This window comes from Patagioenas fasciata, chromosome Z (genome assembly GCF_037038585.1).
Source record: "Patagioenas fasciata isolate bPatFas1 chromosome Z, bPatFas1.hap1, whole genome shotgun sequence".
Classification (NCBI taxonomy): Eukaryota; Metazoa; Chordata; class Aves; order Columbiformes; family Columbidae; genus Patagioenas; species Patagioenas fasciata.
In genome coordinates this window covers 51907006-51979094 of record NC_092560.1, presented here as the reverse complement: position 1 = coordinate 51979094, position 72089 = coordinate 51907006, and positions in this window count along the sequence as shown.

The following is a 72089-nucleotide window of genomic DNA, read 5'->3' as shown; positions in this document are numbered from 1 at the left end:
TGGTCAGCTAGAGGTGTACAAGAAATTAATGAAGTAATTGAGCAGCTCCAGAACTTTGAGGACAGCCTTGCTGGTTTTCTACGGGCTTGTGTCTTCACTGTGGAGAAACTGTGTGAAAAATCTGATGACCGGTTTGAAAAGCTGTTGCAAGAAATCAAAGAACTCAGAGAAGACACATACCATTCATGACCTATGTTTCAGCTATTAGGAAAAGGCATTTCCAATCTTAAGAGAGAGGGCAGAGGTAGCCCACAAAAAGAGGTTCACTGTGGTTCTTCCTACATGAGCAGGGAGAAAACATGAATAAGTGGCATGGAAGACCTACCTCAGAACTTCAGGAACGAGTACGTGAAATAAAAGGAAAAACTCCTAGGAAGGTGGCTGCTCCGATTTACAAAAGGAGCAGAAGAGATTCTGATGCTCTTGAAGGAACCTCTAATTCACACACAGAGACTGTGCAAAACAGGAATTAGAGGTGCCCTGCCTCCAACCAGGTGGAGGAAAGGGATAACAGAGTTTATTGGACTGTACAAATACGATGGCCTGGTACAACACATCCCCAGGAGTACAAAGTTTTCATGGACACTGGTGCTCAGTGCACAATAATTCGTGCTAATTATAAAGGAACGCAATCTATCAGTATTGTTGGAATGACTGGGGGATCCCAGGAACTGACTGTTGTAGAGACTGAAATGAGCCTTACTGGAAAAAATTGGCAAAAGCATCCCATTGTGATTGGTCCAGATGCTCCGTGCATCCTTGGCATAGACTACCTCAAGAGAGGGGATTTTAAGGACCCAAAAGGGTATAGGTGGGCATTTGGTCTAGCAGCTGTGGACATCGAGAAAATTGAACAGCTGTCTGATTTGCCTGGTCTTTCAGATGACCCTTCTGTTGTAGGACTGCTGATTGTTGATGATCAGCACCTGCCAATTGCTACCACGACGGTGCATCGCCGACAATATTGCACCAATCGAGACTCTTTGATTCCTATCCAGAAGTTGATCCATCAATTGGAAAGCCAGGGTGTGATCAGTAAGACTCGCTCACCTTTTAACAGCCCAATCTGGCCAGTGCGAAAGTCTAGTGACGAGTGGAGACTAACTGTAGACTATCGTGGCCTGAATGAAGTTACACCACCACTGAGTGCTGCTGTGCCTGACATGCTAGAACTGCAATTTGAACTGGAGTCAAAGGCAGCCAAGTGGTATGCTACAATTGACATTGCTAATGCATTTTTCTCTATTCCTGTAGCAGCAGAGTGCAGGCCGCAGTTTGCTTTCACCTGGAGGGGCATCCAGTATACATGGAATTGCTTGCCCCAGGGGTGGAAACACAGTCCTACCATCTGCCATGGACTGATCCAGACCACGCTGGAGCAAGGTGAAGCTCCAGAACACTTGCAGTATATTGATGACATCATCGTATGGGGCAACACAGCGAAAGAAGTCTTCGAGAAAGGTGACAGAATCATTCATATTCTTTTGGATGCCATAAAACGAAGCAAGGTCAAGGGACCTGCATGAGAGATCCACTTTTTAGGAATAAAATGACAAGATAGCCATCGTCAGATCCCAATGGATGTGACCAACAAAATTGCAGCAATGTCTCCAGCTACTAATAAAAAGGAGACACAGACTTTCTTGGGCATTGTAGGTTTATGGAGAATGCATATTCCTGACTACAGCCAGATTGTGAGCCCTCTCTAGTGAGTGACTCGTAAAAGAACCACTTTGAGTGGGGCCCTGAACAACGGCAAGCCTTTGAACAAATTAAGCATGAGATAACTCATGCAGTGGCCCTTGGACCAGTTTGGACTGGACTAAATGTTAAAAATGTGCTCTACACTACAGCCAGAGATAATGGACTTACCTGGAGCCTCTGGCAGAAGGCACCAGGAGAAACCCGAGGTCGACCCTTAGGTTTTTGTAATTGAGGATACAAAGGATCTGAGGCCAACTATACTCCAACTGAAAAGGAGATACTAGCAACATATGAAGGAGTTCGAGCTGCTTCAGAAGTGATCGGCACTGAAGCACAGCTCCTCCTAGCACCTCGACTGCTGGTGCTGAGCTGGATGTTCAAAGGGACGGTTCCCTCTCCACATCATGCAACCGAAGTAACGTGGAGTAAATGGATTGCATTGATCACGCAACGAGCTCAAATTGGATGTCCCAATCGCCCAGTGATCTTAGAAGTGATTACAGACTGGCCAGAAAGCAAAGACTTTGGGATGTCTCCAGATGAGGAGGAAGTAACATGTGATGAAGCAGCACCACCGTATAATACTCTTTCAGAGACTGATAAGCAGTATGCACTGTTCACAGATGCATCCTCTTGTCTTGTAGGAAAACATCGAAGGTGGAAAGCTGCTGTGTGGAGTCCCACACGACAAGTTACAGAAGCCACTGAAGGACAAGGTGAATCCAGTCAGTTTGCAGAAGTGAAAGCCATCCAGCTGGCTTTGGACATTGCTGAACGAGAGAAGTGGCCAATACTTTATACTGACTCATGGATGGTAGCAAATGCCTTGTGGGGGTGGCTACAGCAGTGGAAGAAAAGCAACTGGCAGCACAGAGGTAAACCCATTTGGGCTGCCACACTGTGGCAAGACATTGCTGCTCGGCTGGAGAGCCTGCCTGTGAAAGTTCGTCATGTAGATGCTCATGTGCCTAAAAGTCGAGCCACTGAGGAGCATCTAAACAATCAACAGGCGGATCAAGCTGCTAAAATTAAAGTAGCTGAGGTGGACTTGGACTGGCAACATAAAGGTGAACTTTTCCTAGCTCGGTGGGCCCATGATGCTTCAGGGCATCAAGGTAGAGATGCAACATATAAATGGGTTTGCGATTGAGGGGTGGATTTAACTATGGACACTATTTCACAGGTTATTCATGAATGTGAAACTTGCGCCGAAATCAAACAAGCCTGTATGGTATGGGGGGGCAATGGTTAAAGTGTAAGTGTGGAGAAGCTTGGCAGATTGATTATATTACACTTCCACAAACAGTTCAAGGTAAGCGTTATGTACTTACAATGGTGGAATCAACCACCGAATGGTTGGAAACATATACTGTACCTCGTGCTACAGCCCAAAATACTATCTTGGGCCTTGAAAAGCAAGTCCTTTGGCGACACGGAACGCCAGAAAGAATTTAATCAGACAATGGTACTAATTTCAAAAGCAGTATTATAGACAATTGGGCCAAAGAACATGGTATTGAGTGGGTATATCATATTCCATATCATGCACCAGCCTCTGGGAAAGTTGAAAGGTACAACGGTTTATTAAAAACTACACTAAAGGCACTTGGTGGTGGAACCTTTAAAAACTGGGATTCACATTTAGCAAAAGCCAGTTGGTTGGTCAACCCCAGGGGATCAACCAATCGAGCCGGGCCTGCCCAATTGGAAATTCTTTGTACTGTAGAAGGAGATAAAGTCCTTGTAGTACACATGAAAAATATGTTAGGAAAGGCAGTCTGGGTTACTCCTGCCACAGGCAAAGACAAGCCCATTCATGGGATTGTTTTTGCCCAGGGACCTGACAACACCTGATGGGTGATGCTTAAGAATGGAGAAGTTCGGTGTGTACCTCAGGGGGATTTGATTCTAGGTGAAAATACTCAATACTGAACTGCATGATGTGAATTGCCATACTAACAGTGTTTAATAAGTGTCTTTCAGATCAAGACAGTGATGATGAAACCAGAGCTAGCTTCTTTGAGTGGCGCCTGACAACTTCTTTGAAGCTGATGTTTTTAACTCACAAACAGTGGTCTTGAGATGCACTTGTACCATTCTTCCTGCTCTGGGAGACTATTGTGACAAAATGAACTTAATGAACTTTTCAAAGGATGGTCCACTGATTAAGATGAATTACTCCTGTGTATATAGGTACATATGTGTATATATATATATATATATATATATATATATATGTGTATATATATATATAGTAGTAGTGATTAATTAGATTGTATTGATAGATTGTATTGATAAGGCTTAAGTATTCAGTGAATGTCATATTATAAGGGGTGGAATGTTCTGATTTTGTTAAAAAACAAGTTTCTCTTTTAGTGAATTTTGCCTGTCAGCTAAAACCTTCACATTAGCTGCATTTTCCTGGAGAACCAGACACATGTTTTGGCAACCCTAGCAATGGAATACAAACTTATTGATAAGCATGGACGGATATCTCGTGAGAGGGGCAACGAGAAACCGGTGACCAAGAAACTGACCAACGGTGTATAACATTCCATTCACATGAATACTTCATATAAAAGTGGGAGATCACGAGGACCTCATCCCTTTTCCTTCTTCCCTTCTGCTTATGGCCGACATTAGGAGAGGCCTTTGCTAGTTGTCCCTGCGAACTGAGGCCTAGTGAGAGACTGAATCCAGCTCCAGTTGGCTACAGAGTCTAATCCAGGACTTTGGGTGCTGGCTCTGCAGTTGCTGAGACTTTCAAGATTGGTTTTGTATATTTTGTATTATTTTCTCTATTCTTATTAGTAGCATTAGTAAAACATCTTTAATTTTTCCAACTCTCTTCTCTCTGTCTTTCTTTCCCTCCCGATCGCCTGTCCTTAGTGGGAAGAGGGGAGAGGGAAGGGCAAAAGGGGGAGGTGGTGGGGAGAGGAGGTTAACAATACATCTGCCAGGGACTTATTGTCACCCCGCAATCTTAACCCTCGACAGATATGCCTTGAGATGGCACCAAGGATAAGTTGTTCCATCACTTTCCCAGGAATGGAGGTGAGGCTGACCGGTCTATAGTTACCCAGGTCCTCCTTCTTGCCCTTTTTGAAGACTGGAGTGACATTTGCTTTCCTCCAGTCCTCAGGTACCTCTCCGATTTCCCAGGACTTGGCAAGGATGATGGAGAGTGGTCCAGCAATGACCGCAGCCAGCTCCCTCAGCACCTGTGGATGCATCCCATCTGGACCCATGGATTTATGGATGTCCACATTGCCTAACTGCTCCCTAACCCAGTCCTCATCAACCAAGGCAAACTCCTCCATTGTCCTGACTTCCTCTGGGGCCTCAGGGGTACGGGGCTCCTCAGGACAGCTTCTGGCAAAGTAGACAGAGACAAAGAAGGCATTCAGTAACAGCGTTCTCTGTATCTTCTGTCACCAGGACACCTACCTCATTCATCAGTGGGCCTACACTGCCTCTGGTGTTAGTTTTATCTGCCACATATTGCAAAAAGCTCTTCCTGTTGTCCTTGACCCCTCTCACCAGTTTAATTCTAGGGAGGTGTTAGCTTTCCTAGTTGCTTCCCTACGACCTCTGACAACAGCCTTATATTCTTGCCAGGTGGCCAGTCCCTTCTTCCATGATCTATAAACTCTCCTCTTCCACTTGAGCTTACCCAGCAGTTCCCTGTTTAAACACACAGGTCTTGTGGCTCCCTGCCTTGACCTCCTATGTCTCAGGATGCTCTGATCTTGAGCCTGATAGAAGCAGCCCCTGAACACTAACCAACTGTCTTGGGCCCCTTTACCTTCAAGCAGCCTTGCCCACGGGATTTCCCCTAGCAATTGTTTGAAAAGGCCAAAGTTTGCCCTACTGAAGTCCAGAGTTGCAGTTCTGCTTGCTATTCTGTTCCTGCCACAGGAGTCTGGAGCAGGGAAGACTTAGCTTCAGGGAAGAAGGAGCAGGTTAGAGAACATTTAAAGAAACTGGATATTCTTAGGTTCATGGTACTTGATGGAGTTCACTCACAAGTGCTGGGCAAGCTGATCAGTGTTTTTCAGAGGCCACTCCTGAAATTTGAGAAGGACAAGAGAATTATGAGAAATACTCACCATGGATTTATGAAGAGGAAATGCTCCTTAACCAACCTTATAGACTTGTATGTTGAGATGACTGGCTCAGTGGATGATGGGGGACAGTGCATGTTGCTTATCTTGACTTCAGGAAATCTTTCAACAGTATCTTGTCTAGTACTCTCATGAACAGACCGATGAAGTACTGGACCCATAAGTGGACAGTGAAGTGGACTGACAACTGGCTGAACTGCCAGACTCAAAGGACTGTGATTCGTGGCAGTGCATATGCAGCTGGAGACCAGTCAGTAGTGGTGTACTCCAACAATTTATACTGGGGTAAATAGTGTTTAACACATTCATTAATGGTCCTGATTATGGCACAGCATGCACCCTCAGCAAGTCTGCATATGGCATAAAACTGTGGAGAGTCATTGATCCACTTTATAGTTGTGCTGTTGTTCAGAGGGACCTTGACAGGTTAGACATATAAGCAGTTAGGCATCTGCTGAAGTTCAACCAAGTGACATACGTGGACATTTTGGAGCAAGTCCAACAAGTATCATGAAGATAATTAAGGGTTTTGAGTAACTGACATAGATGGAGAGTCATAGAGATCTGGGATAATTTTCCCCATAGCAGTCCACTGCGCTTTCTATTGCTGACCAGAAAAGTGATGACAACACACCAGTATTTTGGCTACTGCTGTGCAGTGCTGGCACAGCATCAGTGCTGTCTCTCCAACATTTCCCCTCACCAGTAGGCTGGGAGTGGACAAGAGATTGGGAGGAGACAAAGCTGGGACAGCTGACCCAAACTGACCAAAGGAATATTCCACACCATATGACATCTGCTCAACAATAAATGCTGAGACAGGAGGAGGAGACGTCACATTCGTTACTACAATACTTGTCTTCCAAAGTAATTGCTACATGTACTGAAGCCTCACCTCCTGGCAAGTGCCTGGACATTGCCTGCTGATGGGAAATAGAGAAAAAAAATATTTTGTTTTCCTTTGCTACCTTATACAGCTTTGCTTTTGTTTTATTAAACTGCCTTTGTCTTGAACCACAAGTGTTGGGTTTGTTTTTGTTTTTGTTTTTTTTTTTTCTTATTTTCTCCCCACCCTGTCCTGCTGAGATGGTGAGTGATACAGCCGCTTGGTGGGCACCTGGCATCCAGCCAAGATCAACCAATGACAGTAAGGATAGTTGAACACTGAAAAGATTAATCAGAGAGCTTAGGGAATTTCTGTCCTTGGAGAAACTCAAAATCTGACTGGACATGACCCTGATCTGTCTGCTATAGCTGGCTCTGGTCAAGCAGGAGGGTTGGACGAGACAATCTCAATAGGTGTCTTCCAGACTCACATATTCTGTGATCCTGTGTGAATTTGTGATAAATACACAAGCTTCTTCCTGTGTTCCAGACAAAATAAACACTGACATTAAAAGCATATTTAAACTGATTAATTGGCAAGAAAATGTGAAAGATGTAAAATATAAACTATATTTTGACTGGATGCCATGACAAAAGTTTCACTCTGTCTTTCATGATATGTGTATAAATTTTACTAATGTATTTGTTTTAAGAAGTTCTGAAAAATAATTGACTTTTTCATTTTTTTTTTCCCCTGAATAAATGTGAAATCTGTTTTTGTAAATAACTAACTGGGTGATTAAACAATATTTTGTTTGGTTATTAATTGTAGAAATCCTACATGTTTATTCCTCAAAACATACATGGCAATATCAACAGACAGTTCAAGAACTTTCTTGACCTTCAATAACTTATTGAAGACTTCTTGAAACACCTTTTCAAATGGAGAATTACAATCATTTCTTCAGGTTTGTACCTCTCTGAAAACTTATTGAAAAACTGTGGGCTCTGTTAATTTAAATTCCACACTGAACATATCAAAGGAATAAATACTAAGCTACTATTAAAAACCTCTGCCTCAGCTACATCAAAATAATTATGTAAAAAAAAGGTTCTTAGGCTGCAAAGTCAAATAATTAAAATAAACCAAAGCAAGTATATTATTTCCTAATACAAAAATTCTGCCCTTACATATCAAGGCTGTACTTTGAATGATGTAGAAGTTCTTTAGGAAAAGATTATGCCATGATGTAACTAGTAGCAGATTCCTAGTGTATACATGCAAAAAAAAAATAAAAGAAAAAATTCGAGTGTGAGAAAAAGTGCGGCTACAGAGAAACCCTAGATTTGACTTGTTTGTTTTTTTTTTTTTAAATTTAATATCATAAATTGTTATGTTTATAAGAAGTTATATTTACTGTACACATATGTAATGGAGCTGTGTGACAATCCTTTCCTACTTCCATTATCTCAGTTTGACACCAAACCTTCAGCAACAAAGCAAAGTTAGTATTCAATAACTCTATATAACTACAAACTTGCAGGTACACTTGTATGAAGTGTACTTATTTTCTCCTTCCTTCTCAGTGTAATATTACTGTAAAAATACATATTTGTTGAACGGGCAGTAATTTTTCAAGAAGTCAGCCATTAGAATTTCATACTGTGTTAATTATTTCAAATAAGAGGTAGAAAAACATGAAATATAGTTTTCTGTCATTCAGTATTTATTAAATGTAGGTATTACTGGTGGGATTTACATTGATATCCACGTACAAGGAAAGTGGATTCTAAAATATTCTGACTATAATTCAGGATTTATGCTGAACAATAATTTCCAATATGGACTGTAAAATTTAATTTTAGTTGTGTTTAAAGCTTACTAAAAGAATTAGTTATGAGACAGAATTGTAAATCAAACTGGCTCAGCAGTTAATTTCATAAAATGGAATTTTCTTAATTAAAGTGGTCTCAGTGATGTTTGCTGGCCAACAACACAAGAACATGCATTCAGAGAAATATTTCCTGTCTCTTTTTAAAGACAGAAGAAAAAACTGCTTAATTCTAAGATAACTCAATTCTTTGATTCAGACTCTTGCATAGGTAGATAACTGGTAGTCATACAGCAAGAATGTAAATACAAAATAGAATGGAAGATGGTTTGTTATAAAAATAGATTTATCTGTGCTTTATGTTGACTCCTAGCATATATAAAATCAGTTTTATGGTCTCTCAGAAATAAGGCAGTGGGACATGTGTTAATAACTTCAGTACCTTTAGGATAAGAATTACAATGTCTTTTGAAATTTGCAAGAAGAAAAGAACACTATATAACATCTCTTTTTTTTTGGTGGAAGATCCACAAGGAAATACAAGAACATACAGTAGGGAAAAAGTTAACATCTGTACTGACCACTTAAAAAGGAAGCCCATCTCCTTGACAAGAACACTGATTTACAGGAAGCATCAGAGGGAAAATTGGCTGCCACATTATAGAGAGAAAGGGATATACACATCTTTTGATGAGTCATTTGACAAGAGATTCTTCTGAGGATCTCTTGATCTACAAGGTTATCCCAGCTAGATCTACACTGAGATTTACTATAATCTCTGAATGACTGCACCACTAGCTTAAGCAATAGTAACAGGAACCTGGCAGCTGACCCACAGCAGCACTAATTCTTCCCCCACAAGTACAACAGCATCAGTTGTGGTATAAGAACAGAACATTTCACTCAGACTCTTTTGCTGGTAATAAGGGCCAGTGCCCTAACTGAAAGATGAAATCACTTTCCTAAGTTGTGCAGTAATAACTGCAATAAAGGGAGATGGTATGAAGATTTTGATTATGAATAACTAGCTAAGACTCTGCATTTCACAAGGACTCTAATAATGCAATTTCTATTGCAGGAGTAGATCAGCATGTTAATATTCACCATTCTCACAAGGCTCTGCTACAAGATGTCTCCCTGCATGTGTCAGAGCATATTGTATCCCAAGAAATACCTAGTTCATATCCTATTGCTATGACACGAGACCATTTCAAACAAAGAAGACAAAATAAAGGTTATTACATTGTTGCGGGGTTGCTAATAGGAACTGACTTGGTCCTTACTTTCAAAAACCAGAATTACTTTCAGAACTGGAATGTTAAACCCATCTTGATATGCAGTGATGTGAAGCGTTCCTTCCAAAAAGCTGGAAGCAGATTTTGTTCACAAATTTACCGGGATACTTAACAATATGAAAGGACTGAAAACTCAGCTACCTTGCCAAATTTGTTGTTTCTAAACCTGTATTATTCAAGTTCTAGTTCTGGCTTTAATTACAGAAAGCATTTGTCTTCAGTGTGACATTCCACTTTAAGATCCGTATATTATCTGCTCTGGATAAAGCTTGGAGTCATAAACAACAGTTTCTGTATAGTAACCAAAATAATGAAGAATAATTTAGCTAGCATTTATTTTTATACTCTACTACTTCTACTTATTTTTATCTTCTAGTTTCTAACTGCATTCTGCCTGAATCTGCTTGGTTGATATTATTTAGCTACCCTATCACCAGGAAGAGTTTAGGTGAAAAAGAACCGTATCTATACAATTCACCTGTTTTATATCTTTTCATGCACATCTATGATGTGGTGATGAAGTTGAAGGTAAAACAAGTTCACACAAGTAGATCTAGATCAAGTGGTCAAAGAGGAGCTGGTAAAATCACTGTATAACCTTGTACATGAATGAACAAGAGAACACCCCCTAAATCTCAAAAAATATCATACTTTCTAAATAATAACTAATGGAAATTAGCTTGTGTTATATTTAATTTTCCATTTTGCTGCACAGTTCTGAAAGATTAGCATGTTTATTGCGATAATACTGCCAGGTTCATGACCAAGAAGGATAAAGAATGTCATTTTGCAATACTTTTCCATAAAACATATTAATGTCTTTTCTTCAAAATAAATCAGTTCCTAAAAAGAACAAGAACAGTGAAATAGGAGGGTGTAATATAGTCTGCAACAACAACAGTTTTACAGGACAAATGAACTGACTGGACAATAGTGTCAAGAATCAAGTATGCAAATAATTTCCCAAGACCTGGTGGATTTGCTGACAGACTGCAACACGATCCTGCACCTGTACAGAAATTCTTTTTGTCTGTACAAAATGTCACTATCACCACCACCCTCCACTGTGTGGAACCAGCTACCAGATGATGATAGAATATATTTTAGTTTCCAACTCAGACTCCTTCTCTTGAGGGAATACCTTGCAATATATTCATAAGGATGAAGCCTGAATTTTTAAAGTACATGAACAAAAACAAAGAGACACAGAGAAAATATATGATACCATCACTAATCAAAATTTGGTGGGTACCTAAATTGTCCAGGACCTACAAGTAATATTTTACAGTAAACCTCACAGTCTCATGTTCAATTAAGTGCATGGAAGCTCTTCTACTACACGCAACCAAATGAGGTCTGAAACATTGTGTAGTTACATAGTCATGTGCAACAATCATTTATCCATTTACTTGGGTTCTCCTTATGCATAGGTTTAGGAAAACCACACGTGTACAGTTCTTTTATGTTCCATGGAATAAAAAGGATTATTTTACATAGGTATATTACATTTACCAGCAATGAAAACAATAGTATGAAGTACTAACACACAAGAGACTCTGCTCCTATGTTAACAGTCCCAGCACTCCCCTATACCAGGAACAATCCCACTGCTTCACTTCATCTGTTCACCCTGTGAAGCTGTGTGATAGAATCTGATCCCTAGTGAGAAAGAGTTGCCAATTTGTCAATTTGTCATTTGTAAATTTGACACTGTTTCTATAATGAAAAGGGAGCTAGTGTCATATAGGCCACACCACTGTTTTAAACACAGCTTTTGGTGACCTAATATAGTTTAGTGGGAAGATAATGTCATAATTTCAATTTTCAGCCATCTACACTCTTTTAATCTAGTTTCTGATGTACCAATCAGGAACATTAAATTATTTGACAGAAATAATCTGCAAATAATTGGTTTGAAAAGACTGCAAAACAGAGGAAAAACAAACAAACATACAAAAATAAAACATAAATAAGAAGTAAATGAAAGAATAAAATAGATTCATTCACAATTCTTTGTTTTCAAAGGTCAAGGAAGACTTCATTGTAAAGTGCATAGAAGTTAAGGTCAAGAGTGTGCTCCACTGCTGGAATTACAGCTGGGCTATACTGATTCCTTATACAGTATCAGCTAGTGAACATGGAAAATTCAGTGGTCTTATCAGTGGTTTACATAACTGCACAGTAACATTTTTTGTGTGAAGGATGGGACAGCCAATGTCAAGGATATCTTCTGCCCTAAGCTGCAGAAAAAGATTCTTCTGATTCCAACTACCCAGGTTCAGAATAAATCAGCTTCCTACTGTGGCCTTTGACCGCTGCAAAGATTCACTTGTATCCCACTAAATTTTTCTGGGAATCCTGTTTTCTTAACTTCCACATACTTTGAAATGATTTGCCCTTTCTAGGAGCTAAAATCTTTTATCTCACAAAGAAGGGATCATTGACTTAACTATTTCTGTGACAAAGTAAATTAAGATTGGAGGAGGCTGCAGGATGACCTTGCTTTTCTTTGGCTCAACCTCCCAATCACTGCAAAATTTATTTGGGAAAACTATATTATCTGGCTCCACAACATGGAAAAAAAGTGCAAAACACTGTCTAAGGCTTTTGGAATTGATGAGTAGCCATACCTTTTAGAAAGTTCTCGAATCATTAGTTAAAGCTGATACCTAAGAAACAGAGAAGATTTGGATCCTTGTTTGGATCTAAATAGATTGCTCCAACAAGTGAAAACTATGAATTTATGTTGCGTCTTAACATCATGGGCCATGATTTCTCTTCACAATAGAGAAGAAACTGAATCTTATCTGCTATCCACCGCTATCACCTATGAGGACCCATCTTTCCAGCTGCATGCTACTATCCACTCTAAGTCAAAAATAAACATAGACAAGATTATACGTCTCTGGAAGTAGTGCTGCCTAAAACTGCATAATCACAATCATCAAAGGGACAAGCAGAAGTATAGATTCTACTAAAAAATGAGAGGACAGGCGAGAAAGCAGTATGGGTCCTAGCAAAGGAGAGAGCAGGAACATATAGATTTCCAGTGATGAATTTCTGAAGTGTCTCAGCATGATGAGATGAATGTTTGAATAGCTCGGGAAGCCCTGATATTATTGGTTACCAAATACATATGATGGGAGAAATATCACATTATACACTTCCAGTTTTTATATTCTGTTCGATGGCTTAAGTGCTTGTCAGAGACAGAATACTTGTCTAGGCAGATTTTTGGTATGAATCAAAATGAAAGATATTACTATCCTCCTTTTGCTCACAGATCAGGCTATCATATCTTGGTACCAGAACAGATATGAGGCACTGTTATAATTTATTTTATGTTACTCAATTTGAATGAAGCAGTGTGCTGAACTAGTGGTCACTGATGCATAAGCAAATCCTAAACTGAATGGAAGTGTAAGCCTTAGTGCTTTTCTGTGTGCACCCTTTACAAACCACAGACAAACATATATTTGGCTTTATTCCTAACACAGCTGCTATGAACTGTTCACAAGGGATCAGGGTTGTGGAAAAAAAAGAAAACAACAGACCTTGAGGCTGATTCAAGAGAAAAATATCCAGCTTTATTCTGCATTTGCATAAATATTTACAGAATATGCCTGCTGTGAAAAAGTGTGTTCAATGTATGTAGCTTTTTTCTAAAGGCCTCTTTTGAGTGTAAATCACAGCAATAAAATAGTAGCTACTCAAAGCCAAAAACAAAGGGTCACACACAAATATATTCTCAACTTTTTCTTTGACTCCTGCTAAGGGCCAAGTTCTATTGTCAGCTACACTAATACAAGCCTGAATAAAACTGTCAGTTTTAGTATACTTACTGTGGGTATTTACCCATAGAATGCTGCATATACATACCACACAGAATTCACCTACTTATTTATTGTGATGCAGTATTTTTTTTGCCTTATACAATATTACCACTAATTTAGGTTAACAATTTTTTTTTCTCTTCCCTCCAGAAGTAAGAGATAAAATGTTTCCACAAAGATAAGAAAAAGAAGAAAAAGATGTATTGTATATTTTTTTTTTTATTTTACTGTCATCTAAGAAGGGGGAAAAGCAGTTTCACAGGAGTTTCATTCCTTGAAAATTCAAAATTAAGGCAGCCTTCAATTACTACGGATCAGGGTAAGCAGGAAGAACAGAAACATCAGATGACACTTTTATACGGAAAAGGTCAAAAAGTTGGTCTGCCCAGACGTTTTTGAAATCTGTAACATCTGACAATCCTCAAAGATTCCAAAAAGGCAGAGAAAGCAGGACTGGTACTGTTAGAAGTGGACCATTCAATATATAGCAGAATAGAAAAAATGTGTATATACAGAATTATGTGGATTTTCTATATTGTACATATCTGTATCTTATGCATACCTCCTGTTCATGTCATTTGTACATCCTTCTCAATAGTAACACCAGAACTGTGTAAGAGAAACACATTGAATTGCGGGGCAAAAATATTCCTATGCTGGTACTGTATTGGTCTATGCAACCATGAGCCCTTGCCAAATCACTTGATATTCTTCCTTTTTTTTTCCTTTTTTTTTCTTTTCAAAGTGCAAGCACAACTTCGGGCTCATACTAGGTCTCTACATTGTCATGTTACATAGTACATCTGGCGGTTATATAATTTGGTTTGGTCTGACAAATAAGGTATATATAAACACAGTATGGGGCCACCTACTGAATGAAAAGCAAGGCCCTTACTATCCTAAATGCAAAAAGTTATAGAAATGTCACAGTTATATCTGGAAGTGCTGTTTTCCTATGGTACATCACAGAAGTTTTTGCAAAATTAACCTCTTCTTAAACTCCAAGGATTTGTTTATAATTTTTAAGTGGTTTTATTTGCATTCTTGAAAATAGAATAAGGCCATTTCAAGCTGTCTTTTGAAGTGACAGGCCAAATTAATTATAAAGCCAGTGGCACTGACCAGACAGGTTGATTAAAGATAGACTTAGGCTTGTCTAACATGTCAGGGAAGAAAGTGAAAGCATTTGGAGGTGATGAAGAATGTTTCTCTTTGTTAGAAAAAGTCTTTATTTAGAAAGAAAAAGTTTCCTAATACTCATTAAAGTAATCAAACATAGCAGAAATTTAAAGGCAGCAAATAAAAAAAAGATGGGCAGACATAGTGAAATATTTAATTATAATTTTCATTTACTGTCTTAAAGTCATGATGAAGTTAGGGAAACAATGCTGTGCATTTGAATAATTTTTTTTTACGTGACTGCAAACATCTTTTCAATGGACTCAATAGGAGATTGTTATAGTTATTAAGTTCTGCTCGGTGCCTTACTACAAAAATGAAACGAGTGAGTGTCTTGTGTGCACATATTCATAACTAAAAGAAAAAAAAGTACATGATTAATAAAATACGTGTGGATGTGTATGGATTATCCTAAGAAAACTTTGAGTGGCAGAAATACCAAGCTAAAGAAAAGTGCTTTCTCAGCCTGCTTCTCCTTACTGCTTTATAATTAAGCGGTCAGAATCTTCCCATATCATTCAGCATGAGCTATTAGCCTTCAGGCTGGGAGAAATTGGTGATACTTTGTTGTCTTTGAGGACTATTTTCTAACAAACAATTTAACATTGGGGGAGGCAGAGATGTAAATGCATTACATCTGATGAAATTCAGATGGTGTGTTGATATATCAGAAGAGGCGTATGCAGGGGTTTGTGTGGAAAGAGCCTCATTCAGAAATGCTTAATTTCACATTTGGACTGATTGGCCTGGCATACCACTGAACACAGAAGTGGAAAGTGTTGTTAAACTAATGTGAAAGCAGATGAAGGAACACTATTTTATATCCTTTTCCTGATTGTGACAAAAATTCTAGGCTTTGATGGGCCCATCAATAATGGTTTGAACTAGCCCTCTTTCCAGAAGTTTAGCAGATAAAAATAAATTGTCTTTGAAAACAAAAAAAAATAGTTATAAGACTGTATTCAGCCTAATTTTTATTTTCCTGTTTCATTTAAGAGGTTCTGAGTTTCACAATAAAAACTGAATACTGAAACTATTACAATTGCACTGGTACTAGTACAATAAATGACGAAATACTAGCATATGCCAAAATCCATGATCTTCAGTTGCTAACACTTGTGCACTCAGTAACCCACATTCCAAAGCATGCCATTTAGTTATTCACTACCAGATAACTTAAAAAAGAGGAAAGAGTAAGGGATGGCATTTTTTTTTCTTTTGCAACCAACTTTATGATAATTTATGTGACATTAAATGAAAGATAATCTTCAGTATCTGCTAAGACTGAGATGTTGTAGCATGCTGAAGCATCTCACTCACTATTTCATAAGAGAAGCTCCCATGGTGAGCTACTTTAGTCTTGTGCATTGGCAAGCAGGCATCTCATTCATAGTCTTTTGTGTTATTTAACCAGAAGAAAAATTGCCCCAGGGATATTAAGTTTCAAGCTTACTATTGCTGTTGTGATTCTGTGAGAGTGTACTTTGTGAAGCACCAAAATACAGAAAAAAACAAGAACAAACAATACTCCTCAATTTTTAATTGCTTTCTTGAAACAGACTTATAAAAGCATTGGACCTACAAAGTAATCATACAAAGATTACAAAAGCACTAACTAATGCTGATCCTTCCTGTAGTTTTGTAGTCTATATGACTGTGAGTTTCTTTTGATTAATGTGTAGTAGTAAAAATTACACACAATAGCATCATTTTTAATAGCATTTTTGATCAGGCTAGGCTTGTAAAACAGCATTATTTATTAATTTGGTGTTGCCAAAGTTTAATCCTAACTGGTTTGTGCCTTTATACTCTATTTACTAATTGATCATGCAGAGTCAGGGATCAGCAGAAATAATTGTGAATTAATTAAAAAAGACTCCATGTGTATATTCACTTAATGGTGGTAAAATTCATTTTCAGCTATATTCAATGTTATCTCAATAATTACAAAGTAACAATTTTGGAAAAGAAGTTGTTGTTATATTATGGTCTGTTAAACTAATACACTGAGAACCTGCCTTGTAAGTGGTTTATTTTATGGTGCAGTGAACTGATGATTCTAGACGGCTTAAAGTTATTCAGAGTTAATCATGTTGGGACAACTGCAGGGTTACAAATCCAAAATTATTGATTGAAGTGAAATATTTTCTTTACTTGCACATTTGCTACCATTGGCAAGAGGTCCTACCACCTTATCACTTTTGAATGGCTAAACAATGTTTTGCTAGGTCTAGCTTTCAAAGACAGTTCTGTACTTCATTTGAAAACAAAGGAAAAAAAAGTGTAAGGATGAAATTTCAATGTAACCTAAATAGACATGTAAAGAAAGATATATTTTTTTGTCCAGTTTTACAGGATATGTAAAAGTTGATGCTTCTTCCTGCCTGAAGCCACATTTAACTTGTGCGTCTGCAAAGGATGTATGGGAACCTGTTTGTGACTTTGTCCGATAGTGTCTGAATTTGTACTCCAGTGGAAAGTTATTCCTAAACTGTGGAAACAGCAATTGCTTCTAATCTAAGCTTTGTGAAAAAGGAATCCACACTATGGGAATCTGTTTTGAAAGTTTACAGGATTTTTTGCAAACATCGTTGGTTTTTAAACTTTTCACAATGGATCTTGTTGAAGTTGATTATGAGGATCTTCTCTCCTTCCTTAACATCCCAAACTTTTCTTTCAGTGCTTGCAACACTTGAAACAATTCAGCAGCTGAGGGGAATTTCTCCAGTCCAACAATCTTACATTTGCATAGTTCACTTGAGTGACTCCTTTAACTGTTGCTCCATGATATAAGAATGGGTGAAGTTACCCTATCCCTCCCACATTTAACTGAACTACTGTAATTTCATTCCTCCATTTTGGAGCTTCTTTAAAGTTTGACAATTACTTTTCATTAATATTTTTCATTAATCTCTGAAAATTCTGCAAGTCCACCTATATATGTTGGTCTTATTTACAACTATGTATTCAAGGATGTTACTATGGAGATGCAACAAATCCTTGGCTGCATATGCAAGCTAATAATGCGGGCCCTCTAGGGTAAAAAATCCAAATCCTTTACTCACAGTAGTATAAGTAGTGACATCAAGACTTTATAGGGCAAATCAATACCAGTGTTTGACACATGAAAATAAAGCTATACACTACTGAGGTGAGAGATTATTGACAAATTACTCTCCAGTTTTGTAGTCTGTATTACCATGACAGATTCAGTGACACTTATTTAGCTTCATGGATTCAACAACAGAATTAAACACTCAAAAGAATAAACCAGAAAATATTAAGCACAAGAATATCTAGGCATCTGCAGTTCTGATCAAAGGTGTTATTATGCAATTCATTCCATACAAATAGAAGTGCAGAAAACTTGTTCTCAGTGAGGGTAACAGAACACTGGAACAGGCTGCCAAGGGGGATTGTGGAGCCCCCTACTCTGGAGACATTCGAAACCCGCCTGGACACATTCCTGTGTAACCTCATCTGGGTGTTCCTGCTCCAGCAGGGGGATTGGACTGGATGGTCTTTAGAGGTCCCTTCCAATCCCTAGCATTCTATGATTCTATGAAAATTCAAGCCAATTGGGCAATGTACATGGACCTTTGTATTGTAACAGGAATTGATGCCACCATCCATGCTTCAAAGAATGACATGCTACTACTCAGTGCTCCAGATTTGTTTCAAGATTTTGTGGTACCAACCATCCTTTTTAAAAATATATATGTAATATTTTCAAGCCACAATTTTCAAAAAAATGAGGATATGTTAAGCTGGCCTATGCTGTTATTTTCCAAAGGTATTTTAATTTCAGTATCTACCTTCGCGTCAAATGGAAATTTCACATTTTGATGCCTGTGTCCTCTTTGAAAAAATGTTTTATCACAAAATGATTAATATTTGGTCTTTATGCACATAGGACTGAATTTTCCCTTGCTCATACTTTTCTGCTGGACTGCATCAAATCAAGCCATGCACACTTTAAAAATTAAGTTTAATTTTTCTTTCTGTCATTTCCAGGTTGAATACACAGATTTGTTCCAGACATTTAATTTGTTTTTCTTTTAATATGTGTGTTGATTTAGATTCACCTAGAATAGCCAGTTCAGTTGTCTTTGAAATCTTACTCTGACTGGTGGAATTCTGAGCTAATGACTAAATACTAAACTCATCAGCTCCTACCACAATTATCTTGCACACCCTATTTAGTGTTATAAGAAAATGAGACTGTGATCATGAAGGCCATGAAATCAGGCAGTGGAATATTTCGATACGTGAATCTCCTAGACTGGGACTAAAAGCAGCACCAGACAAGCACACAGGCTGTAATCTTCGCTCTGACTGCAGCACAAAAGAGAAGCCAAAAGATTTACTAGATATCCCAAGGAGTAGGGGAGGATAAAACAAAGCTTTTCTACTTTGTCCTAGTTTCATAGCATTCCCAGCAGGGTTATTTTTCAGACTCTCTGTAAAAGAAGCACCCTCAAATAAAGAGTGGCTGTTGGGTCTGCATTTTGACAACCTGCATTTTCAAGTTGTTGCACGATGAATCCACCCAGAAACAACTATCTAAACCCTCTCATGCTGCTTGTATAATAGGTCATATTTTCTGTTGGCATAAAATCCATTGGCTTCAATACTGACAAGTGTTGTATGCAAATCTATCTTATACTGACAGTTAAAAAAAAAAAAAAGATAAATATTTGTGATGTCAAAATAAAGGTTATTTTCTTGTAATGAGGAGGATTCTATACAAATCCAGGGAAAGCCAGAGATTCCATTTTAAGATAAGTGTTGTAGAAATATCAGTCAAAAGAAAAAAAAAAAAATCAAACAAGTTGTTTCTAAATAATTATCCTATGCTTGATATGTTGAGTGAGAGAGTGCGTAAGCTGAAACCCGAGAACCTTAAAAAATCTCTTATTCTATATACCATACAATGTTAAACCTTCTTACTCAGTCTACAAAATAGTGTTTAGTACAGAAGATGACAATGCAAACATACATGTCAAGATATAATTCACAGTTCAAAGTTGAAAAAAATAAACATGTTTTATTTTACTTCGATAAGTTCACAAGAACTATTAGTACTTTAATATCAGTATGGTGTTAAGCTTTGAAAGTAAATGAACTCTTAAAATTATAAAACACCTTTGACAGACAGCCTGCATAGTGATCCTTAAAGTATGGATTGTCACAAATAGTCAATGAGACTGCTCTCTGCATTTCAGAGACACTGGCTTCTCAGTTGATGCAGACCAAATAAAAAGATCCGGTAGTTTAGTCAGTTTCATTGAGGAACCCTCTTCACAGTGCTCCACTAGTTTCATATGCTTTGCCATTCAAGCTCCACACTGTCATGCTAGGTGAATGCTTTTGGTGCACTCTCTTCTTCCAGTGCAGTACTTTTATCAACAAAGCTGAAAGGTAGATCAGAAAATGTAAGGTGAATTCTTGGCTGCCTCACTATAATCTGTGCTTATTTCACAAGGACAGGAAAAGGAAGAGGCCATAGACAAGGTGTCCTATCTATGGACAGACCTACCAAAGTATTTGATTTTGCCTACAGAAAACATGAACTTCAGATGATGTTTCTGTGATGCAGTGGACTTTGTGAACAGTTAATTCCTATAACTGGAAGCAGATTAAACCAGGTCAGCAGAACGATTGGTTCTACTGAGAAGCCGGAAGCATTAGTCTAGGCAGTTTTCTGCATTAGTATTATTGCATTGCTTCTGGGATCTGAGCTATTAATAGTATTTTTATCTAGAAAAAGTAAAAGTTTTTTCTCAGCAGAACACTGTATAGCATTATGTAAACATACTTAATTTTTTTTTCTGCAGAAAAAATGTCATTGTGACACCTCTTTTTTAACAGATTCTTAGATCACTGCATGAAAAGCTACAGAAATATCTTTTTTGTCATCTTTCTTAGGAGATATAGCTATATTGATAGTAGTTACATCTAACTATAACAGCTATATAACTACATTGTAATTACAATGAATTCACACATGTTCCAACAGTTGAGATTTTGTATAAACATCTGCAAATTTCTGAATAGTTGAAGTAATAGGGAGCATGTCACTAGTTACCAACTTTGTTGTTCTTAATCTGATACTAATAGAAATTTGCTATTATTACCATATGATAAAATTTATTTCTATAAAACAAATTACTATTCTTAATTAGTTTCAATATCAAGGAGGAAAAAAAAATAATAGTATGTATTTATCTTTCTATGTTTTTATCCCCACTGGCTAAGGATTCATGTTTCTGGCCCCTGAACTCAGTCTGTCTCTCTGGTTTATTTCTGGGCAATCAGTTTGACTTTTTATCACATTGACTGTATAAAACAGCATAGCACTGGTCAAACTGCAGTCTGTGGGGTATGGGGTCCACAATGTAAAGACAGAGCTGCCCAAAAATGGGCATACCACTTTGTACTACGATGTTTCTAATATAGTTTCTCCACAACTTATCAATTTTTGATATACAGAAATATTCACAAAGTTCTACAAAATCCATTGCAACCAGTTATGTTCCAAAACCGTGTGTTATCCAAGTTTTTATCTCTTATTACTCAGGTAGAAAAACAGGAGGCAATACTTTAATCTTTATCAGAATGCAGGCAAGCAATGCCCATCTCAAACAATTTCATAGGCATAATCTTGATATGTGAGAACTGAAATGAAGTAGAAAATGGAAGATTAAAGACATAACAAAGTTTTAATTGATATGTATGGAACAGCCATTGAGTGTTAAATCAGCGGCACTTCCTGCAGAAACAGAAAGAGTGTTCCAGTCTGGCTACAAAAAGAAAAAGGCTCAAGGTCTGAAGATCAGACATTGGGAAACTTTTAAAAGTCCTCCTAATCAGCTTCAGACAACCTTCCTCTTACAACTGTAAGCAGTAACCATAGCAAAACCAAGGACTATAAAAGCTGGGTGCTAGGGCAATTCTTTAGTATTCTTATAAACTACCTGTTTTTCTGTTACAAATTCACAAATTCTGAAGAAGATCATTGCATTGTACCTGTTTAATTTCCAAATCCACTCTTTGTAGTTCTTTGTTCTGCAATTGCATTCTCAGGGCACATAGATTTTCTAGAATATCACTGTCAGGGTTATTGTAGGAGCATATTAGAAGAAAGATGAGAAACAAAGAGAGTCCTCATAAAATCTTTCTAGAATGACTGGGGAATTTTTTTGATGTGTGTGTGTTCTGTTTTGTTTTGGTTTTGGGGTTTTGTTTGTTAGTTTTGTTTTGTCATTTCTTTGTTTGTTTTGTTTTGTTTCAGCTAGACGTGGAATTCTCAGGTTCATGCTTGTGACAAAAAAAGGAAAAAAAAAAAAAAGAAACAGACGTTCTTAAACAAATCACTCTGATAAGCAAAAGCCTGGTCTGTGCTGCATGAAACACTTAAAATCTAAACGATTTGCCACATGAATTTGAATAACAAATTTGGAGTTGTATTTAGCCATGAATTGACTAAAAATAATGGGATTCTCATATGGAATCAATAAGTTTGCCATGCATGTTCTCTATTTTTAGTATATGTCCTTTGTGGCGAGCAAGAGATCCTGAAAACATCCAGTAAAACACAATACAGCAACAGTAGAATATTCTGTTATTGTTGGTATGAGAAGTAAAGTAAAAAGAGAGGCTTTTCTATGAAGAACATAAGATATTACAACCAAATACCATTTTTTAAAAAAATCTCCTTTAGTAAATATTTCCAAGATATGTATTTGACTAATCACTTTTAATCTTTTTGACAATTTAATGAGGACTTGAAGACTAACCTAATCTTCTTTAATCTTCCCTTACAATTGTTGTCTGGGTAACAAAAACAGTTTTATACTTATTGGAAACAGATCCTTTCACACTGGTGTAAAAGGCTTTGCAAGAGTGAGCTAGTTAATATATCATGCGATATTGATTATTTTCTAGATGAAGTTTTCTTAGAAAATTAGTCAGCTTTTTTTTTTTTTTTTCCTTTTTATATCAAGGAGCACAAAAATCAGATTTCTGAGAGTCATGTTATCGTTTATATCACAGGTACACAAGAAGAAATAATCTTGACAAAGTATTCAGTGTTCTGTATAGTTTTCTTCAGTTCATTAATGCAGTATACTCTTTAGATCATATCACCCATCTATAAACTTAGTGTGCTGTCCCCTTTTTTTTTTTTTTTTTCCAATAGCTTCATAGTGAAGATAGCTACCTAAGATGGAAGAGAAAGACTCAGGATCACAGCAGACCCTCTGTCTGCTGAAGAACATTGAATCAACTTCCCCCAATGTTTAAGAAACTATGTTTCTCAGTTGTTCCTTTCAGAAATCTTCCATTTTACATAAAATACTGATGAACTTCGGGGGTGCTACAGGGATGTGGCATTTTTCAAATGGTGATCTATCTGTAAGACTTATGGTTATTCTCATGTCATCTCTTTCTTTGATGTGATTAACATTTCACTATTGATGTTGATTACTTTGTATTATTCCTTCAAATTCGTAAAACTAGAAAAGCCCAGGAACCTTAATTGTCAGAGGAAGAACATACGACTGAAAATTTAAGTCTTTCTCCTGGAATGCTATATGTCAATCAGAGTTTAGATGAGTCACCTAGAGCCTCAAATCCTTAAGTATGGGAAGGTGTTAAAAACTTAGGTGATACAATACAGAATGATAGAGTACTGTTTGATTTCCCACTTATTCTGAATACAAATCTCAAGAAGCATGAGGACTCAACATCAATTAAACAGTAATTGGAAACAAAGGGATGTACCTGAATTGGAAGATTTTTTTTCAAATGGTTGTACATTTGATATATGATAAAAATAAAAATGTGTCCTGAATTCTATCCTTATATTGAGATTCGAAACAGCAGGTAAAAACAAACAAAACAAAAATAGGATCAAAACCAAAACACATGAAAATATCAACAAAGATAATTTAAAAAATTTAGAGACATGTGATGGAAAAGTCAGACTATATAAAAAATGGAAAATATAAGGAGATCTCTGGGGTAAAAATGCAAATTTTTAATATTTCAAAACTGATGCAAGCATTTTAAAGTAATAAACAAAAATATTAAAACTGACAGAAAATGCCAGTGTAGCCAGCTTAACTGAACAACTGAGTGACTTCCATGTAAGACTTATTTTTCTAGTCTCCTTCTATGACTTCTTTGACTCATCATCGCTCTGCCAAGTACCAGTAGAGGTAGGAAGCACTGCTGTCCTAGTTATGCAGATCAGCCAAGAGAGAGATGCTGCCTCCAGTCACTGTCACCTAGCACCAAGGTTTCTCTTTATTAATGATTACAGAAGATGGAGCATGGCTAGGATAAGTTATTCCTATTCCTCGTGATTTCTCCTTTGCATAAGGTGAGTCATACAGTTTCATACATATACTGTAACCGTGCAGTGCACAGTAACCCAGAGCCCCTCAACACTGTGTGGAACCTTGTGCACAGGCATAGGAAAGAGAAAGGACACCAGTCTCACCATCTCCTTACACTTAGAAGTCTCAGCTACAGTATCTTCTAGCTGTGACACTATGCTGCCATGTAGAGTGAGAGTGTCATTCACATGCTTGACCATGTTGTAAACGGGATGACTCATCTTGATCAGCTTCCCTGGAATAAAGCTAAAAATAGGGTCATTGGTATTATAGTGATAACAAGTTAATGCAACAACAGCTCTCTCAAACTATTGCATCTGCCAAAATAGCTAGCTAACACTCTGTAAGAGTTAGTGAAAATGTCATCTTTAAAAGTCATATAAACTGAAAATAAGGGCATTTTTAACTCATACATTGCAATAGTTTTGCCAATGGAAATACAAAGAAAACCCATTTGGGTTCAAAGACAGAGTATTCAGCTCTGTAGCGTAAAAGTGGAAATTCCACTCTCATCTATGACATGTAAATGTAAACCACTTCCACTGTCAGATATGGAATGCCCACAGGAAGTGGATGTTCATACACAAGGGTTCTGCATGTCAAGTCGTGTTTTGTACATTCTAAATTATATGCAGTTATTACTAGCAGGTACCTATTTTAGAAAGAGTTAATAACAGGGGACAATCTACTCCTTTTGCTGTGCATTTTAGAGCAAACTTATTGGTATTTGGACACAAAAATTTGTTTCTCCCTAAAATTACAAAGGAGAAGAAGACATAGAATTTTCTTTTGATCTCTAAATGGTTTGATAAAAGAAGAGCAGGCTGTGATCCACTTAAACCTGGGGATGAGGAAACAGGTAGAGGTTTGACCTCATTACCTAACAGGAGAAAAGCAGATAGATATATTTTAAATATGTGTCAGCCAGAAGCATATGATATATTTTAAATGCTGCATGATTACCCAAATTCATGTGAACAAATTAAGGGTATCCATTTCTATTTTTTATCATGAGGAACTCTCACAGAAGCAAGCCCATTGTGCCTATAGCTCAGGACTGCCTGTGTGACCAGAGACAGCTGTTTTCAGATGAAAGGATTCTCAGTCTGAACCGCTGGGGCTTGAAGGAAAATGTTTCCTTCTGACTGCTAATGCAATGAAAATGAGAACTAAACGGGTTGTGGATGCCTACATTTCCTGGGCAAAATGTGTTTCTAACTAGAAACTAGTTCTTCTGGGAAAAAATATTTTTTGTACTGTGATTTAAAAATATAAAAGGGGGGCAAAGCCTATTGATAAGTGCCACAAAGTTCACATTAAACATTTTCACAAATCAAAATGATTACTTTTCAAAATCAGTTTAGTCAGCCCACTTTATTTTTACCACTTAGGAAATGTAGCTGAGACATTTCACATTAACTATCGGTTTCATTCTCAAAAAGTACGATTTCTGTTTTTTTGTTGAGAAAGCACTGTTTCACCAGACATTAGAAAGAGAGTGCACATGTATTCTGAACAATTCAAATAGACAGTGTCTGTAGATGGTATAGAGATAAGGACAACTTCACAATGGAATTCATACTGCACACTCTGTTTGTTAGGATGGCACAATTTCTCTCTCTCACCCCTTTTCTCCTCTTACTCTCTCTATTCCTCCCTTGGCCCTGTTAACTTTACAGCAATAGATGCAACTACCTTGAAAGATTTATAGTTTCCCATGACTGAAACAAAATGCAAAAATTGCCATCTTTTGAGTTTAACTAAAGTTGTCTGCTAGATAGTTAGTCACACCAACTGCTATTTGTGTATGGACAGCAGTCTAGATACTAATTGTTGATTTTAAGTGAAAAAAAATATACAGAATTTTGAAATAGCCACTTGTAAGACTGTCTAAATATTCAAGTGGAAAGAGGTTGATGCTCAAAAGTCACAAGTCACTTAGGTATTTTTGAAAAATTATCCTCTGTTCCAGGAATGAAAAAGCAGTAAAGATGTATTCTAAAGATAAGCTTTTAAATTGAGAGTAAAATAATCCAAATAGTCCTATATTTTGTGAAAAACACACTGTGTTCCTGAGATGACATTTATATGGCAAAATGTAGCTTGAAACAACATTTTATGACCATGTTGTAAATCCTTGGAAGAAGAGAGGTCTCTAAGGAGAAAAAGATCTCTCACACAACAATGGCACAAACAGAATTGGCGGTCATTTTCTGTAGTTTTTGTGGACACCTGGAACTCATATGTTTATTGTGGAAAATTGCCAAGATTTAAGACCAGTAGGTAGGAGAGGTTTAACTTCTATCAAAGAAGAGCAGGACAAATATTAAAGAAATACAACCAAGTAACACAACAATAAAGAGTTCTACGTAATTTACAAACATGTTTGTGGTGCTATAACTCAAACTACCAACATTGAACTATTGATTATATTACAATAAATGTTAGATATACTTAAGTATCACCCATTCTCAGCAATACCATTAGAAGAAATTATTAGTAGATTTTATAAATAGAGTATATGTTTTCCATTTATATGGTAAAACATTAAAAATTTTAAATATGGCAAAAAATATTGTATAAGATTGGCTTGTATAATATTGAAAAAAATGGCATAAGCTTAATTAATATTTCAGTGTAAATATTATCTCCTTAGAACAAAACTCCACAAAGGAATACACTGGATGAGCAAGTTTTGTCCTCTTCATCATGACTGCTCTGCATTACTCTGCCACATCTTTGGTATGCAAATTTACAAGCTGTAAGCAGCTGCAAACTAAAAACAACCTCTCCAAATAATCTGATTTATGATAGGAATGGTTCTAAAACAGTTCTCAACTTAGAAGCAGAAAAAAAAGAATCCCTGAAGACTGCCTTCACATGTTCTCAGCTGTTTTCTTGCCAAACTTCTGTTATGGAACTGAAGTGCTTAATTATAGTAGACATGAGATAAAGATACGTCTGAGTTACAATCTGTTCTGAAGTTTGAACCTAGTGTTTTTATTTTGCCCTATCTCTAAACTATACTCTTAGAATAAGAAGGAGGAAAGAGTTTGCTGAAAGAAATCAATTAACCAAGCAAGTTATCTGAAAACTAGGCCTAACATTGTATACTGGATTACAGTCTGTGGGAAAAAGAAAAAGGGTTGTGTTTTGACTTTGATGTAAGGAGTTTTTTTGGATCCTGTGGCCTTGTAACAGTGCTCTGAACAGAAACAGAGCACATCGATGTTGAAATTTTACATGAGTTTTCTGGGTGACCATAAATGGGATAGTGACAAAGAAAAAGATACCAACGAATTAAGCCAGGCAAATAATTTCTAATGTCTTCTTTAGTGACATGTGCCTGAGGAGAGCCCTCATGAGCTAATAGAAACACTGGCACATACATAAGTTTTCTGGGAAAGCCTTTTTCCTCATGCTTGCATGAAATTGTGCCAGCAAGTAATCGCATTGATTTCAACAAGTGTGGTTTACAGTTTCAAAAATGGTGAATCGGATTAATGGAAAAAAACTGAGGTAGTTCTGTCATATAAAGTCACCCATATGTTTCAGAGAAAAAAAAAAAAAGAAAAAAAGAGAGTAGAAACACTAGAAACACTTCTGCTATGAAAAGCTTTGTTTCTGAATGTCTGTGTATTGCTCTTCATAATCAGGGTGAAAAAATGAAAAAAGCTAGCTTATTTCTGACTTGAAACATATATGCCAAAATTAATTTTGGAGCAAAGAATTTATTTTATGTCTTGAATTCTCAAAGCGGGAGGAGACTCTAAAGGAAAAAAAAATCAACATTACCACAATGTTACAAAACAAAATCATCAGCATTTTTCAACACACAACATCTGGAAGTCATGTGTTTACTCCTGGGCCAGCAGGGGAGAACACATATTATTTTATCCAGCTATTTTTTTTTCCTCATGAATTATTCCTCATTTACATAAAAAAAAATTAAAAAATCCCATACTAAGTCCAAATGACTTGATTAAAATGTAGCATCTACTTTGGGAAAAGCCAATCCTGACTTAGGGATTTCAAGTAGTGTTGAATTTACTTTGTGCTTTTGTGTTCCTTTCTACCTTTTTCATTTCTCCCTGTCCTACAGAGACAGCTAAAGAGACCACAGAATTTATATCCTCAAGCAGATACGCACACTCTGTCAGAGGAGGACTGTAAAAGTATAATCATGTATCAAGACACAACTCATAACATTAGGTGTAAGCTGAAGTCCTGCAAACTCTTTCCATTGCTGAGGCTTCCAGGGAGAATGAGACACCTTCCACAGCTGTTTCAACCATTACCTGAGGGCTATGTTCCTGTTAGTCTTAAAAATAATTACTGTAATTTGTGCATTGTACTCAGATGTCTTATCCCAAAATCAGAGCTCCACAGAAACAGCAGGATGAAAACTGTTTGAGAAAGCAGAATATGCAACTAAAGGAGCATACTAGTGATGCACAAAAGAAGAAAGAGGCATTCACATAACTTCTAGAACTGAAAATGATAATCAGTTTTAGTAACAGGCTCAAGCAAAACAGATTTTAGGGGAAAGAAAGAGATATATTTTTAGTTTTATTATAATTAAATGTGATTTCTAATGATATCTGGGGTTGTTGGAGGCACATATCTACCAGGGTAAGTATTATTTGAAAATAGTAAGAAATACATGAAACATCAAGTATGTGTTTTGCAAAATTGTTATACAAAATGAGGTTGTTTCTTTCATTTGCATAGAGTCTTCCAGAAGATAATTTTCATAGAAAGGTATTCTGTTAGTCTTCATTCACTTTCTCTGATGTCATTCCAAAGAGTATAATAGATAGATTAAATAAAGATGCAGTCCACAGAACTAATGCACAGCTACCTGTATTTCATTTTTCAGGGCCTGGCTACATGAGGTAGAGGGGAAGGCTGCAGTGGGAAGAAGGATTGTGGGCTTAGGGTTGCAGATAGTCGAAAACTACCATGGTGCTTTGGATCATCAGAGACATGGTGTTTTCTATAGTCGTATGATGGTGGCATACTCTGAAGGCTGTCAGAGGTGGATGTCAAAGGAGGAGCCAGAACTCTGAGTAGTATCTATACTGTACTCTTTGCTCCAGAGAGCTAGTAAAATTGTTTCCTATAATATGAACACTTTCATGGAAACCTGGTGAAACTTTTGGAACTGCAGCAGACTTTTGTGCTAAAAACATTAAGTATTTTTTAATAATAAAGCCACAATGTAATCTCATCATTCACATATCAAGAGATTAACATTGTTTGCATATATGATAGACACTGATGCAGTTAATAAACCCAGAAATAATTAAAAGGAAGGCTTGTTTTTTTCCTGTGTTGTTATCCAGATCACAGCCACATCAACCACTTGGTGAGTACTTAATTAGAAACTCTACATCAGAAATTTCAGAAGACTGTCCCACAGTGCAGGTGATCTTTCTCTAGCATGTACTGCAGATATGAACTATGTTACAGGTATCTATTATCTTGCACTAAGCATAACAACACAGGGGACAAAAAGGTCAGTTTTTCCAGAGACCTGGGTAAGCGCATTAGACCAACAGAAATCTTAAACAGATAAGTCTAATGGGAGATGTCAATATTCGAGTAAAATGAAGTGCAGCAACTGTGTTAGTGTGTCCTTCAACTAGAGAAGGAGTCAAAATAGCATGCTATTTAATAAACATTGAAAGGATCAACCTGTTAATTAATAATTCCTCCTAACAGACACACAAAACATCAATTGTATCTAAAATTCACTTAATGGTATCTTGCTGAGTATGTGATACTTTAGCAGCATAAGCTAAAGGACTCAGGAGCATGGATGGAACACATACTGGCAGGACTCTTTGATCTGTTATAAACTATCAGTATAGAGACAAAGAAGCTTTGTGGTTCAACAACCAAATCTAGTCAAATAACTCAAACTAAGGCATTCAACAGAATAAGCTATACGAGTTCTATTTTGTAAACAATGCTATGACTAACATTATAGAAATTGATTTGACCTCTTGTTATTTCTTATTTGTAGTGATAAAGAATGAATCACTGTGATAATCTATAAAACTACTCTTGTACTTACTAAAAAAAAAAAAAAAAGAGCTCAATCATAACATTTTTAAAGAAAAATCACTTCTGAATTCTCATACAACAACCTGTCAGATCCCCATTCTTTGACAAAGTTAGGAATGCAATCAAGATCTGAAATGATCTGAATTTGATAGTATACTGGCAGAACCGTTCAGATACACAACTATTAGAGAGGTAGGGTAGGTGGTTTATTGTGTTCTTTCTCTTCTGTAATCTGAGAGACACATTTAGTGCTGTCAATAGACTTCAATTTTGTTAGCTCTCTTGAAATTTTGAATCTGACAAAAATATATGGATAACATGATACTTGATTGCAAGACTGTTCCATGATGGCATGTTTGATAGAGTCAGTCAGGACAGTGTCCTGAGCGACTCTTATTCCACTGCCTTTAGCAAAGAAATAACCAAAGAAAAAAACCTGGAACTTAATATCATTCTGTCCTCCAGCCACGTTGCTCCCAGATAAAGCAAGGAGCTTGATCTAGACACATTTTTCATAATGTGGACAATTATGAAGTGTTGTATGGTAAAAGTTTTCCTTGAGGCTCAAATAATCATTGCTTATTGGCTTTAGAAACCTTGTTTTTGAAGAGATAGGGAGTCATTATGAATAGTAGAAAACACTGAATTGATAGACATGCCTTCATGAGGTAAAGTTTAAACAGCAACATATGATTGAAAACTATGAAATAATTTAGTGTTCTTAGCTGTACATAAGATGACAGTCTTTGGTGTAAGGGCCTAACAAAATGCACTACCAGATACAGCACATCTTTAGGCTGATTAACAACCACAATTTCGAAATAGCAAAAGAGAAAACTTCAAACTAGATAAAACAGTTACATAGTGGAAGCAATATCTAGTTTGCTACATGGGTATGAAAGACTGTCTCACTATTGATGATACACAACTTTTAAATGGGTTTCTTCTGCACCATCTATGTGCCATATTGTGCATGGTATAGCAAAATAACATTTATAAAAATAAAGATCTTTCAGAGGACAAAGCAACAGTCATCACAGATCATCTGTGCTGGGCTGACCATGCAACACCAAAATGCCACTGCAGATACTGAATAGTGATCCACAGGAATTGGTGTGGTAGATGTACACAGGAGCACAACCTTGGGAAATATGAATTTCATGTCAGGAGCTAATATTTACTGTCAAAATAAAAATCACACAAATACACAGTAGTCTGAACGTGAGTGTCTTCATTTGAGAAGCTCCTTTCACTCAATTCCTGAAAAAGGTTCCAAAACAGCAACACAATTAGCAGGCAGATACTCTAGCCTAGATAGAAGAGACTTCCTCTCTCAGGTTTCTTCTTGAAGCCTGATATCAAAACACCTACACTAAAAGTTAGTTTGCAGATTTTTATTATCCTATTCCATGTGGTATCAAAGTTCCATCCAAAATGTAACTAACTACTCTTACTCTTACCATTTTGTCTGGGAATTGGTTTCAGGGTCCTTAGAGAGCTATGGTCTTATTTTCTACATGTAGCAAGTACATCCAAATTAGCCACAAGCCTTTCAAAATAAATTTTTTTTTTGGACAAGCCGTGCAAAGTATTGCAGAGCAAGGGTAATTATCAAACACAAAATACTTTTCATTTTGCTTTTAAAAGATATATGATGTTTTAATAAAGTCTTTCCAAATTATGGGGAGTATACTACCTCAAAAGGAAGGTACCATCAAACACAGCCCTTTTTTAACCTTATCATGTTTCTGTCTGGGTTCATTAGAATATGGGTTGGCACAGAAGCTGCAGTCTTTTACTGATCATGTTTTCCTTCAAATAAATTGTGATCTCCACAGAACACTTTGGTTGTTATGCTATCCTACTAAGAGCCAGATCACTAGTTCTTTGTACATCAGTTACATTTAAGTTTGTACAAAGCATTGTTGGTGTTGGTTAAAGTCTCATTCACTCTCATTTGGAAAAAAGAGAAACTAAAGCTGCTAACGTGAGCTCCTTATTGTGAGCAAAAACTGATGTGGTCTCACCTGGAGCACTGTATGCAGTTCTGGGTGCCACATGATAAAAAGGATGTAAAGCTACTGGAGAGTGGGGTGCAGAGGAGGGCCACAAAGCTGGTGAAGGATTTAGAGGTAAAGCCATATGAGAAGCAGCTGAAATCACTTGGTTTGTTCAGCCTGGGGAAGTGAAGACTGAGGGCAAACCTCATTGTGGCTACAGTTTCCTCATAATGGGAGAGGGGAAGGAAGGGGCAGGCACCGCTCTCTTCTCTTTAGTGACCAATGATAGAACCTGAGGGAATGGCAGGAAGATGTGCCAGAGGGGGCTTAATCTGGACATTAGGGAAAGGTTCTTCACCCAGAGGGTGGTAGAGCACTGGAACAGGCTCCCCCGAGAGGTCGTTATGGGCCCGAGTCTGACACTGTTCAAGAAGAGACTGGACAACACCCTCAGATGCATGGTGTGAGTTTTGGCAGTTGTCCTATGCAGTAACAGGAGTTGGACTTGATGATCCTTCTGGGTCCCTTCCTGCTCAGGACATTCCATGACTTTATGATTCTGTTAAAAATATGAGCTGATCAACTATGGTCAAATAGCAATTTTACAGCTCCTTGATGTCAAAGGACATGAAAGAGGTCCTCGATAACTTCTTTGCTTTGATCTCTCCTGGTAAGAACAAGCTTTGAGAATCTAGGGTTCCTGAGAAGGAAAGTCTGAAACAGGGAAGGCTTAGCTTCAGGGAAGAAGTAGCAGAACATTTAAAGAAATTGGATATACTTGGGTCCATGTGACCTGATGGAGTTCACTCACATGGGCTGGGCAAGCTGGTCAGTGTATTTCATAGGCCACTCCTGAAATACACAAAGGATATGGGGGTTACAGGGAATAGTCACCATGTCATATGCAGTGACAGCAGCTGGACCCAATGATCCTTGTCAGTCACTTCCAAATCAGGACATTCTATGACGCTATGAAAAAAAGAAGTGAGATGTTCTATATCATGGAAGAGAAAGACATCTAATGTGAAACTCTGACATGGAAATTGACTAGTATCACAAAGCCTCAATCAATATTGTATGTTCTTTGAAGAGATGGTCACAGCACATCATAATCTAAGATGATGCCATGTTTCTGACTGATCCAGTCCATTGTAATGGCAACCATCTGGGCAAAGTAAATCTCCTCTGTTATGGTTTGCAAAAGAGATACACATTTGCCCAAATACTCTAGAAGCCTTTATTAAGTGGGGACAATTTTTATATCTAGACATGAACCCCAATTCGAACCCATAGATCTGAACATTTGCAAATGTTTGGAGACAAGACTCATGTTCCTAATTAAGACTCCGATTCTAATTTCACACCTGGATATTTTACTTAAGAAATCTCAATGAGTAATATTTTTCTGTACATATGAGATTTTCAAAAACAAAAGCTTTGTGACTTGAGGCCTTTTTAATAGAGGCAGATATTCATATTACACAAACCCTCCCAAAGAAAAGAAAATTAATTCACTCTCATGTAACCATATTGAAAAAAAAAAGGGAAAGATTTGCTCTTTCATAACACACGTAATAACACTAATAAAGCTATAGCTTCCAGTGTATTAAAGGTTCAAGTCTTTCACAGGGGTTTGTTTTTGTCACATTGCAACTCACCATTTTAGAAAGAAAACCAAGCAAAGGAAAATGCTATTATGAATTCTCCATACAAGCTAAATTAGTTTCCATGGCAAAAAATAATATAGTGATGATTGGTACAGCATTGATGAGGTTACTACAGTGTAAAGTAGAACATGCTGGTTTCAAAAAGCTTTTCTAATCCCCTTGATAATGCAATCTAACATCCAAATAACCACTATTGAAGCATGACTTAATGACTAAAATGCAAAAGGTTGAGTGTGAGACTTCCTGAAATTAGTATAGAAGGCTTAAATCAGTTGTTTATCCAAACTTTTCTGAAGCAACCAGATCTGTTTTCTTATATAAATTTTGATCCCTTTCCTCTTAGGAATATTACCAAAAAAGTCCCCAACCAGTCCAAATAAACCATTTGTCTGCTGCCTTTCATTTTAGAAGAGATATCTTCCATGTTTTGTTGAACCAAAACTGAGAAGACTGTTTACTTATATTCAGACACTAAAGGAACCTAGGCTTTTCTTACTTGTGTGGACTTGGGAGATTCTTTCCATTGTTTGTTTGCTACACTTTTTACTTACTTTTACATGAGAATTTACTTTAAGACAGCAAGTTTTAAACCTTTCAGTATTTCCATAGACATTGTCTCAGAGGAAAATATAAAGGGAAGATGACAGGTCACCAGTTGGTCCATGTTCCATTTTATTTAATACTACTTTTGTGGAATGTGATGCTGGTTTGTGGAACAGCCATAACGTGAAGAGTACTTTGTTTTCTATCACTGCAGCTTCTTTTACAGGGTGCATGAATCACAAAAGTAGATCTATACCTTCTGAGATTTTGTCTTCCTCTCAAGTGATATGAATTTTGCTCACCAGTAACTGAGGGTGAGTCAGTGTTATCAATTTCATCCCAAACAAATCCAGTTTCCAGGACTCTAAACTGCAGGTATAGGAATTTGGGGCATAAGTGATGAAATTTAGAAACTCACTATTCTGTAACGTTTTACACAAAATATTATTGGCAACACTCTTATTTGTTGTCTTCCAGTGTTGCTCATACTTGTCACACACATAAACTGTGCACACAACCAACAAGATCTTTCAGTAGGTGTTCTCTGAAAAACAGGATTAGTGGAAAATAGTTTATCCAGATTGTTTTCCTGCAAGAATCTTGAATCTTGCTATCCTTCAGCTACTGTGCACCAGCGCACCATGGCACAAGACTCTATAGGATTTTAAGCCCTTTCCAATGTTCTTCATCACCATTGAGAAAGGGGCAGCATGCTGTGGCTGACTGCAGGCTAAGCATGTGATGGGCTGGTAAGTTTGCTAATGTGCAAGCCAGCAGGCCAAATGGAAGCAATAGCTGCCAAGCTCAGACTACAGCTTGTGTCTGCAGTGACATTTGGACATTTTTCCTTTACTTATTCACCAATTTTTACAAAATACAGCCCTCTATGACTCTGTTGTATTTGATGTAAATGAAGCAATACGTTCGCAAGATAGTTGCAGGATCTAAGAAATAAACAAGTGGGCAAGCAGTGTTTTATTTCTAAATTTTACTTTCTTAGGAGTTCACATGTAGTTTTGGGAACTACTGCAGATTGGCAGTCCATAGTGCTTCTTTTACTTTAGCTACCATTTTTCATCTTGAATGGCCAGCATGAAATATTTCAGAAAATACTTCTCACATTTCTACAGTATTACCATATAACTGGGTTTCAGAGCCTGTTGGGGCTGAAGTATCCTGAGCATGAGAGACTGAAGAGTTTAAAACTTTTATGACAGTGTTAGTCCAAAAGTCCCATTCAAAAGTTACAAACTCTGGAAATACAACTGAATTCATCTATGTCTCATTCCTGTATTTGTCTGAAATCATTATATTATTTAGATAAAATTATTGTTTTCAGTGTGATACTGTCCTTTTAGAAGATAAGAAAGGCAAAACTTTTCTTCATCAAACTAGCATAAAATACTTCCATGACAACAAATAACATAAAAGTGCACAGCTTGTGCATTAAGAAGCAATATCTGACATACCTGTGAATAGTGGTGCAGATCACATTACTCCTTTACAGCAGATCCATTGACATTTTTAACTTTGCATGCATCCAAATCCCATTGCTTTTTAAATCATCATTGGAGATGCAAAAACAAATATAGTCTGTATCTAGCTCCAGAGTCCTGCTCTTCCCAGATCCCTTCATTATCTGACTGTCAGCCAAGCATCAAATCTTTTCTTGAGGTCTAAAATTTATTAGGACAACACTAGTATTAAAAGATTTGTTGCAAGCATCAGTGTAGGTAATTATTTTCATAAAACAGAAATTGTTTCACACAGCTGTCTTCCTGTTTTTTGCCTGCCTTTCTAAACTGCAAATACTCCAGACCACTTAATCTCTCTGTTTGCTTCTGCAGCCTAAGCTTTTTCATGTCATGCCCAACAACATTGGTTACAACAATGGAAAACGTGCAGCTGAAGTTAGGTGGACTATCATACTGCAACTAGAAATTGAATTGATACTTGTATCTCTCTCTTTTGGTACTAGTATATTTGTTCTAAAAATTCCAAACAAAATTTAACAAATTTGACGTGGATATACTGTACAGCAGAACACAGAGAAATGACTGGAAATCTATCTGCTTTTCCCAATGACATGAAAACTCTTATTATTGTATAGCAGATTGTCTGCACCCAGATAATGTAGAAGTAATAAAATGAAGAAAATAATCTTTATTCTTTATTATCACACTAGCTTTGTGCATTGCTGTGTGAACTTAGTAGTGCTCTTGCAACAATATCTTCAAAGTTCCATCTTACAGGCACAATTGCACTCAGATTAATGAGAAAAAAACCCTGACTTTACTTGCCAGCAGTATATGCGAAAGCTTGATCCCTTACTTGCACTGAACTTTTTAGAGAGAGATGGACAGAAAAGACAGAATATGTGTAAAGTGTGTATGCATTAGGTAGACCCTATTTGGAACAGGACTCCGAAACAAAGAGTCTGAAATAATGCCAATTGCAACAACAGCTAGAATTTACATTATATTATTATTTTTCATAAAACATACAAAAGTAAAAAATTAAGAGTTTTTCTCTTCATGTTCTTAGTCAAAAAGGTAAATAGAACTGACAAGCAGAATTTGTACATAACACTGAGTTGTTATTTTCCATACTATATTAATTCATTTAGCAATTATTTGTCACGGTCTTGTCAAAACTTTCATAAAACTCTTTTATTAGAAAACTCATTTTATTAGTACCTCATGAATGGCACTTAATGATTTAATCTCTGGCTTTCCGATAACTAGGGAATTAATTACCTTCATTCAAGTCCTAGAGAAGGATTTCTTGGACATTTGGGAGTTCCGTCAGATGTACCATGGGAAAGAGCTCATTTTACACAGCACAGCAATATCAGCATGAGCATGATCTAGCCCTGTGTGTACAGCACTCCTTGTGAGCTAAAATGCAAACCTTATAAAATGAATGCAGTTGAACTTGCAAGTTAAAAGACATTAATTGACATCTTATCCAGGAATCTAAAATTTATGACAATATTTGTGCTCCATAAATCCCTTAAAGCTTCTCAGAAATCTCTTATCTGGACCATGATCCTAACACTGAAGTCAGCTCTGCTTTTAGCAATAGGTTGCTCCGGAGACCTCAAGGGGTTTCTTCCAACACAAATTATTGTGCAATTGTATGATTAAATGGTAGAAAGCTACCTGGTGTGGATTGTGATGTGATTTGAACTCTTGAGGGAGCTAGCATAGAAAAGGAGGTATACACTGGGTTAATTGGTCACATTTTAATTTTTTTAGTGTGTGCCTGGGTACTTAGTATATTAGATAGAAAAGCAAACAAACAAAAACACCAAACAACACCACCTGAAGCTTAAGTAACACTATATAGATACAGTAATATAATCTCCCATTTATATTTACTTGGCTAGAAAATACTGAAAAAAATCTGGAATCACCTTGGGCAATGCCATTGCATAAAACAAAGGCATAATGAATAAAAAACACGAAATCAAGAGTGCATGGTATCAAAGAACTTCTTATGCTTTGGGAAAGGGACAAACACAGAGCCAAGAGGATGGTCCAAGCCCTTTTAATTTCTTCAGACCATTGAAAGGTTTAGAATAAGCTTTCAAATTATCAAGATTTTAAACATCAGAGACTGTAAAAATCAAAGATACTAAAATTCTATATTGATCTACACAGTATTAGATAAATGAAACATATAAGAAGTAGTGGAAAGAGTAGAAGAAAAACAAGGTGCTAACATGATTTGCTTTCATTCTTCTCCTTCTCCTACCCCTCCAGGTTCACTTTCTTTGCTCAGACTTTCACTGCATAGTGTGCTTCCCAGATGTATCTAAAATATACGTCATACAGTATACATAGACGTCTAGTATATGAAGACACATCTTAAGGGGTAAAAAGCATTAAAGGAAACTGGAATTAAAACAAAATGCAATAAATTTTCCATTTTTATATTTGTAAATAGTTGTTTGGGAAAAATTGATCCCTTTCCTATCAACGAACACCACATTTTATCTTTGATCTTTAGTCTGATTGTATTATAACAGATCTAAGTCAACATACGGTCTGCAAGGAAATAAAAATTTACATTAAAGGTAACTCTTTGCCATAAATTTAATTTGGAACATGACTTTTAAAAGTCTTTCAAGGCAACACAACAAAAATATTATTAAAAATCTCCCTAACTGTTAGGATTGCCATTTAAGGAAGAAAAGGACAAGCCCTGAAATAATAGGTTATGGATATATGCTGAAATAGAGTAAATTATATCAGAAATCAGAACTGCATACAGAAATGTAACTATTACTGGTATCTCATGATCATGGTTCAAGAATGTTTGTATGGCAAAGATAGAACCCGATAGTTAGTGTGTATACTGAGTTTGCCTGGCAAGGTTTTGGTGGCAGGTGGTCTAGAGAGGTGGCTTCTGTCAGAAGCTGATAGACATTTCCCATATGTCAGATAGAGCCAATGCCAGCTGTCTCCAAGATGGACCTGCTGCTAGCCAAGGACGAGTCCATCATCAACGGTGGCAGTGCCTATGGGATAACTTATTTAAGAAGGGGAAAAAAAATTGCGACTGCAGCCAGAGAGAGGAGTGAGGATATATGAGAGAAACAGCTCTGCAGACACCCAGGTGATTAAAGAAGGAGGGGCAAAAGGTGCTCCAGGTGCTGGAGCAGAGATTTCTCTGCAGCCCTTGGTGCAGATCATGTTGAGGCCAGCTGTCCCACTGCAGCCCATGGATATCCAAGGCAGAGCAGAGATCCATCTGCAATCCAGGGAGGACCCCAGGCAGAGCACATGGATGCCCAAAGGAGGTTGTGACCCCATGAGAAGCCCACACTAGAGCAGGGTCCTGACAGGACCTGCAGCCCCATGGAGAAAGAAGCCCATTCTGGAGCAGGTTTGATGGCAGGACTTCTGACCCTGTGAAGGACCCATGCTGGAGTGGTCTTTTCCTGAAGTATTGCACTCCATGGAAAGCACCCATGCTGGAGCAGTTAATGAAGAACTGCAGGCCATGAGGAGGACTCAGCGTTGGAGTAGTTCATGGAGGACTGTCTCCCATGGGAGGTAGTACACAATGGAGCAGGAGACGAGTGTGATGAGCAGTTACTCTGAGGAGGAAAGAGCAGCAGAAACAGCATGTGATGAACTGATCACAACCACCATTCCACATCCCCCAGCTCCACTTGGGGGAAAGATGTAAAGAAAACAGGGAGTGAAGTTGAGGCCAGGAAGAAGGGAGGGTTGGAGGCAAGGTGTTTTAGTTATTTCTCATTACCCTACTCTGATTTGATTGGTAATAAATTAATTTCCCCAAGTTGAGTCAGTTTTGTTATTGCTGATAATTGGTGAGTGATCTTTCCTTGTCCTTATCCTGACCCATGAATGCTTCCTTTTATTTTTCCCTTCCCTGTCTAGCTAAGTAATCCAGCCAGAGTCAGCCCCACCACACTATGTCCTCTTGTTCATGAAACAATAACTTTCCACACAACTTATCAATTTCTACTGGCATACCTCCTGCTCAGGCTTATTTTTTCATTCTTAGTCTACTATGCAATAGGTTTCTGATCTCTTAGCAAGATGACGACCAAAGAAATATTTTTTATTTTTACACCATTACTTATTTAATAATTTACTATGATATTTGGTCATTAAAGATATATATATATATATATATATATATATACACTGCTCTTATGTTCTCTTGTGCTTTTACTAAGTGAAAATCGGAGTGTGCTTTGCTAGAAGTCATAAGATATATGCGCTCACTTAGCAGTTTCACTTTTCTTTAAAAAGAACTTCAAGAGTTACACTGAAGTTTGTCACTCTTTCCATTATCCATATTTTGGTTAAGAGACAAATTAAATCCTATATACTTTTGCCAAAATATTTGCATAGTTCATTGACCCATTTTATTAAACTATGAATTAAATTAGTAAACTGTGGTAGAGCTGTAAAATTATGATTCTGAAAAGAAGACATATGATAATAACTACTAGTAAAAGTACTGCTATGAAGTATTTTCCACCCTAAAAACATGATTCATAAATGACACTCAGATTTAATAACGCATTCATAGATTTGGAGCAGCTAGTGATGAATAGAAGATGTTAATAAGATACTTGTACATAAAAAATAAGTACGAACAGCCTTGACATTTCTGTGTCATTTGCCATTCTAATGTTCTGCATTTGCCATCTGCCTTTCTACTACCATAGTCACTGTTTTCATATCTGTTTTTTTATTCGAGCTCACCACTACCACAGAAAATTATTCCACAAACTGCACAGCAGCGTATTTTATGATCATTCCTATTCTATATATGAGTCAAATATATGAGTCAAATATAAAATCAAAGAAAGTTCTTGATACACTTTACTAGTTTTGGCTGGCAGGGACTTAAATTATTTCATAGTTGCTTGTATGGGACTATGTCTTTGATTTGTGATCAAAGCAGTGCTGATAACATGGAGATAATTTAGTTATTGCTGAGCAGGGCTTACACAGCATCAAGGTTTTTTCTGCTTCTGACACTGCCCTGCCAGTAAGCGGGCTGGGAGTGCACAAGAATTTAGGAGGGGACACAGCTGGGACAGCTGACCCCAGCTGACCAAAGGGATGTCCCATACCATATGACATCATGCTCAGTATGTAAAGCTGAGGGAAGAAGAAGGAAGGGAACATATTTGGAGTAATGGCATTTGTCTTCCCAAGTAGCTGTTATGCATGATGCAGACCAACTTTCCTGAAGATGGCTGAACACCTGCCTGCCCATGAGTAGGAGTGAATTAATGCATTATTTTGCCTTCTTACAGAGGCAGCTTTTGTTTTGTCCATTTAACTGTTTTTATCTCAGCACAAGAGTTTTCTCACATTTGCACTTCTGATTCTCTCCCCTGTTCCACTGTGAGGAGTGAGCGAGTGGCTGTGTGAGGCCGAGCTGCCAGCTGGGGTTAAACCATGACATATGTTTCCAATATCTGGAAATATTACAAATGCTAAAAATATAACTACAAGATGGTAGAAAAAAGCATTACTGCTGGACAGAATGACATACTTTAGGGAAGTGTACTACATAATTATTACTGTATAATTAGTGTTCTTGACTGATTTATAAGCATAAGAATATTTGATATTAAGTTGCCATGCATCAGTTAGCAGCCATTAAAATTAAGCTATACAACCAATTTTTCACATTTGCTGTCATTATGCTAGCCAGTCCTTTTATCATCATGCTACTTTAAAAAAGTCATGTGGCCTCCATTTAATTCTGAATACTAGTAATAATCTTCAATATTCTAATGTACTTGGGTAATTTCAGGGTACAGGAGAGATGTCTTCTTCTAAGAGGGCTTGTCATAATTAAAAACTTAAAGAACATCTATGGTTTTCAATCAGAAAAGGTAGGAGCAATTATAGAACTTCACAATTATATTCACTTTATAGTGCTTTTCTTGTAATATGTGTATTACATGTGTAGATAATAGTGATGATTGAATTTAAGAAATATAAACTTTGCAGTATTATATTTGGTGTTTGGCCGCACAGTAACCTATTTAAAAATATAGCAATTATAGTTTTCCATTTAGTTCAAGACATTTAGAAATGATCTTCCATTTGACTTTAAATATCCTGTTGAATTTTTAAGCTACTTCTTACTTAAATAAAATCTTATTAAATATTTAAAGTAAATATTGCAATGAGCAAAAAGGCTTTTGTTGCAACAATCGTCAATTTCATACTGTTGAACCGGATTGGAGCAGATCCACATTAGCATTTAATTAACATATTATGAACAACAAACTTGATAGTCTATGCCATAAAAAATTTGCTCTGAGAATAGAATGTGAGCTGACTAAGGACCTAAAACTACATCTACATTCTACCTATGCTTCATTTGTTATAATTTTTTTTTTCTGGCAAAAGGTATGCTCTTTGCCAAGGTAAGTTAAACCCTTTTTAAAGTATTTTATTGAGTTTGCTACACTAAGTAGTGTTTCAGAAATGAGAAAAAACAGGGAGTTTATTAACTACAACAAACTGTCCACAGTAGAATGAACTCCCTGGAAATGCCTCGCTATCACTCCTTCCATTAAAGAACATACTACACATAAATGTAGTTGACCTGATCTGGATTCCTGAGGACTTCTACTTTCATAAGAATATTCGAGAGATCAAACATGCAAGGTACAGTACAACATATACACACAGAATTGCTGTAATGTTGAAGGTACAGAGAGGGATGCAACTTGTTGCTCTGTACTGCTGTAGGCAGTTTCCTCCTAGATTTGATTTAAGCATCACTTGAGGTCTTGGTATCAATTATGTGGCTTTTGCTCTGGGAAAAAATGTAACTTCGACCAATATATACTCAGATGTATGTGACTCACAGGGACTTTGATAGAAGCAGCCTTCATGTAGCTGCTTACGAGCAAATTCTGTAGCTCACACAGAGTACCATTATATACCATGCATTTTGCATCCAGGATCTTTTATGCCAGTAAGTTCATTCCTTTCTGAAACAACTTAAGTACAGGAGAGCAAGAAAGCACTACATTATTAAGTTGTATACCTTACTTCAGCCAGCCTTTGTAGCTAGACAAATTGCTCTAGGACTTGCTATAAGGAAACCAAATATTGATCTACAAAGAAAGAACTACCTATAGTCTATTTGCTTTACTTTATAGAGGCCTAAACTCCCTGCACTGTAACATTGAAGTTGTAGACAGTACGAAGTATAACTGTAAGTGTTTTGTACTTAAAACAGTCTGTCACAATATCCATAGTTGGAAAAAAAAAAATTAAATTCATCAGATTCACAATACCTGTAAGAAAAGGAGACTATATCAAAGCTGTCTCAATGTGCTGTCTCAATATATTGCCTTTGTTGTTAAACTTGCAGTTCTACAACTCCCTGAAAGAGTTTTCAGGGGAATGGCATCTAGATTTTCTGGTTAATTTTGCATAAAAAGGCTATGTTTAGAGGCAGCCTTATGATCTGACTTTCAAGTAAACAGTACAAAGTGGTCTTAATGCAGATACTTTCAGTTGTACACTACAGAAAACTTAACTTTATTTCTTGCAGGTAAATTACCCAAATAAACATAACAATTTGTAGGTTTCTTTTTAAAAGAATTCTTATTCTATGGCTGTCTTTGTGTTTCATAACTAAAGAAAAGTGAAGGAAATCCGCTCTCTTGTGCAAATAAAGATGCTCTTACTTTTGACCCAAAGGCAAAAATGTATTGTTTCATCAGATATAAAATCAGTACCCAGCTGTGCAATCTTCCTTCTTTATTGTAAAAGTCTTGGAAGCATTAAAAATTGGATATTAAAGTCAAAAGTTCTTGATAATGTCACTTTACTCTTCTTTCTAAAAATAAAACCTGGGATTTTTTTAACAAGTCTGGTATGTCAGTTCTTATCCTTCGTTTTAAAGAGAAGAATTATAGACAGAGCTAGTTGATACACATGTATAGAGGGTGATTTTAAACAAAGTCATGTTAAAGTGATAGCAATTGTAATAATGATCTGATTATAGGTAGATTTGCATCTTGATCTTACCTTTCAGAAGCAATTCGTGTTTGCATTCTGTTGTGATTTAATTGAGCAGCCAGCCAAACACCACACACCGATGTTCACTCACTCACCTACCCCAGCGGGATGGAGGAGAGAAGTGGGGGAAAAAAAAAAAAAAGGTGAGCATCAAGGGTTAAGACAAAGACAGTTTGGTAGGACAGAAATAGTAATTATAATAATAATTATAATAATAACAATATTAAAAGATAAATAAAACAAGTGATACACAATGTAACTGCTCACCACCTGATGATCGATACTCAGCTTGTCCTTGAGGAGCAGTTCCCCCAGCCACCTTCCTCCTAAATATATACCGAAGCATGTTGTCATAAGGTACCAAATAGTGCTTTGGCCAGTTTGGGTTATCTGTCCTGACTGTGCCTCCTTCCAGCTTTTTGTACACCTGGCATGGCATGCGAAGCTGAAAAGTACTTGATGACTTAACAACAACTTAATACATCAGTGTATTATCAGCATTATTCTCATTCTAAATCCAAAACACAGGACTGCAGCAACTACTAGGAAGAAAAATAACTCTATCTCAGCCAAAATGACAACACATTCATGGCATATTTTTACTTCAAACTTAACTTCAATAAGGCACATCACAATTAGTTGGAGTTTCCTTTCTGATGTCCCTTCTGTCCATAACATTATTCCCATTAAATCCACACAAAACCAGGAACTTGTTAAACATCTGCAACTCTGATGAAACAGTCATGTCATTTTAAGATTGGATGACATAAGAAAAAGTAATTTGTTATTTGTTATGTGATCTTTCATATTCAGCTCATCTGCTACAAATGTCACCCTTGCCATTTGGGAATTTTGAACTAATATTTACTGGAGTGTTAAGTACATTTCAGTTTGTCCTCAGCCACTTGCTGTTGCAGTGTTTATTGCAAAAGCTGAATCATCTTGTGCTACACGGACACTGTAATATTTTCTACCTACAATTAGGAGAACAATAATCTGGGCAAACACACACATTAATGTCTACATTAAATCAAAGAGCTTCACTCACTAAACATTGCTGCCATCTTAATGTTAGTTTTGCATAAATTTACTAAATGTGATATCTTTCTAAAAAGTCAAAATATCATTCTAAAAGTCAAAATGATCTTGCTAGCTTTATGACTGAACTCTTATTTATAGAGATTAATCCAGTCAGCTTAATTCTTAGTTTGTAACCCCTAAATACAATATACCTGCTTCCCATTTTACAATGCTTTGAAATCTCTCACAGAGTGAACCCAAATATAAATTATATCGATCTCCTCTATCGCTACGAAAGTGGGCTGCCAGGAATGCTATTCAATCCCTGGCATGATGGGATAAATATTTACCCTCCACATCCACATAAATTAGATAATTTTAGGAACTGCTTTAATTGGCATGTTTCGGAAACTTTCTTCTCCCCTTTCCTTTCCTTCCTTTCCTTTCCTTTCCTTTCCTTTCCTTTCCTTTCCTTTCCTTTCCTTTCCTTTCCTTTCCTTTCCTTTCCTTTCCTTTCCTTTCCTTTCCTTTCCTTTCCTTTCCTTTCCTTTCCTTTCCTTTCCTTTCCTTTCCTTTCCTTTCCTTTCCTTTCCTTTCCTTTCCTTTCCTTCCCTTCCCTTCCCTTCCCTTCCCTTCCCTTCCCTTCCCTTCCCTTCCCTTCCCTTCCCTTCCCTTCCCTTCCCTTCCCTTCCCTTCCCTTCCCTTCCCTTCCCTTCCCTTCCCTTCCCTTCCCTTCCCTTCCCTTCCCTTCCCTTCCTTTCCCTTCCCTTTCCCTTCCCTTTCCCTTCCCTTTCCCTTCCCTTTCCCTTCCCTTTCCCTTCCCTTCACTTCCCTTCACTTCCCGTGAGACTTTTGTAATGGTTATTCTTTACTGCTCTTGCACTTTATTTAGTACTATGAGATAGAAATACTTCTTTTCATTTTCTCATTTCAGTTCAGATACTTTTGGACCTTGTTCCAATGTGTCTATTACCTTTTCAACAGCATGAGTCTTGTTATATCCTATTTCTGATTTGTGTTTCCACATAAAGAACTACAAATGCTTACAAAAATACTACCCATGACATTGCACAGTAGTCTTTTAAAGACCTCAGTAGATCACCTCCAGGACTGTTTCAAGAGCATATCCACAGTTAAGTGTCTCAGAGCCTGTGCTGGAGAACTATTTTTTTTTTTGCATCTTAATCTGTGCCAACACAAAATACCATTTCACTAAAATTATTTGTTTTCAATTTATGAAAGTTAAACAGATCAGATGTTAATACATGTTAGGCCTTAACTACAGCATGCAAATCAAATCTGTTTGGGAATTTCCCAGTTATGCACATTTCTGTATCTAAACAGCCGTATTACTGCAAAGGAAAATTGCAGTTTAGTAAGTTATTAGATATTAACTCTAGCACCATTTTACAGAGCTAACATCACCTGCTACTTGGAAAGACCTGATGCCATTTTGACAGGATTATATACCTGCTTTTCCAGAGCAACTGTGGTTTCTCCCAGCTGAGGGAATGATGCATCTCACTCTTGTGGGCAGCATAAACAATCTTAAGAGATAGTCAACTATGAATTTTGTATCCCCTTATATTCAGTCCACTGCAACCAGGCTTACCATACTCTTCATGGATTTAAAAAAAAAGTACGTTATACCCCTGCATGTGTACATCCTATCCTGCTATCCTGCTGAAGTGGAAAGGGTAAAACTTAATGGACTTATGAGATCCATAAAGCAGATGGAGTTAGAGCAAGAACATGCTGAATCACTTAAAAAACAAATGTCTAAAAATAGGGCAGAATGTGCTGCTTAAAGTAGTGCACACTTTCTTTGGCAACGTCTTGTTTGTCTCCAACATTGTCACAACCCTCCCCATGTCTTTTATGTATTTGTTCTTCTTTGCCTTGGTATTTTTATTAAAAAGTGTAATAATGAGGGCTGCACATTTAAGCCTTTATTGCCATCAATTGTGCTTTCTTGTTAAAACTGCTTCCATAAGACTTTTACTTTACACAGAAGCAAAGATATAAATAAAGATAAAAGAAATGTGTTCTAATGTTAATTTGGATATCCTAGGAAAAAAAATCTGATTAAAACATAGGCTTTGTATAAGTATAGAGTGCAATAAGGTTTTGTATCTGCAGTAATACAAGCAACAAGCAAAGAAATTTTTTTTCAGAGAATGTTTCTTCCTATATCACTGTGACAGTATTTTAAATTATCCTTCTGCCGAGGGTATATATATTCTGCTGCTTATTAGCAACACTGCAAATTTGGGTTATCAAACACGTCCTTGAATTAATCAGATGAGGCTTTCATACATAACTAGGAAAAGATACAATCTAGGAGAGTCTGACATTTCAAACCTTATTTAAATTGCGGAGAATTTCTCTCCTCCTACCCCTGTGCTTGTAAGAATTCTTACACCCGTCAGCAGCTGGCTTCATTGAAGATATGGTGATTGCTTTGCTTGATGAAATACACACACAAGGTGGATGATATATTTTGCTAATGTTCAGGGGATCTTGTGTTAATTGATGAAAACAGGAAATATCTAGTTCATTTCTTAGATGTTGCTGCATTTTAATGTACAATTTTAGGTAAATGTCACGTATTCCTATCACCTGCATTCTACTGAAATACAAGTAACTTCTAGGTCACCATTAGTACTTGGTTCTTCTAGAAATTTCTCAGTGTTTCAGAATGCATTGGCATAAAGCTTGATGAAAATTAGCATAACAAGCAGCTACATGACAATGATATTTTTTAAAAATAAAAGAATTTTTAAAAATTTTATACATTATTGTCCATCTATGTTTCCTATTTGTTCTTTACTTATTATGTAATTCTTCCTTCTCTGCTGCAGTTTATTTTCTGTAGCATGACTGTGGAAAAAGAATGCAAACCAACTATTTTCCAATGGGCTATTTGGACAGCTTGTTCAGATGTTCAAGAGAATAAGGATCTTAAGCTATGAAATCATCATAGCTACTTTAGAGAGAAAAAAATAAGATCTTATTTGCATCCTGAAATGCTCCACGGAAGCAGCATCAACTAGGCACCATCTGGTTTGGAATTTGGAGAAAAAATCAGTTTGGAAACTGAAAAACTATGCATTTGAGAGTCTTCACAAGGAATGAATAAAACAATTTTTTTCCAAATAACTTAGTATTGTTTGTATGTTTTGTATGTGCAATAGATCTACATAGGCACTGAAGTGTGGATTAAGCAATTTATTCTGTGACAGCTTAATGTAGAATTATATGTGATAAAGGCCATAGGTGCCAAAGGCAGGTGCAGATTATATGTGTGCAGAAGTCCTGATCTTTTAAGCCACTGACTGGGTATCAAGATTTACACTTAGGGACTTTGGTAGATCCTCCATTGTGTGGGAGCATGAGCTAATTTACAAGGACAGATCTTCAGCCAAAATGAAATATCACAGTTCTTCTGCCCTCTGGTTCTCTGAACTGACTTTAAATGTTACAATCTGGAGACTCAAGAACTATGTACACACAAAGATGAGTCAGGATTTTTTCTTTTATAATATATGCAGTGATGTTAGAAAGACATCCAAACATATTGAAACTATTTAATGAAGACATAATGTTTAACTCCACTTAAAATGTAACTTAATAAGCTTATTAGCAAATACATGTATATTAAGTAGTGGTTTTAAAGGCTCCCACCATCTGATTGAAAATGTTTTTAAATAAAAATAAGGAGTTTGAGGAAATGGTGATACATGGAAATGAGTAATAAAAATTTCTTAGTGGTGTTTCTGTGTCTATGATAGAATGTTCTTACATATTGAAATTCCCAATCTAATGTTAAAGAAATGAGTTCATTTGCATACACAAGTTTTCTACAGGAGCCACTACTCCACAATACCCGTATCCTATCTATGACTAGTTTATTCTTAATTATTATTTGTGGGGTCTAATAACCTAGGGCGAAAACAGTTATTTGGATGCAGCTGATGCCTGATACAGGGCTTCTGAAGCTCATTTGCTCTTAGCCGAAGGAAAATACATTCAGTCTCTTTTTTTTTTTTTTTTTTGTGGTTTGCTATGTGACAATTTGTGAAAGGAAGTAAAAATAGTGCTTTCAGCTCTTATGGCTGAGGTTAGTGTTAAGCATTGTTGTTAAATTTGGAAGTGATGTTCAAAAGCAAAATGTTTGTGCTGTTTTTGTTGTGACAATTGCACTGGGAATTCAGTTCTAGAAGGGTTATAGGATAGTCCTCCAAAAGAGTATCTTTAAAATTAAAATTAAATGCAGTCATAGCTTGTCCCTTCTCAAAAGATGACAGGAATATCAGCAAAGAAAAATGGCTTTTGTACTCTAAGATAAGGAGATCAACCATTTGCTTTTCACTAAATGCCTCTATATTCCAGTTTATTGTGTGCTTTATGCAGACAATACTTTTCCAGAATTGCCTGCAAAACAACACTGAACAACAATTTTCTATTACACTTTTGACAAAGCCTGAATCTATACCCTTACTCTTGAAACAGTTTTGCTGTGCAGAACTGAAGCCAAGATTCACTTGGTTATGAAGTAGCATATCTCTGTCATGTTGATAAAATGTCAGCCAGAAAACCTTTGGTATTCAGTCTCTACTACAAGGATAATTGGTGTACTTTACATGAAACAGAAAGACTTAAGAGTCAGTCCTCGACCTAGGGTTTTCAATTAAAAAAATAAATAAATAAAAAGAAGGGCCAATCAAGACATGCTCTTCACTTACTGAAGCTGCAGTAATACAGCTGTATTCTTTCCTGTTTTCACAAAGCTCAGTATATGTAGACTCATGTAATGTGATCATTGTTAACATGCTTGCTGATTTTTGGGTGTCACCTAATTTTTCCAGAGTTATTACAAACAATCTATGGAGGTATCATTGATTTCTGGAAGAATAGAGCAAAACCTAAGTCTCTCTTTAGCTATAATTTTGATGTACCATTTATGTACCATATGAGAGTGCTCATTCAGCCACACTGGTGATGGGAAGCACACAACTGCACAATGACTTTGCAATGTCAATGCAAAAAGAGATGGAGTAATGAGGAGAAAGAGAAATGGGTGAAGGAAAAGCTATATCATATAGAAATGGTAGGAAAAGTAATAGGTAAACAGAGTCTGCTCTGGTTGCCACTTCAGTCCTTAAATTAAACAGTATATATTATAATGTTTATACATGTGTTGTAATAATGACTTTTTACATCTTTAAACCATTTTATAAGTTAAATGAAAAAACAACAATGAACACAAATAGATGATGTACCTTTTTTAAAAAATATATTTTTTTCTATCTATTCTACCTTTTCCTTTTTCCAAGAGGAAATTTTCATTGTAGTTTACATTCTTCTGAAAATATTACCTTTGTGTGTAGAGTATTTTGTGCATATTAAACACTGGGGATACCAAAATAATAGGGATTAAAACAACTGAAAAGGTCTTTATTAATGCTTCCATGTTCAAAAAAACCAATGCCATAATTTTCTCCTTGTCAGCAATCACTCTTTCATATTTCTGTGCTAAGTAGGCTTTATTAAACCATTTATCAATACTCTCATATTCTTTGTATTCAACTTAAATATTAGCAGCCTGGCATCTTTCAAGAGCAGAAGCAGCTTATTCATTTCAACAGAAAAAAAAAACAAACCAAAACAAAAAGTGCTTTGAATGTATATGACTCTTAAATCATAACACCACATTCTCCTGCAAAAGCAAAACTGTGTTTTCCTAATTTTAGAAGAGAAGAAAATTAAAAACTTCAATGAAATGCAAGAACTTGATGAGGATTTATTGAAGAACTTGCATTAAATAGGAATTTGTCTAGAAGGCGTTACAAAACCTAAGCAAGAAACTGAAGACTAATATAAAAATACAACATGCAAAAATGTACATGTAGATTTGTAATTTCTGAGAAACACTGCATTTACATTTAATGTTTTAGTGCTTCAGCACCCATTGCTCACTTGCATGCTAAAATCAGCATAATTTTGATTGCTAGAATGGAAATTAATGAAGATTTTTGTTGTTCTTGTTTTGCTTTGCATTTTGTTTTTTTCTTCTCCAAGAAGGATCTTTTGTGAAATTGTTTCATGGAATTCAAATCACCATTTTTACTGCAGCAGAAGCTGGTAGTGCATGGTGCTTTTTATGAGCAAGAGAGAGTATAGTGTTTCAAACACATGATACAACAGTAATCAGACATTCATTTCATTTGTAAGACAAAGCAGGATAAAGCAAGCAGTCATCACAATATCAGTGTAGATCCAGTGTTGTAAAAGTAGTCTTTACAACTTATATGGCAAGTTAAACTGTCAGAATCTTAATAACTTAGAGACACCAGTTTACTAGGTCAAGGTTCAAGTTTTTCAGAGTTTTCTGTTGTTGTTTTTCAGTTTTTTATATCATGGTGACTTTGATACAAAATAGTGTTGCAGTCTTTTAGATCTCAGAGGCATGTTATATTCAAATTTCAGCAATATTCAAAATAACTCAAGAAAACTGAATCCCTGAAAGCTCTAGAAACAACACATGAAAATTACAAAATCATGTAACTGGCAGCACTTAAGCTGAGACAGTGCTGGGCTTAGCACGTAGCAAGAGAGGTAAGGACTTCTTTCTACACTTCAGTGTTGGAATATAAACCTGGCAGAAGAATTCTTCAGAACATTGCTGCCTTTCATGGGTTTCTTTTAAGAAATTAAAATCTTGATTTTCATAAATCTATTTTCTGAAAGTATAATGTTTAGAGGAAAAATAATCAAAACAACACTACTGGAGGAAAAGTACATCCAGAACATTTATTTCTTCTAAAATTGTTCTTGTATAAAATAATAAGCAGATTCAGTAAGTTCCACTTCTGTTTAAATGACAGGTGGTCAGTGGTCAGTGATCAACGTCTCAAGTTCGTTCACTTACAGCAGTGGAAGCCTCACACAGTTCAGAAAGAGTGGAAACAAACTTTCTAAATGTGATCCTGTGAGATCTAAATTCATAAGAGGTTCATCTCAACAAATAAATCCGGGGCTAAGCGCACATAAAATAATAGAGGGCCCTGGATCTTATTATGAAGAGTCAAGAAAACATTTCAGAATCATAGGTTAAATTACAACACGGCAGAGAGGAAGCAGTCGAGGAGGCTCCTGCAGTGCATGGAAGACAATTTCCTGACACAGCTGGTTAGGGAGCCTACCAGGGAAGAAACCCCACTGGATCTGTTGCTTGTAAATGGAGAAGGGCTAATGGGCAATGTGTCGGTTGGAGGTTGCCTTGGGTATAGCGATCATGAAATGATGGAGTTTACTGTCCTTGGCAAAGTTAGAAGGGTGGTCAGCAGAACTGTCACTCTGGACTTCCAAAGGGTAGACTTTGACCTGTTCAGAAGGCTGGTTGGCAGAGTCCCTTGGAAGACAGTGCTGAAGGACAAAGGAGTTCAGGAAGGCAGGTCTCTCTTCAAGAAGGTAACCTTAGAGTTGCAGGAGCAGGCTGTCCCTGTGTGCCAGAAGGCAAGCCAGTAGGGAAGAAGGCTGACCTGGCTGAATAGAGAACTGTGGTTGGAACTTAGGAATAAAAAGAGAATTTATAACTTTGGAAGGAGGGGCAAGCCACAAGACCTCTGTGAGTTTATGCAGGGAGAAAATCAGAAGGGCCAAAGCCCAGCTAGAGCTGAGCTTGGCCACCATTGTGAAAGTCAACAAGAAATGTTTCTATAAATATTTTAGCAACAAGAGGAAAGCTAAAGAGAATCTCCATCCCCTGATGGATGCAGAGGGAAACATTGTACAAGAGGATGAGGGAAAGGCTGAGGTAGTAAATGCCTTCTTTGCCTCAGTCTTTAATAGTTGGAACAGTTGTGCTCCAGGTACCCATCCCCTAAGTCAGAAGACAGGGATGGGGACCAGTAGGAAGTCCCAATAATCCAAGGGGAAATGGTTAGCGACCTGCTACACCACTTGGACACCCACAAGTCTACGAGGCTAGATGGGACACACCCAATGGTGCTGAGGGAGCTAGCGGAGGTGATCACTGAACCACTTTCCATTATCTACCAGCAATCCCAGTTGACTGGAAGTTGGCTAATGTGATGCCCATCTACAAGAAGGGCCAGAAGGACATTTCTGGGCACTACAGACCTGTCAGTCTAACCTTGGTCCTGGGAAAGGTCATGGAGCAGATGATCTTGAGTAACATCACATGGCACTTACAAGACAACCATGTGATCAGGTCCAGTCAACTTGGGATTATGAAAAACAGGTCCTGTTTGACCAACCTGATCTCCTTCTAAGACAAGGTGACCCAACTAGTAGATGAAAGAAAGGCTGTGGATGTTGTGTACTTAAACTTCAGTAAAGCCTGTGACACCATATCCCACAGCATTCTCCTGGAGAAGCTGGCAGCTCATGTCCTGGATGGTGTACTCTGCGATGGATAGAAAACTGGCTGGAGGGCCGGGCCCAAAGAGTTGTGGTGAATGGAACCAAATCCAGTTGGCAGCTGGTTATTACCCAGAGCTCAGTATTGGAACCAGTTCTGTTTAATCTCCTTATCAATAATCTGGATGAGGGGATTGAGTGCACCCTTAGTAAGTTTGCAGATGACACCAAATTGGGTGGGAGTGTTGACCTGCTGGAGGGTAGGAAAGCTATACAGAGGGATCTGGACTGGCTGGATTGATGGGCTGAGGACAATTGTATGACGTTCAACAAGGCCCAGTGCTGGGTCCTGCACTTGGGTCACAACAGCCCACACAACGCTACAGGCTCGGGCAAGAGTGACTGGAAAGCTACCTGGCAGAGAGGGATCTAAAGGTGTTGATTGACAGCCGGCTAAATACGAGCCAGCAGTGTGCCCAGGTGGCCAAAAAGACCAGTAGCATCCTGGCTTGTATCAGGAATAGTGTGGCCAGCAGGACTAGAGAAGTGATTGTGCCACTGTACTCGGCACTAGTGAGGCCTCACCTTGAACACTGTGTTTTGAATAAGGTGTTCAAAACGGCCCCTTATCGTAAGGACGTGCAAATACCAGAGAGAGTGCAGAGGAGGGTGCCGAAGCTGTTGAGGGGTCTGGAGCACAAGTCTTATGAGGAGTGGCTGAGGCAACTGGGGCTGGTTAGCCTGGAGAAAAGGAGGCTGAGGAGAGACCTTATCACTGTCTGCAACTGCCTGAAAGGAGGTTGTAGCATGAAGGGTGTCAGTCTTTTCTCCTAGGTAGCAAGTGATAGGACAAGAGGAAAAGGCCTCAAGTTGTGCCAAGGGGAGGTTTAGATCACATGTTAGGAAAAAATTCTGCATGGAAAGGGCATTGGAACAGGCTGTCCAAGAAGGTGTTGGAATCACCGTCCCTGAAGGTGTTTAAAAGGTGTTTAGACAAGGTTCTTAGGGACATGGTTTAGTGTTAGAGTTGCGTTATGTTTGGACTTGATGACCCTGAGGGTGCCTTCCAACCAAAATGATTCTATGATTCTAAGAAATGTGTTGTACAATAATTTCACATGGTTTTATCAATTATTGTCGCATATAATGTTAAAATATTAATCTTTCTGTATTCAAGGTTGTGGTGTCTGACAAGCCCCCTACATGCCACTGCTGTTAGGAGCAAAAACTGTGATCCCATTTCTATGGGGGAAGCAGGAAATGTTGCTAAATTCTTTTGGTTTTCACCTGAAAAATAAAAGAATCTGAGAGAGAACTTGTGTGCTGAAGTTTAGTCCCACATAAAAGGAAAGAAACAGGAGTGAAAGACCACTCTAAAATCAATTTCCACCTAAATTGCTATGCATCCTGAACCAGTCTCTTTGTCAGTCTTATTAACTCCAAAGGATGATTTTGAGGAATCTACTCCTAAAGCCCATGTATGAGCAACAGCTAGCTAGGTTTTACAGCAGTACTTGCTGTATCTAACATAGATAAATATGCAACAATGAGAGAGTTGAAGCAGTTATTACATTAGTTAAAGGTCATAAAAAATAATTTAAAACATGTGTTCTGTAATAAATGTAGCATACCTACACCTCATTACTGCCACTAATTTTATGCAGTGTTGTGAATCCTCCTTTGTAAAATGGCCAAACAAAGTGGGAAAGTGTAGGAAACGGACAAAAACTGTTACATTTACTACTATCCCCAGTTTATTATTTTGGTATATATAATTCTATATGTTTTTAATTTTTTGTTTCTCAAATTTCTGTATAGGGTGACATAAAATGGGTAAAACCCAGTAATTTTCACTTTCTGCGAGGTCAACACACAGCTGGATTCTGTAGAAATGTACCATCAGTAGGACTACAGAACAAGATGGTTTATCCAAATTAGTTATAATTTATAATGCTTAGTGAAGATCCAAAGTAGACTGCTGAATACATGCAGACAATTTTCCAGGGACTGAAAATATGAATGTAGATGATTTGCTATGTCCCAGCTACACTGGATAACAGGTGAAGAAACTTTGTGTGGGACAAACCCCCATGTTTCTGGACTGCAACCACATGCTTCCCCCAGCCAAAGGTGTACATTTTTACCTGGAGTGCATCTCTTTGCTTTAAATGTTTAAAAAACAAACAAAAAAACCCCGTTTAAAACAAACAAACACTTCATATTTGATCATATTAGTAATGTCATAACAAAATTGATTTCAATACTATTATAATGCTATGAAAATAAGAATTTTAAACTCATAACAATCTCATATGTTAAAGTGAAGACAGGCATATGTATCAGCCTTCATGCTCAAGAAGAATGATCCACGGAGTTAGCAATGAAAGATACGAAAGGACTGAGAACATGCTGCTTGGTTGTAATTTCCAAATCACTCAATGTTCAGCTCAGAGAAAGATTTTAGGCAGTGATCATAATTTAGATTTGAAGAAAGATCTAGATCAAAATCCTAAGCTATCCCTCACTGCTGTTTTACCTGTGATTTATAACTCAAGCCTTACAACCTTGAAATAAGACAATTCCTGTCAGTGTGAATTATTTTCATCAGCAATTTTCTGTCTGAAAATCAGAAGAATGCTATTTCTGGGAAAAAAAAATCTTATATTGTTTAAGCTTTTTACAATATTACAAGTCGGGGGTTTTGTGTGTATTTCTGTCTAACTAAGCTGGGAGAAAAGTGTTTGTTTCAACCTGTTAAACCTAGAAATTAGTTATTTCAGTTGAACAGCTGTTTTAAGTGTCTACTCTACTAATGACAGGAAAGCTTGAAAAGTACATCAGCTAACCTTCTGTAGGCATATTTTATTTATTATACCTAGTTTTAAAAATAAGGAAAAATCCTTACTTTTTGTTAGATGAGCTAAAATCTTACATGTAAGTGAGATACTGCCTGCCTCAGGAGCACCTGCTGGTTTGTTTCACTACAGATGGGGAGAACTAGAATGAGATGCTAATTTCTTTCTTCTAAGGTCTTCTGTTTTTCTGACATTGGTTCCTTTCTGTCAATAAAAGTCATGAAAGTAAAGAATGACATTTTAACTCTTTTATGATGTCACATAGGCTTTTTTTAATATCTGGAGAGAAGACTCAGTGATTTCCTGATGAGCACAGGCAACTCCACAGCAATTATAAAGATGTCTCCCCCATCATAATCATTAAAAAACATTCACAACCATATATTAAGTTGCATTGAGTTAGCTTCAGTTGTTGCTTAAATGTCTGAGATTATTGACTCTGAAAGTTAAATTGATGTAACTTTGAAGCAATGCATATTTACGTAATAGCATATTGTTGCAGATGGAGTGATGCACTTCATTTGTAAGAGAAAAACAGCAATAAGCTTATTTATAACAAAGTTTGATAGTAAGTAGGACAGTGGTTTAACAAGATTTGATGGCAAGGTATACTGGACTATTTACTGTATAGAGGACAGAATCAGACAAAACTGTCATGGAAACGCTCCCATTGAGTCACAAGGTCGAGAAAGGTCTCCCTTGTTTTCTAAACTCCTTCTTAGAGAGGAACCTAGGTGCAGCTGGATCTAGAATTAGCCTCAGAGTTAATTAGTTGTTTGTGTTTAAAAGATTATACATGTGCAATCAATCCTTTATGTCCTTAGCCAAGTTTACAAAGTTTCAGTGCACTTTTTCCCGATTAATGTACTCACTATCTGATATGGTAAGGATTCTCTCAGCCTCGAGGAGTAACCTTGAGAGGCATCCCTGCTCAAGGAGAGATCTTGATGTGTGGCCAACTGCCTTGCAGAAGATCTCCATGGGCTTCGAGTTGTCCACTATTTGTGGAATGAGATTATGCACTCATACTCATATTTGCATACCAAGCACAGATGCCAGTTTCTTCCAAATTTGGCTTGAGTTAGGCATGGAACACACTTGTGGCCAAGTAGGCACATTACTACAAATTAGCCCTTGGCTATTGTTTTGTTATCTGTCTCCCCTGAATCCACCTCGAGCCTTGAGACACATACAGCCATCAAGATCAGACGGATCCATCCCTTGATCAGTTATGGCAAAAGGTCGCGTTGTGAGGTGAAGGGAGCATACTGGCACACACGTATATTAGACATCATATCAGAATTGCTGCAAAAGTGGAGTGACATAAAAATAGCCTGGTGTATCAAAAGCCTAACTCTTACAAATTATTTTGAATTCTTGAGGTGATTGTCACAGAGGCACCCCGAGGTTAGTTTAAGGGACAATAGGGTCCAAAACAACTTTTACTAAACCAGTGAGAAACAGGGCTTTAGCACTCCAAAAGTGACTCTAATACAGGTTTGGATATCAGTTGAGGAAAATTATTAAGGGGCAGCAACTAATATAACAGGCGGTCCACAGAGCGCAGGCAGGTGGCTTCACCCAAAACAATACCAGAGCCGTTTCTGAATCCGGGAGGAATACACACTTGCCTGAACACGGTGTGGGATTATTTTAAAGAGATACACATAATCGTAGCGAGTACGGAAAGTGTACACTCGCGATTCTGCGAGGGTAAATTTATAATACACTCACAATCCTGAGAGGGTTAATAAATGTGCAAATGTGCACAAAATATTACACGTGCTTATGTGGAAGCACGGGAGGAAAATACACTCGTGATTGTGTGAGGAAATAATTTATACACGTGCTTGTATTGAGCACAGAAAGTTACACGTGCAAATGTGCACAGAAAGTACCACGTGCTTGTATTGAGCACGCAAAGTATGCGTGCAAATGTACCCAGAAAGTTACACACACTTATGTGGAAGCACGGGAGGAAAATACACCCGCGATTATGCGAGGATTAATTTTACATGTGCTCATATTGAGCACAGAAAGTTACACGTGCATATGTGCACAGAAAGTATAAATAACACTCGCAATTCTGCGAGGAGAAATTTTACTCACACACGTGGCCACAAGGCAAGCGGAGTCTCCATCCCGGGGCGGCTCTCAGTGGGAGCATCTGGCTCGTGCTCCAAGAGACCCGCAACAATGGGCGGAGTCTTGACGAGAGTCCCGTTTTTTATTGGCTGATCAGATCTGACTGCAGGCATTCCAGAAGCTTCTCTGCACCCCCACACTGTCTGTGGGTGCCCCTGAAGCCTCCACACATCCCCCATTCTGGCTGCAGGCGTCCAGCGGCTCCCTTCGTCTCCCTGGCGCCTGGGCACTCCCTTCTCCTAATGGCGCTGGCCAGGGTGCTCTGGGGCCAAACAAAAGAAGCTGTTGGCCTCAAACAGCAGAGAGAGAGGGAGATGTGCCTACTCCTTACAGGATGAAGAAGGGAGGGGGAGAAAGGGGGGTTTGCATCCTGCCACAGTGATTCTTGGCTCTTCTCCTTCAGGTTCACTCCCCTGACCCAGCACTGACTGTGTCAGTTGCAGACATCTCTTGAAGGGAGCCGGAAATAAAATCACATTGAGAAGTATGGTACCTTCTGTCACTAGCAAACTTAAAACAAGCCATATAGATCAACTGGGCTCTTTTTAGGAGATATAATTCTTTAGTGATGTGAGAACTATTAAAACTTTAGAAACCTAAGTAAGGTTGAAATAGTTAAAATTAAGAACTTCACAGAATGCTGGCAAAAAGAACATTTCAAGCTTGTTATATTACACAGAAGCAATGCAGTATTACTGAGCCTTCAAGTGAGAGAATTTTCATATGACTTTTGTACTATGTGAAATGAATGAGCATTTTGGTCATGCTGCAGACAAAAGATAAAGTGAATTAACTCATTTGGCAATGCAGTGAAACAGTAGAAACACATAAAGTCATAGCTCTTCACTCTTTCTACAGCCTTACATTCATTTCCCTAGCAGGTACATTCACAGCGATAAAGAATATTACATTTCCCAACTAAGATGATGATAAATGACTACTTGCAAAGTATAGATAGAACAACACTACAGAAAGTAAAGTTTAACAGATAACAAACATATTCCATAATTAAATTTCATATTACAGGGGTGCTCAAGGTTTCTCAGGCCAAGAAAAGAAAGCATAAGATGTTAAAGAGGCACAGATAAAATACCTAGCTATAGTATCTCTTACATCATTCTTTGTTTCTTCCCCTCCCTCTCACATCTCCTGTAGTACCCTCTGAGCCCCAAGAACATATCACAAACACACCATACACTCATTACACACATTAGCTCTTGGCTTCAACTCAATTCAGAAAACATAGTTTTTAAAAAGAGTAAGAAAAAGGGAGAAAGTAAATAAACAAACTTAGAGCTGCGTGTCACTGTTGGCCATTCCTGTTACAGAGTAGACTCATAGAGTGTGCAATTCAGAAGTAATTTACAGAGGAAACAGAAAAACCTCCATGTGAGAAAGACAGTCTATTAATTTCCAGTAAAAACACCTAAAGAATTGTGTCTTATACATATAACAGGGAACCTGGAAATGCTTGTTCCATGTGCAGACTCAAAACCATACTAGTGTTTTGCTATGTCTCAACCATTGAAGGAGTTTTTAGTCAGCATCTGTCCTTGTGATAGTTTTTTGCCTTACTTATCTGTCTTTTAAGTTTTAAATTAGCCTCTACGCATTCCTGTGCACGGTGAATGCAGAAGAGTGACATATACATTTATTTATGTGTATATATGTATTTATAAAATGGACACAGAAGCAAGAATTGAGCATGTTAACCTGGGTGAACAACTTAAGTTAAAATAAACCCTATCTAAAAGGAAAAATTTCTACTATGAAGTGGAAATCAGATTTAGAAGTAAATCAACATTTCTAAGAGACGTCCACGCTTGGACATATTATAATCCCAGGTAATCAGTTTGATGATGGCTTTGGTCTCATCTACTAATATAATCTGTGCTAAGTAACGTGTTACTTAGGTTCCAATTGCTGCCTACAAGCTTCATCTGTTTAGAAACACTAAAATATTAAGGAGTTCCAGAAAATTACCAGTAACAGAAAGGCCTTGAATAGGTGTATCAGTTGAAGGGCTGAACAAGTTGATGATACATTTCAATGCATAAATTGCATTCATTTCTCATCCCAAATGTATAAATGTATCTTTTGGATTTAGATTAGTTTTGGATTTTGATTTGATCTAATTGAAGACCAAACTTACAGGTGTCCTGGTTTTGGTTAAAGCAAGATCAATTCTGTGTTAGTGAATTTTCCTTTCAGTTAAGTTCTTCTAATTAACTGCGCTTTTTATAAGTTGCCTGCATGTTTTTCAGACAGTGTCTGCTTCAGAGCTCGTAACACCCAATGTTTGCAGTCCTGCTGAGCTAAAGATAGGGATGGTGTGCAGGAAAGGTCATTGATTATGCTCATTGCCATAGCAGCCAAGGTCACTGATAGATCCATTATGCCCCACAGGTGAGGGTTTGTAAAAGGGTCATACTTGAAGGGAGGTGCAGGACAGAACAGGTGGCCCAAATTGACCAACCACACATGCCATATGGCACATACTTCAAACACAGTTTAAAGCTGGGACATCATGAGGGTCCTGCTGTCGTTTTCCTGCCTGCAATCCTGATTGTCATTTCCAGTCTGTGTATTCTGAATCTAGTTACTGTCTGCTGTGTAGTCCAGTCCAGGACTTCCCAGTGTCTGTCCTGAAGCTGCCAGTGTGAGGCCAGCCCTGAGCAGGAGGGTTGCCGGGGCCCCTGTGTTACTCTGGGAAATTCAGCAGCGGTTTTGTACACTTGACATTATTTTCTGTCATTATTAGCATTAGTAGTAAAGCGTTTTCAGCTTTCTAACTCAAAAGCCTCCGTCCCTTTTCCTCCTCTTCCCTTTCGTTGGTGGATAGGGGGCAGTTGATAAAGAGCATCTGCCATACTTCATTTTAGCACTGCAGTAAATGGTGGCATTAGGCGTTTGCAAAAGAGAGGGAGGGAGGGAGGCAGGCAGGCAGGCAGGCAGGAAAGGAAGGAAAGGAAGGCAGGAAGGCAGGAAGGAAGGCGGGAAGGCGGGAAGGCGGGAAGGCAGGCAGGAAGGCAGGCAGGAAGGCAGGCAGGCAGGAAGGAAGGAAGGAAGGAAGGAAGGAAGGAAGGAAGGAAGGAAGGAAGGAAGGAAGGCAGGCTTAGGCTAAATATAAATCACGTACTCACACAGTACCTTTACTTATACTAGAAGTATTGACATGGCTGATTTCTAAAAAATAATCAGCTCTACATCTGGAAATGCTTAAGTAGAAGACAGGATACAAAAATCCCTATTCTGTCTTGTTATATGAGTACTGCTTAGACAGAACAGGAGAATACACACATGGAAAACTAAAACAATGAATGGAGAATGAGGCTATAGCATTTATATTTTTAAACATAGAAAAAGCAGCTGAAATGCTTTGTTCCCAAGTGTAACAAAATATTTTTTTTGTGGTGCATAAATTTAAATTACTCACTAGCAACCCCTACATATTGTCAGACAAGTACATGTGTCAGTCTTGCAGCAGCAAGTATACATAATACTTTGCAAAGGAGTAGGAGTTTTCACCAGCTGCCACCTTAAATCCTTTTAAATCAACTCCAAAGCAGGGATTTCTTGCTACCACAGAGTCTGCAAAACAATTATGTAATTCTGTTTTAGTAAACAGTATTATTTTTGCTTCTTCTTAAGAAACAATAAAGGAAATGTTTGGGTCTGATGAAATATTAAATTATAGATTTTCCAGACACTGCAACAACTACAGCTATAGGAAGATAATAATTCTAATAGCTACCAGTAAAATCCTGTGAGAAGATCCTCCACACGTTCAGGATGTGTAAGACCGTAAAAATAGGCAATTAACTCTTTAAAATCCATTTAAAGAATAGCATCCTAAGTCATTGCCTTTTGAAGGGAGTCTTGACCTTCTGTAGATACTTATCACAATTTTGTCCAGAGCACCAATCACTAAAATTGATGTAAGGGTAAAAAGCATAACATAACTGGAAAAAGTGGCTTTCCAAATCAGTATGCAATGCTTATCCAGTGAGCAGTTCCAGTACTCCTATTAAACTGTGTTCTCATATAGTTGCACTGGAATAAGCACACTTGCAATAGCATTCACAACCTGAGCAGGACTGCAATGGAAATGTCATGGAAAATGGAAAATTTATGTTGTTTTGTAAGCTTATTCCATGCTGTCTTTTTCTTCCTGGAGTCAAGACTTAAGCAATGGAAAAGCAGCATGTTTTCTCTGCTCTGTTTTTTTTGGTTTTATCATTAGAGAAAACAAGTTTTTATGTTGACATACTTTTGGAATCACTTTTTATTAAAAGGAACTCGTAAACTAAATGTCACCCACAATAAATGCAACAGGAGAAGATGACAAACAGGTTAACAGGAGGGAAAGTTTTCTGATACTAACGAAGTGGTTGAACATGTGATTATATAAAACTTATTCTTTTGTTTATTAAGAAAAATGCTAGTATTTCCAGATTATTATCTCAGTTCCTGACTGTTTAAGCTAATTGTCTAATGTTCTTTGGCTTGTTTGTTTTAAAGAGTAAGACTAAAATATTGAGGTTGTTTATATGACATTAAACTTCGTTATGATGTGATCTAATCTCTATGTCAGTTTGCATTGTTCTAGTCGTTGCATTCACCACTTCAGCATAAAATATTGCTTTTTAATGGAAGGAAACCTTTGTAACTTACATTTGTTAAAGGGATAATGCTGTCAGAATGAACATTTTACCCAGGTACCCATAGGAATTAATAGTCTGTACATTTCAAAATGGACAAACTAAGACTAAATAGCCATGTTTGTTTCATTCTGACTATTTTTATACAATGCTGATATTTCTGTTAGATTCTTGTTTACTTAAAAATGTGTCTCCTTTTACAAAGGTAACTGAAATTCATTAAAAGCAGATTCTATTTCGATTAATTTTGGAAGCAGAAATCACTCATTTCAAAAAGCATTGACTTTGTACAAGATTCTTGAAAGACTTACTAGCAAAAGCAGCTTTATGTGACTTCTGTCTTAGCATGACTCATAATTGCCAATTAATCTGGATAATCTTTTTCTGGACATCATTAGACATACAGAGTGTTTCAAAAGATGGACCAAATTTCAAAGCAATAGTGATTTCAAAATGGGTCCACGTTTTATTTTAAACACCTTGTAGATACCAAATCCAGTAGTTCTAGTGGTGTGTTTTGACAGTTAATGTACTGTTATGTCTATACTTGTCACCTTATAAACATCTCAAGCTGCCTCTGTTTCTTCTTTAAGAGAATTAATAGGTGACACTTTTTGTTTCCTAAACCCTGTTGCACACCCACTCCCTCAAACACCTCACTCCCTCTTACAGAGGAGAGTTTGGTGAGAACTGCAATATTTCACATTGCAGCACACCAATTGATCCTGTGCTACTCACCAGTCAGAGCAGAAGGAAGCTTTCTGAAGACTGGCCAAAAGCAGCAGTATAATTTGGGCCTTCTCTAGTCTCTGTTTTGAAGGAGCCAGGCAGCCCTGAAATCTGTAAGGTGCTTTTCCAATTTTCAGTATAGAACAGTGTCCTAAAATGTTAGCTCTAACCTCTATGGTCAAAAGCTTTTATTGTTTTCCATCAGTGATAGACCTAGTCAATATAATTAATGTGTTTGATACTTTCAGGGTCTCCAAAACGTAAAATAGCAAGCCTTTACCAAAAATATTACTTGGTAGCTGCGGCTAAAGCAGTACAATACAATTTATCCTTGAAGCTGATTACATCATGACAATAAATCTTTCTCACCTCTTACTGCAAGTCTACTGGAGAATTCACTGAATGTGAATGTCTGTTTAAAAATTCCTGACTGGCTATTATCCCAGAAGTTTAAAAATTAAAGGAATGCAAATAGATTTTTTCAGGATTCTAATAACAGCCTGAGCTTCTGTAAAAGGATCACAAAACCTGCATATCCTATAAATGTGGTGCAACTACAAGTGGTAGAATAAGGCATAAAGTAAGCTTGAGAACTCAAATGATTTTGAGATCAATATGATTCAGAAGATTGTTAGGAATTTGTTATGAGATCTTAAAATTGCTTTTTTTTAAGAAATATTGAAAAGGAAAATGCAGTTGGATTTGAACCCATCTACTGGCAGTTTCTCTCTGTTATTTCTGACAACACTCACGAAAATGAGAGGAAGAGACAGCAGCATGGCTTCGAAGACAAGCACACAGTATGTGTTTGAAGACAGTAAGTCACTGACCCCACTCCTCCTCTTCCCAGAAGAGAAGCAGGAATTTTAGAGGGAAATTTGTGGTTCCAGGACAGGATGAGGGATAAGCTTTTTTCCAGTCTTTTAAAACAACCCTATACATTTATTAAACTGGGGCAAATATTGTACCAAAATATGCTGTTGCCAAATGTTTTGCGATGCAGGACTGATCTAAAGACAACGTAAAAAGCTATAGCCTTATGCCTTAAGCTTGTGCCAGCAGAATCTTGCAACCTATATGGTATCCTACCATATTTAGCAAGCATATTATAACTTTAAGAAATTGATATTTCAAACTGATGCTGCCTGCTATTCCAACAATATTCTTTCATAGCACCAGAACGTAGAAAATAATTTCTGACAAAAAGCCAATACGGTCTGTCTGGAAAGACTGAGAGCTTCACTTCAAGAGGAAGATGATTGCCTGGAGTTAAGGTAGGATTCAATACAAATGAATCAGAAAAGCTCAGATTTAAAAAAAAAAAAAAAAAATCTATTGAAAATAAAAAAAGCATTTCAACAAAATCTATAGCTATGGGGAATGAGAGGGCAAGATTTGTATGATCCTTATTCCCTACTCCATTTTCTTATGAACATATATATGTTGTACTTGTCAGTTATTCTCCCAAGACAGTTCTTGCTTCCACTAATTTCCGTTCTTTATGATTTCTCCCACATAAATAACTTCAACATTTGTCACTGTTGCTAACCAGAGTGTTCTTGAGGAGTAGACAGGTACAGACCTCAGATTCATTCTGCATATGCAACAAAACAAGCAGCACCAGAGGCAGCACTTTAACATAGACTGAGATACTGCCATGGCTCGGAGCAGAGGCCTCTGCCAGGAGTTTGGCTACGGGGATCATTACTGCTCCTAATCTTTTTTTTGTGTGCACAGTTTTAAGGCTTGACCTGGGCCCAGCCACATGACCACCACATTGCCTGGCTGTACCCTCAATCTGTTCTGAAACCTGGCTCAAGGCAGTGGGATGGGCTTTGGCTGGTGAGACCGTCCCCTGTGTCAGCCTGGGGATCTCAGACTGTGGCCCACACCACTGCATGCCACACCCTGCCTGGCCCTCATTACACTCTGACAACCAAACCAAGAGCCTCTACATGTGTGCATCCCAGTGTCTGAAAAAAATATGCTTTACCTGAACTCATTCTTTTCACTGGCATTTGCAACACTTCCAAAGACTACAGTAGAGAATACTACAGTTGCATATTAAAAAAAGGGACATAAGCAGGATTTCTATTTATGTTTGCCAGTATTGGAAGCTAAAAATTCAGTGGTGGGTGGTGAAGGCAGTGTCCTCACAAGCATCCAACTTAAAATAGTCTTTGTCTTCTTATGCTTTTCTAAACCTATTATCTTTTATTAAACAAAACAAAAAAAGAAAAAAAAAAGCCACAAACACACAAACAAAACATCATGAAGCAATTCAACTTGAACTCATGTCATTTTACAGCTGCTATTTGTTTTGAAAAACTGCTATTTAGCTTATTAATATGTTGCTGTCCCTATCAGATCTCACAACTTAAAGCCATGTCATTTCCAGAGAGTGAAGTAAGTGCCAAAATGTTTACAAGCTGCAGTCTGTCATTCAGTTCATACCTGTCACATAAAATGAGTTTCACTAAGAAATCACTCTCATAGTTTATAACAAGGACAGGGAAGGAAATGTTTTTCGCTGTTGAGCGTTTTCTACTATTTCTTTTTCCCCTAATACTACACTGGGACAAAACTGAGATTTCGTCTGCTACATGGGAGATTCTGATTAAAGTTCATAGTCTAAATCAGAACAAAACAGAGATGAAAATGTGATTCCTCATATTTAGGTTGAGTACCTGACTGAAGAGCAGAATTATACTTTAAAAGAGAGACCTCTGTTTGCTTCAGACTGCCAGTGATTAGTAGGACTTGAAAATTTGCAAAGTTCTATTGCAGCTAGTAATCTGAAATATGCACAAATTATCTTTAGCAACAAAAAGAAGTGGCTATGCTTGTTTAATACAAGTTCTATATTACAATAATAGAGTTAATTTACCAAATTTTCATAGCATGTCCAGAGTTGGAAGGGACCCACAAGGATCATTGAGTCCAGCTCCTGTCACTGCATAGGACAACCCGAAAATTCACACCATGTGTCTGAGGGCATTGCCTAGTCTCTTGAATACAGTCAGGCTTGGGGCTGTGACTGCATCCCTGGGAAGCCTGTTCCCATGCTCCACCACCCTCTGGCTGAAGAACCTTTCCCTAACGTCGAACCTAAACTTCCCCTGACATCTTACTACCATTCCCCTGGGTTCTGTCACTGGTCACTGAAGAAAAGAGTTCAGTACCTTCCCCTCTTCCTTTGCTTGTGAGGAAACTGTAGATTGTGATGAGGTCTCCTCTTCTTCAGGCTGAACAAACCAAGTGACTTTAGTCACTCCTCCTATGGCTTCCCCTCCAAACCCTTCACCAACTTTGTATCTGTCCCATGAGGCATCTAAAGGGAGCTCTTAGTACATCCTAGAGGTTGAGCTTGAGTGATCAGGAGGCAGCAACTGAGCCTGCCTTGCACTCTGTCTGCTGAGACACCTTGAATCGATATGCCTTAAGATGGCACCAAGGATAAGTTGTCCCAGATCAGGCTGAGGAAGTTGATGAGGCCTTCTATGGGCAACTGAGAGTGGCCTCACAGTCACAGGCCCTGGTTGTTGTGGGTGATTTTAACTTCTCTGATGTTTGCTGTTTTCAGTGAGCCAACCACAGTCCAGGAGGTTCCTCCAGTGCATTGATGATAATTTCCTCATGCAGATGGTGGAGGAGCCGACCAGGAGAGGTGCACTGCTGGATCTCATCCTCACTAACAAGGAGGGGCTGGTTGAAGCAGTAAAGGTTGAGGGCTGCCTGAGTTGCAGTGACCACGAGATGATGGAGTTCAGCACCTTGTGTGGCAGGAACAGAATAGCAAGTAGAATTGCAACCCTGGACTGTAGCCGGGCTAACTTCAGCCTCTTCAAGCAATTGCTAGGGGAAATCCCATGGGCAAGACTGCTTGAAGGGAAAGGGGCCCGAGAGACCTGGATTGCATTCACAGATTGCTTCTTCCATGCTCAGGATCAGAGCATCCCCACACGTAGGAAGTCAAGGAAGGGAGCCAGGAGGCCTGTGTGGTTGAATAGGGATCTGCTGGGTATGCTCAAGCAGAAGAGGAGAGTTTACAGGTCATGAAAGCAGGGGCTGGCCACTTTGGAGGAATATAAGGCTGCTGTTAGAGGATGTAGGAAGGCAGCTAGGATAGCCAAGGCCTCCTTAGAATTAAACCTGGCGAAAGGGGTCAAGGACAGCAAAAATAACTTTTTTAAATACATACCAGATAAAACTAATACCAGAGGCAATGTAGGCCCACTGATGAACGGGGTGGGTGCCCTGGTGGCAGAAGAGACAGAGAAGGCTGTATCACTGAATGACTTCTTTGTCTCTGTTTACACTGCCGGAGGCTGTCCTGAGGAGTGCCATATCCCTGAGTCCCCAGAGGAAGTCAGAACAATGGAGGAGCTTGCCTTTGTTGATGACGACTGGGTTAGGGACCAGTTAAGCAATCAGGAGACCCATAAATCCATGGATCCAGATGGGATGCACCCACGGGTGCTGAGGGAGCTGGCTGAGGTCATTGCTAGGCCACTCTCCATCATCTTTGCCAAGTCTTGGGAAATGGGAGAGGTACCTGAGGATTGGAGGAAAGCAAATGTCACTCCAGTCTTCAAAAAGGGCAAAACGGAGGACCCGAGTAATTATAGACCGGTCAGCCTCACCTCTGTCCCTGGGAAAGTAATGAAAAAGCTTGTCCTTGGTGTCATCTCAAGGCATATCAAGGATAAGAGGGTCATTAGGGGCAGTCAGCACAGCTTTACCAAGGGTAAGTCATGCTGGACCAACCTCATAGCCTTTTATGAGAATGTAACAAGGTGGATGGAAGATGGCAGAGCGGTGGATGTGGTCTACCTTGACTTCAGTAAAGCCTTTGACACAGTCTCCCACAGCATCCTCACAGCTAAGTTGAGGAGGTGTGGTCTAGACAATAGAGTAGTGAGGTGGGTTGCAAACTGCCTTAAAGAGAGAAGCCAGAGAGTGGTTGGTGGTCAATGGTGCAGAGTCTAGTTGGAGGCCAGTATCTAGTGGAGTGCCTCAGGGGTCAGTACTGGGGCCAATATTATTCAATATATTCATTAATGATTTGGACGAGGGAATTGAGTGTACTATCAGCAAGTTTGCTGATGACACTAAGCTGGGAGGAGTGGCTGACACGCCAGAAGGCTGTGCTGCCATCCAGCGGGACCTGAAAAGGCTGGAGAGTTGAGCGGGGAATAACCTGATGAAATTTAACAAGGGAAAGTGTTGAGTCCTGCATCTGGGCAGGAACAACCCCAGGTTCCAGTATAGGTTGGGAAATTATATTTTAGAGAGCAGTGTAGGAGAAAGGGACCTGGGGGTCCTGGTGGACAGCAGGATGACCATGAGCCAGCACTGTGCCCTTGTGGCCAGGAAGGCCAATGGCAGCCTCGGGTGTATTAGAAGGCGGGTGGTTAGCAGATCGAGAGAGGTCCTCCTTCCCCTCTACTCCGCCCTGGTGAGACCCCGTCTAGAATATTGTGTCCAGTTCTGGGCCTCTCAGTTCCAGAAGGACAGGGAACTGCTGGAGACGGTCCAGCGTAAGGCAACAAAGATGATGAAGGGAATGGAGCATCTCCCTTATGAAGAAAAGCTGCGGGAGCTGGGTCTTTTTAGTTTGGAGAAGAGGAGACTGAGGGATGACCTTATTAATGTTTATAAATATATAAAGGGTGAGTGCCACGAGGATGGAGCCAGGCTCTTCTCGGTGGCAAACAATGATAGGACAAGGGGTAATGGAATCAAGCTGGAACACAAAAGGTTCCACTTAAATTTGAGAAAAAACTTCTTCTCAGTAAGGGTGACAGAGCACTGGAACAGGCTGCCCAGGGAGTCTCCTTCCCTGGAGACATTCAAAACCCGCCTGGACATGTTCCTGTGCGACCTCACCTAGGCATTCCTGCTCCAGCAGGTGGATTGGACTAGATGATCTTTTGAGGTCCCTTCCAATCCCAAACATACTGTGATACTGTGATCACCTTTCCAGAGATGGAGATGGCTGACCTGTCTATACTTACCCAGGTCCTCCTTCTTGTCCTTTTTGAAGACTGGAGTGACATTTGCTTTCCTCCAGACGTCAGGCACCTCTCCCATTTCCCACAACTTAGCAAAGAAGATGAAAAGTGGCCTAGCAATGACTTCAGTATGGGAGAGGATGTCTTGGAGGAGACAATGGCATTAATTGGAGGGGCTGCAGGAGGAAGACTTGGGGCTGGATGAGGCTGCTGGAGGTTCTCTGCTGCAATCCCAGCTCCTGGCAGGACCATGTTCAAAGCTGCATCTTCAGGATGGAAATCCTGCTTCATCCACCCTTTGGGGAATGAAGACAAGCTCCTGGGGAGACGAGAAGCACCACACACACCTGGAGGTGCTCGCGGTTATCAGGCCCTTTCAGCTGGATGGCAGTGGCGAAGATTGGCTTGGTGGCTTGACAAGACTGTGGGAATGCATTCTTGGTGCTTGAGAAGAACTGCAGACCTCGCTGTCCTCATGCCATGTGAAGCCAGTGGCAGTGGCACTAGCAGGTAAGATGCAATACCAGACCTGATGGTCACCAACACATTGTCTCTCTAAATTGGAGAGATATGGATTTGATGGATGAACTGTTTGGTGAATGAGGAACTGGCTGGATGGTCACATCCAGAGAATAGGGGTCAATGGCACAATGTCTGGATGGACACGGGTAACAGGTGGTTTTTCTCAGGAGTCCATGGGTTTTCACACTTTTACACTTTTGATTCTCCCTGCTGTCTCACTGGGGGTAGTGAACAAGCAGCTGTGTGGGGCTTAACTGGCAGCTGGGGTTAAACATCAACAGGATTGAAAGTTAAGAACAAGTTTTAATCTGTGAGCAAATATAGACTAAAATGAGAATTAAACCAATAAAATGAAACTATATATGTATTCATTGTGGAATGGAGCCTACTCCAATGATTTCTGTTCTGATGGCGTCAGTTGGAGTTATTTATGCTGACTTTTGTAAGATCTCATTCCACACAATGCACATGTAATATAGAAGTAAGCTTCTGTATATCAGAGATCTGATCAAATATAGTATAAAATAAGAAGAAAAAACTATATATAAAAGACAGAACTCCTACTGCTTTTATGAACTTCTGCTTTGATGTGAAATAGTAGAACTTTTTATTTAGGAATAATGGTACAGATGACAAATATTTCTTTTAATACCACATTCAAAGAAAGATGTTTCATGTGCTCAACGAGAAGCTAATCTAATATTCCAGGAAAGGTACGTCAATCAAAAGCAGTTGCTACACCATAGATAAAGCCAATGGCACTGCATTTAAAAATAGATACAGGCATGGATACGTATTTGGGAAAGAGCAAAGCATTCTTGTTTCTTCTGTCAAATTTAATTGCTGCTACAATCTTAAAATATTATTTACTTAAAAAAATACCATAAAGACAAAATTAAGCAGGAGAGAGTTCTTGTGTTTCATCTTCAAAGGAACATTTTTTCCCTGATGGAAGCACATCCCTCTCATTAATGTAGATGGGAATTAATTACAGATGAATGAAGGAAAAGCTTCTCAAAGTACACAAATATATGTAAGTTGGACACATGGTTACAATGTCTTGTATTAGATCATTCTTCAATTTAAGCCACACATGTTAATGTTAATTTTCCTAGAACTGAACAAATTTTAAACTCAGAGTATCCTATTAAGATGATGACAGTGTGTGTAGTGCCAAACATGACAAAAGAAAACACATTTCTCAAGAAACATGTGATATGAGAAATTATTCACTATGACAAAGCATGCCAAAACACTACCTCTTACTTGTTGAGTACCCCAATGATTTCAATCCATCAGAAGGGTAGCAAACCAAGGGTACTGGAATCAAGACTTCCATAAAAACACTGGCATGTTTACACAATGGGAAACAGAGGAGAAATAGTACTGTTTTTAGTCTGCAAATTTTCTTTTTTCTTTAATTACAGCTTTTTGTACTATGCTCATTCCATGGTGTGCAAGTTTAGGAAGTCTAATTAAGAAGTAAGAAAATAATTGATTATATAGCAGAAATAAAGATATGACAAGTTGGTGGATAAGAAAGTCTAAATGAGTTTTGCTGCTCTTACTGACAAAAGATGTGAGCTGAAATTCAAGCCATTTTTGCACTGAAAAAATATGTCACCTGTCCTTTTAGATTTATCTCAGTACTATTTCCTTGCATTGTCAAAATGTCTTTCAAGACCAGATTAGTTCCCTAGAGGAGAAAAAAATAAAAGTAAGTTTGTTGTCTTTTCCA